Source organism: Mobula birostris, chromosome 31 (assembly GCF_030028105.1).
Source record: "Mobula birostris isolate sMobBir1 chromosome 31, sMobBir1.hap1, whole genome shotgun sequence".
NCBI classification, from domain to species: domain Eukaryota; kingdom Metazoa; phylum Chordata; class Chondrichthyes; order Myliobatiformes; family Myliobatidae; genus Mobula; species Mobula birostris.
In genome coordinates, this window is record NC_092400.1 from 18,089,584 (window position 1) to 18,161,672 (window position 72,089).

The following is a 72,089-nucleotide window of genomic DNA, read 5'->3' on the forward strand; positions in this document are numbered from 1 at the left end:
CTTTAAAGCAGCCGTTGCCAACCTGGGGTCCACGGACCTCTTACTGGTAGGGCTCCATGACAAGTAAAAGATTGGGAACTCATACTTTAAAAAAGGTCAGGTTTCTTAATGAACAATCTCTGAAATAAAGTTACTTATGTAGATAAGATGCAGTATCTTCTTCACAAAAAAGGGAACTGCATTTCAGAACTTGTTAGTTAAGATCGACTTATGTGGCAGCAACATATTCAGATATATTCAATTTCTGCGTTAAGGCACATTCATCAGATTTGCTTTGACCACATATCAAGAGCATCGAATTTCACGCAGACCGGAGGCGATGAGATGCAGTTAAGAGGTGCAGCCGACGTTTCAGGCCGAGACCTTTCGTCAGGACTAACTGAAGGAAGAGCTAGTAAGGGATTTGAAAGTGGGAGGGGGAGGGGGAGGGGGCGATCCAAAATGATAGGAGAAGACAGGAGGGGGAGGGATGGAGCCAAGAGCTGGACAGGTGATTGGCAAAGGGGATATGAGCACCTCTTCCTACAGATGCTGCCTGGCCTGCTGCGTTCACCAGCAACTTTGATGTGTGTTGCTTGAATTTCCAGCATCTGCAGAATTCCTGTTGTTTGGTTGAGATGCAGTTAACAGCCCGTTTGTTGATCTACAGTCTGCTCCTCTTTGGAAATTATTCATTGTTCAGTGGCTGGTCTGGAAGAACTTAAATTAAGACGAAATAGATTTATCTCCACAGTATCTTTAAGTTGCGAAATTGAAAAATAGTTATGAAAAACGTATTGTAAAAGATATTTACTGCTGTGTGATACGACTTGCTGTCGAATGTACTTAGTTTAGTCACCAAAACCGCGACCACAGCAACACTGGTGGGCAAGAAGCAAATGACAAAAACTGCAGCCACGGCTATCACAAGTTTCACAGTTCGCTTATATTTAGCCCGCATTCCAGCTTCCATCTGCCGTAACCTCCAGATGATGGAGGACGTAGAGAACAGGATAACTGAAACTGGCAAAAGAAACTGAAAAAATATAAAAATAAAGTCAGTCCAAACTGCTGTGGAAGCCAGAGCCTTGTTTATGCTGAAAGGCTCACAGTTTGTCAGGTTGTGTTGTTCGAAGAGATGTTTGTCTATCAGCAAGTGCAAGCAAATAGCCACCGCTACAATCCACAGACCGCCTGCTATCATCACCGCACACCTTGTAGAGATCCTGTTTACCTTGTGGAGTGGATGGACCACCTTAAAGTAACGATCGATTGCTATAACCATGAGGAAAAAGACGCTGCCAATCCGGTTCAGGGAAATCGTGAAAACGTTCACTCGACACAGTCCATCACCAAAAATCCAGTCCTTCCCTCGGAGAAAATAATCAGCTCGAAAGGGTAGACAGCACATTAACAGAGTGTCTGCAATCATGAGATTCAGTGAATACACAATTCTTGGTTTCCGCGACTTCACATGAACACAAAAGATCCACAAAGCAATCGTATTTCCAGTAAGCCCGAGGATGAATGTGACGATAATTACGAGCGGGTTGTAGGACCAGTTAACGTCTTAATCAGGAGCACATTGCGAGCCCGAGTCCGTCATTGTGCGAAAAAGTCAAGGTGTGTCCGGGCAGAGCAAACTTATTCGGAGACGAACAACCTGAAAAGCTGAACTTTTTTCGAATGAATTTGCTCCCTCTCGGTGCAGTATATGGGCGGAGTCAAATATTCAGACACCAGTAAGTTGTGCAATCAATTCATCAAGTTCCAGGAAAACTAGAAGCATGGGCATTCAAATTAAGCAGCAAACAATGAAATATATTTAGAACCTGACGACATTTGACATCAAAGTCCATTTGGATAGGAATGAAAAACATAAAACGCAGAAAAGTCCCAGCGTGTCAATTGTGGAAAGAAAAACAGAGCTTGCGCTTCAGTATGTAGGTCTTTCATTTTTTTCGATTTCAGCTGTTTTTGATTGTTTGATATCAGCGAAGGAATTGTGATTCAGCTTGAGTGACATGTCTACTGAACAGAATGGTTTCAAAATATCTGAGTGGATGAAGATCTATCCTGGTGTGCAATGGGGATGCAGGGGGGCATGATGGGATCAGGGAAGAGGAAACAGTCAAAGCAGCAGAGGGCTTCAGAGTTATCACAGGCATCTGTGATCCATGAGCTTGTGAGGAGCCAGTAGAAACAAACTGTAAGTTATGAAACTCTCGCTGGAGGGTAAATAGAGTCTTCTGGGGAAATATGTCAGGGATTCCTATGGGAGGTAAAAGCCTGATACTCAGTGGTGGGTCGTGATCCCATTGGAAATACGAGATGGTGTCCAGGAGCTGACATTCAGGAGAGAGTAATTTGCACGAGCACTCTCACGCTGTCCTTGTCAGACCAACTCATTCGAAGATGAACAATCTTATAAACTGATCTTCTTCGAATGAGTTTGTTCCCCTCTGGGTGCAGCATATGGGTGGATTGAATTAGTCAGAGTTGTGCGATGAAATCATCATGTTCCAGGAAATCTGGAGGCTTAAGCATTCAGATTAAGGAGCAGACAATGAAATATATGTGATTGTCACATTTCTTCCCTAATCTGATGTTTGGTTTAATCAACAACTGAACCCCTTGACCATGTCTGCATGTTTTTATGCATTACGTTTCTGCCACATGTATCACAAATGTCGAGGACAGTTACTACCCCTCAACCATCAGGCTCTTGAACAAAAGAGATAACTACAATCATTCTATTTCCGGTGTTCCCACAACCAATGATATCACTTTAAGTACCCCTTATCTTGTTATTTCATGTTCAAGTTATTTATTGCTATTTATTTAGATTTGCATTTACATCGTTTGTTGTTCATTGATCCTGCTTATAGTTGGTGATCTACAAATTTGCTGAGTATGCCACGGGAAAAAGAATGTGGTGAAATGTATGTACTTGGATAATAAATTTTACTTTGAAATTTAAACTTTGAACATGATTGGCAGATTAGATATTTGCATTAACGAGCAGGTGGACAAGTGCATCTAATACAGTGGGCACCGAGTGTATAATGGGATATAGGTAAAAGTCCAAAACAGCAGCTGTGAGTGGAAGGATACAGTGCCTGCTGACCAGATTTCAACTTAGATAAAGACTTACGAAGATAGAGTCCAAATGGTCTCCCTCAGTATCAGAGCAGACCTGCAGTCAGATTATTTAACCACTGGGGACACTAGCCTGGTGAAGATCAAAGACACCGAGCTTCATCACTTGGACTTCTATCAGGTTTCCTCGTATTGCCTGTGAGTTATCCTGCCAAGAACACCACAATATGAACTCCTGCCTTTGAGTCCCAAACCTCCAGACAATCTTTCATTGCCACCTGCATTTCTACTTCATTGTAAGTCTTTAACGTTCCTCCAGTCTTGGTGTCGTCAATGGGGACGCGACTGCCTCATTCAACAAATTCGAATTCCCCTTCCGACTTTGGGAATCCCTGGCTCACGGCTGCTCAAAGAACAGAGGGAGCGTTCAGAATAGAACTGAGAAGCTCATGCCCATATTTCAGAAGCGCAAGAAAGAGCTGCGTAATTAGTAGGTGGAGCAGACCACCTCACCTACACCCACCCGACACCCTGTCAGGAAGCATCTGACCATCTGTAGAAGACCATAAAACTATCATGAGGTATTGAATCAGGATAAGGCTATTCGGGCCATCGAGTCTGTTCCTCTATATAATCATGGCTGGGTTTTCAATTCCATGCTCCCAACTTCTTGTAACCCTTAAACCCCCCCTAACAAACAAGCAAGAAGCTATAAATCTTTGTCTTAAATACACTCAATGATTTGGCCTCCACCACCCTATATGACAATGAATTCCATAGATTCCCCACACTCTGACTGAGGAAATTCTGCATCTCATTTCTAAAGAGATGTCCCTTTATTTTGAAGCTGTGCCCGTGCATCCTGGATCCTTGGATCCTCTCCTACTAATGGAAACATGTTCTCCACGTCCATTTTATCCAGGTTTGTTGTTCCTCACATTGAGCCGACTAATTACCTCAGAATTAAAAAAAAAAATCTATGGGAACGGACAGGGGTGGATAATGTTTCTTATCCGAAGAGCTGGACATATTGCAGACCGGTTGTGTATTTAATATTCTGTAATACTTGATATTAAGTACATAAACCATTTATACGGTTCAATCAAAACTGTAAACTGTCTTTGGGATTCAGATTTCACTCTAAATTCTGTTGAAATGTAACTTCTCTACCTGAATGAAAATTCCCCAGCTGGAAACTCATGCAACCCTGGCTCCCGTCACAAACTGGTAAACGGCTCCAGCAGTTCCCCACAATGAGGTGAGCAGAATATTATTCAAATCCATCACATTGATTACATAGAATTGCTGTACCATGCACTTTACTCACAGAGTACAAAGAGTCAACAATATTCCCAGAGTAGATTTTCTGTTACCACAACGATCTGCTGAATGAAGGTTGAAAGTGATTTCTCTCTCCTTCATGCAGCCTGGACATGGTTTATCATGGTTGTAGGAGGGGAGGCAGCAATAGTTCCTCGCGACACACTCCATCAGGGTGTGTGTAACGTGGTGAGGCAGTTCAGTCTGTATTAAAGACATTCACTGCTGCCCTACTCATACTAATAAGTACCTGGCATACATATGCATGCACACACTTAAGGCACAGACATGTACATGACCACGTACTCGCACACAAACCATGTTCTTCCACATTCTGGACACCAGAATGCAAACGTCTGCATGTTTGTAATTGTGCACATGTGTGCATCTACCTGTTTAAGTTAATGTGGGTTAGTGTGAAATAATATGACAGAGGGCAGCAGGGGTACTTTAGTTCGATCCTGGGGGACAAAAAGACCCTGGATCTCAGTACCCTACATGTCTTTGGTTGTAAAGACGTTGTTCACAAGGAATGTTCGGTGTTCATGCCTATCAACACAGCTCTCCTGTGTTGTAGTTCTTTACAGCAAACAATGGTCCACAATACACATTTCCAAGGAATTAGAGCAAGTAAGCTGCTCTCGGGTCTTGGCCTGAAACGTCGACTGCACCTCTTCCTACAGATGCTGCCTGGCCTGCTGCGTTCACCAGCAACTTTGATGTAAGTTGCTATTGATTGACATTCCTGGATGGGTCCCAGCAGGTAAGCAAAATTATATTAACTTTATTAAATCAAAGAGTCTTTCGACAATAATCAGGGAACTTCATTGACACCAGTGAAACATAGGATCAGAATTGTGCCACTCGGCCCATCGAGTCTATTCCATCATTCCACCATGGTTGCTTTATTATTGCTCTGAACACCATTCTCCTGCCTCCACAACCCTATTAACCAAGACCCTATCAATCTCGGCTTTAAATATACCCAATGACTTGCCTCAATAGTCATCTGTGGTAACGAATTCCACAGAGTCGCCAATCTCTGGTTAAAGAAATTCCTCCACATTTGAGTTCTAAAGGCTGACCATCGTTCTTCAGTACTGATAGTCCTTCTTCATTCCAGATTTCAATTTTATTTACCAATACCAAATTCCCCAGTTTTGAACCGGCGCTGCACTTCCTGACTCTAATTCACTAGAAGAGGTCTTTTTTTTAGAATCAAGACTTGCCCGTTAAGATCGACTTATGACGCACCAAAATTTTCAGATGTGATCAACTTCTGCGTCCGCTCGCATTTCTCAGTTTTGCTTTGATCACATAACAATACAGAGCATCTAGTTCACGCCGACCGGGAGCGATTGGATGGCTGTCGATGAGCTCGTTTGCTGATCCACAATCTGCTCCTCTGTAGATGTTCCTTGTTCAGTGGATGATCTGCGACAGTTTAAATTAAGACCAAGTAGAGCTTTCTCCAAACCATCTTTAAACTGCGAAGTTGAAAAACAGTAAATAATGGGATTCACCACACTGTTCAGATACGTTATAAACAACGTATTGTAAAAGATATTCACTGCTGTGCGATACGACTTGCAGTCGAGTGGATTTCTTAGTTTAGTCACCAAAACCGCGACCACAGCAACACTGGTGGGCAAGAAGCAAATGACAAAAACTGCAGCCACAGCTATCACAAGTTTCACAGTTCGCTTATATTTAGCCCGCATTCCAGCTTCCATCTGCCGTAACCTCCAGATGACGGAGGACGTAGAGAACAGGATAACTGAAACTGGCGAAAGAAACTTAAAGAATATAAAAATAAAGTCAGTCCAAATTGCTGTGGGACTCAGAGCCCTGTTTATGCTGAAAGGCTCACAGTTTGTCACGTTGTGTTGTTCGAAGTGATGTTTGTCTATCAGCAAGTGCAAGCAAATAGCCACCGCTACAATCCACAGACCGCCTGCTATCATCACCGCACATCTTGTAGAGATCCTGTTTACCTTGTTGAGTGGATGGACCACCTTAAAGTAACGATCGATCGCAATAACCATGAGGAAGAAGACGCTGCTAATCCGGTTCAGGAAAATCATGAAAACGTTCACTCTACACAGTCCATCACCAAAAATCCAGTCTTTACCTCGGAGAAAATAATCAGCTCGAAAAGGTAGAAAGCAAATTAACAGAGTGTCCGCAATCAGGAGATTCAGTGAGTACACAATACTTGGTTTCCGGGACTTCACATGAACACAAAAGATCCAAAAAGCAATCGTATTTCCAACAAGCCCGAGGATGAATGCGATGATAATTACGGGTGCTTCATAGGACGAGTTAACGTCTTCACCAGAAGCACGTTGCTGGGTCGAGTTCGCCATTGTGCGAGAAAGCGGTCACACAGTCAATATGTTTCAGAGGGGAGCAAATGAAGTTGAACAAGCTGGTCGTCTTCGAATGAGTTTGTTCCCCTGTGGGTGGAGTATATGGGCGGAGTGAAATAGTCAGAGCACCAATAAGTTGAGCGGTCAAATCACTGACAATGTTCCGGGAAAACTAGAAGCATAATCATTCAAATTAAGAAGCAATAAAATACATTTAGCTTTTATTGCGAGGCTTAAAATTATGCAATACTTAATTTTGTTGTTGAGTGCTTGAACTAGTTTACATTAAAAATTAATTAATCATGGGGCATAATTTTAAGCTGATAGGAGGGAAGTGTAGTGGGGGCGACAGAGGCAGAGTTTTTTACGCAGCAAGGTTGGGTGCGAGGAACATGCTGTCAGGTTTGGTAGTAGAGGCACATACATCAGGGGCATTTCAGAACTGTTAGGCAGGCACGAGGATGATAGAAAAATGGAGGACTGTGCAGAAGGGAAGGGTTAGTCTGATCTCAAAATCGATTAAACCGTCGCCAACATTGTACTGTAATACATGTTTTTTTTTAAAAAAAAGGGGGCTGTTCTGTAACAGAAATCAACCCCAAAAATTATATCACTCTGTTATTGAAGTTATTCTTGCAAAATCTCCTGACGACAAATGATATCAAAATGCATTTGGATAAGAATTAAAAACAGAAACAAAGAAAACTCCCAGCATGTCAACTATTGAAAGAAGAGCTTATGCTTCAGTGTGTAGGTCTTCCTTTTTTTTTCGATTTCGGCAGTTTTTTGTTTTTTGACGTGGAGATGCCTCTCTGCACATCACCTGATATCAGTGAAGGTGCTCTATTTAACACACTCTTTTTTATTTTCAGGAAATATAATAGAGACGTCCTCTAGTTTGGGGAAGTGATCAGCCCGGAATGGGATCTGATAGCGCATTAACCAGAGACTAGATTCGGCGAATACACAACATTGTATTCGAATTTCATTATTTTTGAACACCAGGGGTATAGGTAGAGTAAATGCAAGCAGGAGTTTTCACTGAAATTGGGTGCGACGGCAATTAGATATCCTGGGCTCAGGGGGGAAACTGAAAAGTTTAAGGGGAACAGGAGGGGAAACTTCTTCACTCTGAGGGTCGTGAGAGTGTGGAACGAGCTGATAGCACAAGTGGTGCATGAAAGCTCAATTTAAAAGTTTAATAGAAGTTTGCATAGGTACGTGGATGGTAGAGCTGTGGAAGGCTGTGGTACCGGTGCAGGTCAATGCGAACAGGCAGATTAAATGGTTTCCTACGCAATAGATAGGCCAAAGGGCATTTTCTGTCCTGTACGTTTCTATGTTTCAGATTTTACATGAAGATAAAACATCTACAAAGCAGTTGCATTTCTTACTAGTCCTAGGCCGATTGTTGTAATAATTACTGGTGGGTTGTGAGCAGAATTGACTACCTCGATGGAGACACGTTGCTGGGCTGAATTGTCCATTGTTCCAAACGCCGCCGTAAACACAGTCACAGTCTCCGATACAAGAAAACTTATTCAAAGATGAAAATATCTGCATACAGCAAAATTCAGTACATGGATAAGTTGTGTCCAAAATTTATTAGCAGTGCTGCAAAGATTTAACTCAATGAAATACATCCAGCAATATTAACAGAATTTAATAGCTACTCGATATGATATTAGGGACTTAAACCATTTTTTGTCCTATCAAAGCTATGAAACTTTCTTTGTTATTCAGGGTTCAGTCCCAATTCAGTTGAAATGCACCTCCTCTACCTAAACTAAAGTTCCCCATTTGGAAGCCCACCCTACTCCAGCTCCTGTCACAAACGGGTAATTTGGTCCAACAGGTGCCCTCAATAAGAAAAGCAGAATATTACAGTACTCAAATCCATCTCCTTGATTACACAGAATTGCTGTTCCGTACACTTTACTCACAGAGTACAGAGAGACAACAGTATTCCCAGTATCGACTATCTGTTACCACAACGATCTGCTGAATGAAGGTTAAAAGTGATTTCTACTCTCCTTCATGCAACCTGGACATGATTTACCATGGTTGTAGGAGGGGAGGCAGCAATAGTTCCTCGGGCCACACTCCCACATGGTGTTAGTAACGTGGTGAGGCAGTTCAGTCTGTATTCAAGTCAGTCACTGCTGCCCTACTCATAGCAATAAATACCGGGCATACATATGCATGAACGCACTTAAGGCACAAATATATATGTGAGCACACACATGCAAACGCACAACCATGCATCAATCACAAAGTTCTTCCACATTCTAGTCACCCCAATGCAACTACCTGCATGCGTAAGTGTAAAATAATGGGACTACGGTCACCAGAAATATTTTGATTGGATTCTGGGGAGAAAAACAAACCTGCTGTCTCTCATGTCCTTGTTTGTAAAGATATTCTTCACAAGGAGTGTTCATATCTTTCAACACTGCCATCTTGTGTTGGGCGTCTATGCTGCAAACAATGATCCACGAAAGTCATTTCCAACGAATTCAAGATCAAATAAATTTAGGAGAGAGTAATTTTCCCAAGAACAGTCACATTGCCCTTATCAGCAGGTTTGACGACAATGCAAGAGTCAGTTTTATGCTTGGTTTAAAAAAATAACTGATCCTCTTGACCACGTCGGCTTTTTTTCATGCATTGAGTTCCAGCCACGTGAACCACCAGGTTCAAGAACAGTTACTACCCCTCAACCATCAGGCTCTTGAATTAAAAGAGAATAACTTGACTCATTCTATTTCTCGTGTTCCCACAACCACTGATTTCACGTTAAGGACGCTTTATCTTATTATTTCATGTTCTCGTTAGATATTGCTATTTACTTATATTTGAGTTTGCAGTCTGTTGTTCATCGATCCTGTTTACAGTTATGTGATCTATAGATTTGCTGAGTATGCCCGCAGGAAAAAGAATCTCAGGGTTGTATGTGGTGACACGTATGAGCTCCGATATTAAATTTTACTTTGAAATTTGAACATGATTGGCTGATTAGATTAATGAGCAAGGGACAGGTGTACCTAATAAAGTGGCCACTGGGTGTGTATTGGGATTTAGGCAAAAGTCCATACTGACCACTGTGAGTGGAAGGCTACTACAGGTACAGTACCTGATGACCAGAATTCCCAGGAGTCCTGCTGATCTCAATTTGGAAAAATACTTCTGATTCCAAAGGACCTCACAGAGATCAGAGCAGACCTGCAGTCAGATTATTTAACCAGTGGAAACAATAGCCTGTTGAAGATCAGCGGCACCAATCTGATCACTTGGACCTCTATCAAGTTTCCTCATATAGCCTGTGAGTTATCCTTAGGAGGAGACAATGGCGCCTTTGCTTGCACCTACGGAACAGCTCTATTTCCATCTTTAATATCTCTATTTTCCCCTTTCGGGGTACTTTTCACGATCCTGGCCTGGAGTTACACGCTGACTGCGGGAACCGCTCTTCGGCTTTCACGACTGGCCGTTATTCGATATGCCGGGGATGCAGCCTGAGAGAGTTAGCTCGCCTTCGGAGTTCCGGGATCTCGTGGCTCTGGAGACGGGCGGACCGAAGGTCGGTGCCTCTGCAGAAATCCGGTGTCGTGGGAGATGGAAGATCGAAAGCAGCGAGCTGGCTGCTGGCTGTGCACCTAGAGACCCAAGTTCTTTGGGCACAGAGCTCCAAAAAAGCGACGCAATGGACCTTTAACACCGTAAATCAGCGAGTTGTTTGTTATGTCTCCCCTCTCGCTGCGAAACGGAGACATCTCTTTTTCCCGTATTAGGGAGAGAGGTTTAACTGTCATTCAATCTTTGGGGGCACTCCTCTGTTTTCGTGGATGTTTGCGAAGAAAGAGGATTTCAGGATGTATGTTGTATAGATTTCTCTGACATTAACTGTACCTTTTGAAACAGTTGAAACTCCCAGTCCTCATGCTGAGACATACAAGCCTTTGTGTTGCAATGTTCCAGACAATCCTTCATTGCCATCTCCATTTCTACTTCACTGAAGGCCTTTAGCCTTCCTCCAGTCTTGGTGCCGTCTCTGTGGGCACGACTGCCTCAATCCACAAATGCAAGGTACCATCTGACTTTGGGAATCCCTGGCCCACAGCTGCTCAAAGTACAGAAGGGGCTTTCGTGATGGAACTGAGAAGCTCACTACACCCACCCAACACCCTGTCAGGAAGCACCTGCCAATCTGTGCAGGATCATAAAAGCATAACGTATCCTATTGGAATTAGGCTAAACAGACCAGTGAGTCTGCTCTACTACTTAAGCATGTCTGAGTTTCTGTTTGCAACTCCATTCTCCCTTCTTCATCCTATAACCCTTAACCCCACTTAATAATCAAGAACCTACAAATCTTTATCTTAAATACACTCAGTGATTTGACCTCCTCCACCCTATATGACAATGAATTCCAAAGATTCCCCACACACTGCCTGAGGAAATTCCCCATCTCAATTCTAGTGAGATGTCCCCTTATTCTGAGACTGTGCCCTTGGATACTAGATCATTGGATTCCCTCCTAATAATGCACAGAAACAGTTCTCAACACAAGGTAGCGGCAAATAGCCGGACCAACCCAGCGAAGGTATCGACACAGAGATAGTTCAAAACAACGATAGACAGTCCCTTATCTAGACGAAGCAAAGCTCCAGTCTTGCTCCAGCAGTAGAATTTGACAAGGTTGCAGGCAAGGCTCCAGACACAGGTTGCAGGCAAGGCTTCAGAAGGAAGGGGAAGGGAAGGGAACAGTTCGGCCTCAGGGTAACGGCAAAGATGGCTTGGCTTACCCAATGGAGGCAAGGACAGGAACGGGCAGATCCAACCACAGGGTAACGGCTAAGATGGCCTGACTTACCCCACGGAGGTGAGGACGGGATACTGATGAGATGAACCATTCCCTACACTCAAATCCAGAGCCACTTTTATTCCCAGTCACAAGACGAGCATCAGGTGCCTATGATTAAGCCCAACTGAAACAAGGGACAGCCGGAAGACCCGGAGTCCGGAGTTCATGGACCGGACCATGAACCGGTACTCGGATGTCACAGACCAGACTATGAAAATCTGACTGGATGAAGATCTATCCTGGTGTGCAATGGAGATGCAGAGGGACATGATGGGATCAGAGAAGAGGAAACAGTCAAAGCAGCAGAGGGCTTCAGAGGTATCACAGGCATCTGTGATCCCTTGGCTTGTAGGGAAGTAGTAGAATCAAACTGTGAGTTATAAAACTAATGCTGGAGGGCAAATAGAGTCTTCTAAGGAAATATGTCAGGGATTCCTATGAGAGATGAAAGCCTGATGCTCAGTGGTGGGTCGTGATCCTGTTGGAAATATGAGGAAAGCATCCAGGAGATGACGTTCAGGAAAGAGTAATTTGCACGAGCACTGACACACTGTCCTTGTCAGCAGGTATGACGACATTGCAGGAGTCATTCTTATTCAGGAGAGGGTTGCAAACTCAGGTTCACTAGGTTACAGCGAGCAAATTGAAATAATCAGTGTTGATTTGGCAGAGAGTGATGAATGGATCTGGAGAAGGAAAGGACTTTGAAGAGGGACCCAGTTCTGTGGAGGATTCTGGAAATGGGGAACCTCAGTGTTGAGAGTACCTGACCATGGGGACTCAGGTTTTTAAGCACTTCTCAAGAGAGTCTGGAGTCAAGCATCACTCGAGTTTCTCATGGGAATAGCAGTAGATGAATAGCCTGCTGTAAATTCCTCCTAGTGTTACACCATAAGGCCATAAAATATAGGTACAGAATTAGGCCATTTGGCCCATTGACTCTGCTCTGCCATTTCATCATGCCTGATCCATTTTCCCACTCAACCCCAACCTCCTGCCTTGTTTCCAATTCTTTTCATGCCCTGACTAATCGACAACCTATCAACCTCTGACTTTAATATACCCAATGCCCTGGCATCCACAGCCACCTGTGACAACGAATTGCACAGAGTGACCTCTCTCTGGAGAAAGAAATCATTCCTCATCTCCGTTTAAAAGGCTTCCTTCTATTCTGAAACTGTGCCTTCTGGTCTTACACGCCTCCACCAGAGGAAACATCTTCTCCACATACAAATTTGGTAGGTGGTAGAATGTGGCAGGAAGAAAATAGGATGTGGAGAGAATTTTTAAAATTTTTAATTAACTTAGCATTTGGGTAAATGGAGGTTTGACAGTCACCAGAAACATAATGGGGTAAATCGCTCATTCCTCACTGTGACATTGTGCTTTGCTAAGAGAATGAACAATATGTGTATCCAAAACCCAACAATTTTAAGTTGTTAGTTGCCATAAACCACATTCAACATGCACTTTGTCACACAAATGGAACTGTGGCAAGCCTCACTCTAAAGTACGTAGCTTCTTTCAGCTTCAGCTCTTTAACCATATTAGGAACAATTCCTCATTCCATTTCTTCACTCAGACTGACTCACTCCCTTCCCATCCAGGGAATGTGGTGCTAAACTGAAAGCAAGCCCAAATGGTCAGAGTGGAAGTGTGCCCTTACGTTCTCAGTAAGGCCACCAGTCTCAGGTGCCCTGTTCGCTGCCAGATCCAGAATGAATGTTGGCATCATTCACGTTCCTACTCACGGATAATAGTCTAGAAACAGCTACTGTGCATACGTAAAGGATTTGATCACAAGTTACAATACATTTAGTGGCCACTTTACTAGGTAAATCCTCAACCTAATAAAGAGGCCACTGAGTATATGTTCGTAGTCCTCTGCTGCTCCAGCCAATCTATTTCAAGGCTCGACATGTTCAGCATTCAGAGATGCTCATCTGCACAACGCTGTTGTAACACATAGTTATTGGAGTTCCTGTCCACAAGAACCTGTCTGGCCATTCTCCTCTGACCTCTCTCATTAACAAAACATTTTCACCAACAAAACTGCTTCTCACTGGATGTTTTTTGGTTTCTTGGTCCATTCTCTGTAACCTCTAGAGACTGTTGTGCGTGGAAGTCCCAAAGGTCAGCAGTTTCTGATATACTCAGTCCACCCCAACTGGCACCAACAATCATTCTATGGTCAAAGTCACTTAGATCACATTTCTTCCTCACTCTAATGTTTGGTTCAAACAACAATTGCATTGAGTTTCTACAACATGAACCACCAGGCTCAACAACAGTTGCTATCCCCCAAGGATCAAGCTCTCGAACAAAAGAGGATAACGACACTCATTATGTTTCTGCTGTTCCCACAACCAATGATCACACTTTAAGCACACTTTACCTTGATATTTCATGTTCACCTTATTTAGTGCTATTTATTTATATTTGCATTTGCACAGTTCCTGTGCTGTACTTCTCTATGATTTTAAATGAAATTATAATACTATACCTATAAAGAGTTGTCTTTCTGATTAGACCGAGGATAATTGTTCTATAATTACTGGTGGGCTATGAGAAGAATTGACAGCCTCACGAGAAATTCATTCCGGGGTTGATTTCTCCATTGTTCAAAACACAAAGGTAAACACAGTCACAACATTTCAGAGACAAGTGAATTTATTCAGAGTTATCATATATGAAGTTCTGCATACAGCAAAATCCAGAGCATTGATAATTTACATTCAAAGTATATTAACTTTGCTCCCGGAAAGAACAAGATTCAATGCAATGTATGCAAAAAGGCAATGTTACAACAGTCATGGTGGAATTCAATATGCAGGTAGATGGGGAAAATCAAGTTGGTGCTGCTGGATTACTGGAGTGAGGGGGGATTTCTAGAGTGCCTATGAGATGGCTTTCTAGAGCAGCTGGCGGTTGAGCCAGCTAGAAGACCAGCTATTCTGGATTGAGTGTTGTGCAATGAACCAGAATTGATGAGAAACCTTAAGGTAAAAGAAACCTCAGGGGCAAGTGATCATAATTTGATTGAATTCACCCGGAAACCTGAGAAGGAGAAGCTAAAGTCAGATCTATCAGTATTACAGTGGAGTAAATGGAATTACAGAAGCATGAGAGAGTTGTCCAGAATTGATTGGAAAAAAACACTGGCAGGGATGACAGCACAGCAGCAATGGCTGGAATTTCTGGAAGCTATTCTGAAGACTGAGGATATATATATATATATATATATCCCAGAGAAGAAGAAGTATTTTTAAAGGAAAGATGACAAATCATGGCTAACAAGAGAAGTCAAAGCCAACATGAAAGCCAAAGGGAGGGAATATAACAAAGTGAAAAGTAGTGGGAAATTGGAGATTTGGGGAGCTTTTAAAAAGCAACAGAAGGCAATAAGAATATCACTAGAAAGGTAAGGATGGGATACGGAAGTAAACTAACCAATAATATTAAAGAGTTTAATACCAACAGTTCCTTCAGATACATAAAGTGTAAAAGAGAGGCGAGAGTGGATATTGAACCATTGTAAATGATACTGGAGTGGTAGTAATGGGGGCCTATGAAATAGCAGAGAAACAGAGTAATTATTTGGCATCAAATTTTACTGTGGAAGACACTAGCAGGATGGTGGAGGCTCCAGGGACAGGGATCATGAAGTGTGTGAAGTTACCATGACCAGAGAGATGGTTCTTGGAAAGCTGGAAGGTCTGAAGGTAGATAAGTTACCTAGACCAGATAGTGTACACCCCAGGGGTCTGAAAGAAGTGTCTGAAGAGATTGTGGAGGTATTAGTCATGATCTTTCAAGAATCACTAGCTTCTGGAATGGTTCTGGAAGATGGGAAAATTGCCAATGTCACTCCACTCTTCAAGAAAGGTGAGAGGAAGAAAAAGGAAACTATAGGCCAGTTCATCTCACCTCAGGGTTGGGAAGATGTCAAGAGTTGATTATTAAAGATGAGGTCTCAGGTGGCTGGTAAATTGGTCCAGCAGATGCCCTCAGTGAAATGAGCAGAATATTATTCAAATCCATCCAATTAAATATATTTAATTGCAGTTCCATGCACTTTACTCACAGAGTACAGAGAGATAACAACATTCCCCGAGTAGGTTTTCTGTTACCACAAATATCTGCTGAATGGAAGTTAAAAGTGAGTTCTGCTCTCCTTCATGCAGCCTGGCCATGATTCCCCATGCTTCTGGGAGGAGAGGTAGCAACAGTCTCTCAGGCCACACTCCATAATGATGTTTCTAATGTGGTGAGGCAGTTCAGTCCATATTAAAGTCATTCGCTGCTGCACAGCTGCCCTACTCATAGTTCTCAATAACTAGCGTACCTCTGCATACAAGCATGCATGCACTTAAATCACAAATATATATGTGAGCACACACATGCACACACGACCGTTCATCACAAAGTTCTTCCACATTCTAGCCTCCCCAATCCAACTATCTGCATGTGGGCAATCGTGCACCTGTGCATATACGTGTTGAAGTTCAGTCAGGTATGTGTGAAGTAATGGGGTAAATTACACCAGAAATATTTTGATAGGATTCCAGGGACAAAAAAAAAAACAATCTGCTATCTCAGTTTCTCACATGCCCTTGTCTGTAAAGACATTCTTCACTAGGAATGTTCGGTGTTCATTCCTTTCAACACTGCCCTCTTGTGTTGGAGTTCTTTGCTGCAAACAATGATCCAGAACAGTCATTTCCAGAGAGTTAGAGCAAGTAAATCGCTGTCGGTTGACATTCCCAGATGGAGCCGACCAGGTTAGCAAGATTACTTTAACTTTAGTATACCAGAGAGGTTTTTACAATACTCTGGTAACTTCGTTGACACCGATAAGACATAGGAGCAGAATTGGGCTAGTCGGCCCATCAATTCTGCTCCATCATTCCATCATGATTGATTTATTATTCTTCTCAACCCCATTCTCCTGTCACCTCCCTATAACCTTCGATGTTCTGATTAATCAAGAACCCATCTGCCTCCACTTTAAAAACACCCAATGATTTCACCGCCAGTTATCTGTGGCAAAGAATTCACCCTCTGGTTACAGAAGTGCATACTCATCTCTATTGTAAATGCTGATCATCCATCTTCAATACAGATAACCTCTTTTCATTCCAGATTTCAAATTTGGAAATAAATTCCCTAATTTTGAACCAGCGCTTCCGTTCCTATCTCCAGCTCACTCGGAGATTTTTTTTTAAGAATCCGGTTCCAGTACCATCAGGATATGACTGCATGCAGTTTGGCTCCATCCCAGCAACTGCTAACATCACTTTCCTCCTGACTGAAAGTCCACAGGTAGGGTTGTTCTTGGATGAATAAATTACTGCTGATTCTGATGGACAGTCCAGCAACCTTCTACCACTATAACGAGTAGAAGCCAGCTACAAAAGAGACACGGAGGCTGAGTTCATCTGTGGAAGCGGCTGTTTATATGGAAAGAGGATATCTTAAATACCCATACACAACACAGAACACTTTCCTTTAAACCAGGGTTTCCAACATGTGGTCCACCACCCCCCGTTTAATTGTAAGGCCCCATGGCATACAAAAGAATGGGAAAACTGCTTGAAAGTAAGGAAAAGTTTCTTAAGGAATAAGCTCTGAAATAAACTAAGCTTCGTAGAGATAAGATGCAATTTCTTCTCTACATAAAGGGTAGTGTCTTACGGAATTTGTTCGTTAAGATCGACTTATCCCTCACAAAAATATTACCATTTGATCACTTTCTCCTTTCGGGCGCATTAATCAGCTTTGCTTTAAGGGCATCTAGTTCACGCAGAGCGGGAGCCATCAGAAAGCGGTTACAGAGCTCGTTTGCTGATCCAAAGTCCGGCGCTCTTTGGATGTTCCTTATACAGTGGTTGATCTGCAACAGTTTAAATTAAGACCAAGAGCTTTCTCCAAAGCATGTTGAAACTGCGAGGTTGAAAAATAGTAAATAATGGGATCGACCACACTGTTCAGATACGTTATAAACAACGTATTGTAAAATATATTCACTGCTGTGTGATACGACTTGCAGTCAGATGGACTTAGTTTAGTCACCAAAACCGCAACCACAGCAACACTGGTGGGCAAGAAAAAAATGACAAAAACCGCAGCCACGGCTATCACAAGTTTCACAGTTCGCTTATATTTAGCCCGCATTCCAGCTTCCATCTGCCGTAACCTCCAGATGATGGAGGACGTAGAGAACAGGATAACTGAAACTGGCAAAAGAAACTTAAAGAATATAAAAATAAAGTCAGTCCAAACTGTTGTGGGACTCAGAGCCTTGTTTATGCTGAAAGGCTCACAGTTTGTCAGGTTGTGTTGTTCGAAGAGATGTTTGTCTATCAGCAAGTGCAAGCAAATAGCCACCGCTACAATCCACAGACCGCCTGCTATCATCACCGCACACCTTGTAGAGATCTTGTTTACCTTGTGGAGTGGATGGACCACCTTAAAATAACGATCGATCGCAATAACCATGAGGAAAAAGATGCTGCCAATCCGGTTCAGGGAAATCATGAATATGTTCAGTCGACACAGTCCATCACCAAATCTCCAGTCCTTCCCTCGGATAAAATAAACAGCCCGAAAAGGTAGACAGCACATTAACAGAGTGTCCGCAATCATGAGATTCAGTGAATACACAATACTTGGTTTCCGCGACTTCACATGAACACAAAAGATCCACAAAGCAATCGTATTTCCAGCAAGCCCGAGGATTAATGTGATAATAATTACGGGCGGGTTGTAGGATGAGTTAACATCTTCACCAAAAGCACATTGCGGGGTCGAGTTCGCCATTGTGCGAAAAAGTCAAGTTGTGTCCGGGGAGAGCAAACTCGATCAGAGACGAACAACATGTAAAGTTGATCTTCGAATGTGTTTGTTTCCCTGTGGGTGAAGTATATGGGCGGGGTGAAATAGTCAGAGCACCAATAAATTGTGCGATCGAATCATCAATTCCAGGAAAACTAGAAGCATCAGCGTTTAAATTAAGCAGCAAACAATGAAATATATTTAGCTTTCGTTGCCAGGCATAAAATTGTACAATACTTAGTTTTGCTGTTGAATGCTTGAATAATTTTATATTAAAATTAATGAGACGTAATTTTATGCTGATTGGAGGAAAGTGTAGGGGGACGTCGGAGGCAGAGTTCTTTACGCAGCAAGGTTGGGTGCGAGGAACACGCTGTCAGGTTTGGTGGTAGAGGCAGATACATTAGGGGCATTTCAGAAACTGTTAGGCAGGCACATGGATGATAGGAAAATGGAGGACTGTGCAGAAGGGAAAAGTCAGACTGATCTCAAAGTCGATTAAAATGTCGCCAACATTGTACTGTAATACGACATGTTCTTTAAAAAGGGGGCTGTTCTGTAATAGAAATCAACCCCAAAAATTATATCACTCTGTTATTGAAGTTATTCTTGCAAAATCTCCTGACGACAAATGATATCAAAATGCATTTGGATAAGAATTAAAAACAGAAACGAAGAAAACTCCCAGCATGTCAACTATTGAAAGAAGAGCTTATGCTTCAGTGTGCAGGTCTTCCTTTTTTTGTTTCGATTTCGGCAGTTTTTTGTTTTTTGACGTGGAGATGCCTCTCTGCACATCACCTGATATCAGCGAAGGTGCTCTATTTAACACACTCTTTTTATTTACAGGAAATATAATAGAGACGTCCTCTGGTTTGGGGAAGTGATCAGCCCGGAATGGGATCTGACAGCGAATTAACCAGAGACTAGATTCGGCGAATACACGACATTGTATTCGGATTTCATTATTTTTGAACACCAGGGGTATAGGTAGAGTAAATGCAAGCAGCGGTTTTCACTGAAATTGGGTGCGACGGCAATTAGATATCCTGGGCTCAGGGGGGAAACTGAAAAGTTTAAGGGGAACAGGAGGGGAAACTTCTTCACTCGGAGGGTCGTGAGAGTGTGGAACGAGCTGATAGCACAAGTGGTGCATGAAAGCTCAATTTAAAAGTTTAATAGAAGTTTGCATAGGTACGTGGATGGTAGAGCTGTGGAAGGCTATGGTACCGGCGCAGGTCAATGCGAACAGGCAGATTAAATGGTTTCCTACGCAATAGATAGGCCAAAGGGCATTTTCTGTCCTGTACGTTTCTATGTTTCAGATTTTACATGAAGATAAAACATCTACAAAGCAGTTGCATTTCTTACTAGTCCTAGGCCGATTGTTGTAATATTTACTGGTGGGCTGCGAGCAGAATTGACTACCTCGATGGAGGCACGTTGCTGGGCTGAATTGTCCATTGTTCCAAACGCCGCCGTAAACACAGTCACAGTCTCCGATACAAGAAAACTTATTCAAAGATGAAAATATCTGCATACAGCAAAATTCAGTACATCGGTAAGTTGTGTCCAAAATTTTCTTAGCAGTGCTGCAAAGATTTAACTCAATGAAATACATCCAGCAATATTAACAGAATTTAATAGCTACTCGATATGATATTACGTACATAAACCATTTTTTGTCCTATCAAAGCTATGAAACTTTCTTTGTTATTCAGGGTTCACTCCCAATTCAGTTGAAATGCACCTTCTCTACCTAAACTAAAGTTCCCCATTTGGAAGCCCACCCTACTGCTTCTCCTGTACAAACGGGTAATTTGGTCCAACAGGTGCCCTCAATGAGATAAGCAGAATATTACAGTACTCAAATCCATCTCCTTGATTATACAGAACTGCTGTTCCATACACTTTACTCACAGAGTACAGAGAGACCACAGTATTCCCAGTATCGACTATCTGTTACCACAACGATCTGCTGAATGAAGGTTAAAAGTGATTTCTACTCTCCTTCATGCAACCTGGACATGATTTACCATGGTTGTAGGAGGGGAGGCAGCAATAGATCCTCGGGCCACACTCCCACATGGTGTTAGTAACGTGGTGAGGCAGTTCAGTCTGTATTCAAGTCAGTCACTGCTGCCCTACTCATAGCAATAAATACCGGGCATACATATGCATGAACGCACTTAAGGCACAAATATATATGTGAGCACACACATGCAAACGCACAACCATGCATCAATCACAAAGTTCTTCCACATTCTAGTCACCCCAATGCAACTACCTGCATGCGTAAGTGTAAAATAATGGGACTACGGTCACCAGAAATATTTTGATTGGATTCTGGGGAGAAAAACAAACCTGCTGTCTCTCATGTCCTTGTTTGTAAAGATATTCTTCACAAGGAGTGTTCATATCTTTCAACACTGCCATCTTGTGTTGGGCGTCTATGCTGCAAACAATGATCCACGAAAGTCATTTCCAACGAATTCAAGATCAAATAAATTTAGGAGAGAGTAATTTTCCCAAGAACAGTCACATTGCCCTTATCAGCAGGTTTGACGACAATGCAAGAGTCAGTTTTATGCTTGGTTTAAAAAAATAACTGATCCTCTTGACCACGTCGGCTTTTTTTCATGCATTGAGTTCCAGCCACGTGAACCACCAGGTTCAAGAACAGTTACTACCCCTCAACCATCAGGCTCTTGAATTAAAAGAGAATAACTTGACTCATTCTATTTCTCGTGTTCCCACAACCACTGATTTCACGTTAAGGACGCTTTATCTTATTATTTCATGTTCTCGTTAGATATTGCTATTTACTTATATTTGAGTTTGCAGTCTGTTGTTCATCGATCCTGTTTACAGTTATGTGATCTATAGATTTGCTGAGTATGCCCGCAGGAAAAAGAATCTCAGGGTTGTATGTGGTGACACGTATGAGCTCCGATATTAAATTTTACTTTGAAATTTGAACATGATTGGCTGATTAGATTAATGAGCAAGGGACAGGTGTACCTAATAAAGTGGCCACTGGGTGTGTATTGGGATTTAGGCAAAAGTCCATACTGACCACTGTGAGTGGAAGGCTACTACAGGTACAGTACCTGATGACCAGAATTCCCAGGAGTCCTGCTGATCTCAATTTGGAAAAATACTTCTGATTCCAAAGGACCTCACAGAGATCAGAGCAGACCTGCAGTCAGATTATTTAACCAGTGGAAACAATAGCCTGTTGAAGATCAGCGGCACCAATCTGATCACTTGGACCTCTATCAAGTTTCCTCATATAGCCTGTGAGTTATCCTTAGGAGGAGACAATGGCGCCTTTGCTTGCACCTACGGAACAGCTCTATTTCCATCTTTAATATCTCTATTTTCCCCTTTCGGGGTTCTTTTCACGATCCTGACCTGGAGTTACACGCTGACTGCGGGAACCGCTCTCGGGGTTTCACGACTGGCCGTTATTCGATATGCCGGGGATGCAGCCTGATAGAGTTAGCTCGCCTTCGGAGCTCTGGGATCTCGTGGCTCTGGAGACGGGCGGACCGAAGGTCGGTGCCTCTGCAGAAATCCGGTGTCGTGGGAGATGGAAGATCGAAAGCAGCGAGCTGGCTGCTGGCTGTGCGCCCAGAGACCCGAGTTCTTTGGGCACAGAGCTCCGAAAAAGCGACGCAATAGACTTTTAACATCGTAAATCAGCGAGTTGCTTGATATGTCTCCCCTCTCGCTGCGAAACGGAGACATCTCTTTTTCTCTTATTAGGGAGAGAGGTTTAACTGTCATTCATTCTTTGGAGGCACTCCGCTGTTTTCATGGATGTTTGCGAAGAAAAAGGATTTCAGGATGTGTGTTGTATACATTTCTCTGATATTAAATGTACCTTTGAAACCTTTGAAATCCCCAGTCCTCATGCTGAGACATACAATCTGAATTCAAGCCTTTGTGTTGCAATGTTCCAGACAATCCTTCATTGCCATCTCCATTTCTACTTCACTGAAGGCCTTTAGCCTTCCTCCAGTCTTGGTGCCGTCTCTGTGAGCACAACTGCCTCATTCCACAAATGCAAGGTACCATCTGACTTTGGGGATCCCTGGCCCACAGCTGCTCAAAGTACAGAAGGGGCTTTCATGATGGAACTGAGAAGCTCATGCCCATACTTCAGAACCGCAAGGTGGAGCACAGCACCTCACCTACACCCACCCAACACCCTGTCAGGAAGCACTTGCCAATCTGTGCAGGATCATAAAAGCATAAGGTATCCGATTGGAATTAGGCTAAACAGACCAGCAAATCTGCTCTACTACTTAAGCATGTCTGAGTTTCTGTTTGCAACTCCATTCTCCCAACTTCATCCTATAACTGTTAACCCCACTTAATAATCAAGAACCTACAAATCTTTATCTTAAATGCACTCAATGATTTGACCTCCTCCACCCTATATGACAATGAATTCCAAAGATTCCCCATACTCTGCCTGAGGAAATTCCTCATCTCAGTTCTAGTGAGATGTCCCCTTATTCTGAGACTGTGCCTTTGGGTACTAGATCATTGGATTCTCTCCTAATAATGCACAGAAACAGTTCCCAACACAAGGTAGCGGCAAATGGCCGGACCAACCTAGCGAAGGTATCGACACAGAGACAGTTCAAAACAATGACAGACAGTTCCTTATCTAGACGCAGCAAGGCTACAGTCTTGCTCCGGCAGTAGAACTTGACAAGGTTGCAGGTAAGGCTTCAGAAGGAAGGGGAAGGGAAGGGAACAGTTCAGCTCAGGGTAACGGCAAAGACGGCCTGGCTTACCCAACGGAGGCAAGGACAGGAAGGGACAGATCCAACCATAGGGTAACAGCAAAGACAGCCTGACTTACCCCATGGAGGCAAGGACAGGATACTGATGAGACGAACCAGCCCCTACACTTCTTCTTCTTTTTTTTGTTTAATGGCGGTTGGCAACCAGCTTTCAGTGCATTACTGCCATCTGCTAGACTTGTGGTGTTCCAACCAAATATGTCCTGGAGTTCAAACAACAGGAATTCTGCAGATGCTGGAAATTCAAGCAACACACATCAAAGTTGCTGGTGAACGCAGCAGGCCAGTCAGCATCTCTAGGAAGAGGTACAGTCGACGTTTCAGGCCGAGACCCTTCATTCTGGAGTTCTCTACTTTAAACATTCTAGTTCAACCTGCAGTTATTTATTCGCATCACTCTGTAGTTCCAATTCTCGTGAATGCTTAATGCGCTCATTAGATAATGCCGCAAACTGCTATTCTTCCCTAATTATGTCACGTTTTCGCGTAGTCGCATTACCTCAATTACATTGATTTCATCTACAACACTTGTAAGACAAAAACCTTGTTAAAGAATAGTAATTATCACACGTTATACTTTCAAACTTCTTGTTTTGCCAAGTCTATCTGCTTTTTCAGGTTTTCCTTTATTTGGATCGTAGCCTGCAGTTGATTGCTGAGACCTCGGAGTTCTTCTTCATTTGCTTCCGTGTTTTCATTTTATAATCTGAATGTAGATAATTCACTTTGCAACAAATTCTTTTTCCTTTTGTATCCTTGTAATAATTTCCTCCATTTTCCAATCTCTTTCCAACTCACCGTTGTTCTTGTCGGGTACTTCTGTTTGTTGTTGTAGTTCTGCACATTTACCCTGGGCTTCAACCATAAAATCTGAGGATTTTCCTTAAGTTCTGAAACATTTCTTAAATTTTTGACCATTTGCAATAAGTATACTGCCATTGAGATTCCATCTCCCCTGCCTGTGAACTGTTGTATCCTCCATTCAGCATTTCTTTGACTTCTTCCCACCTAATTCCTTTAATACCAAGATACTTTTCAGCAGACTTGACGATAATTTTAATTTTCTCAGTCCTTTTGCTTGTTTGCGCTGAACAATTAATTACATCCACCATAAAAAGCATGAACTCCTTTCTACTCATTAATAGTGTATCCTTATTTTTCATATTACAGCTCTCACAATTCACTAGTTTATTATTGCCTGTATTTGTTTGCTTGACAGCCTTTTTTCATCAAATTCTTTCACTGCCTCCGCATAACTGATTCCTTGAGTTACTTTTACATATTGTATCTCAGCCGCCTTCTTGCTATAAATGCACCCTCGATAAGCTGCGCTGTGTTCCTCGCCACAATTGCAGCATTTCAGCCTAGCGCTCGCTTCACATTTCCCATATTCATGTATTCCAGCGCATCTCCCACATCTTTGTTTTTCTCTGCAGACCACCGCAATGTGCCCGAATTTCTGACATTTATAGCATCTTAAAGGCGGTGGTATATATATTCTAACCGCATAACACATATACCCTAAGTAAACATTAGTCGGCAATACCTCCATCAAAGTTAATCATTACCTATAAACTACCACACTTTTTCCCATTTCTTGTAACTTTCAAACATTTGGCCTCAATAATTTTTGCTCCTTTTATGTTCTGTTTAATCTCATCCATAGTAACTTTTGTTGATATCCCCAAAATAACTCCTTCAGTCCACTTTCTATTGTTGGGTATCAAGCATTGTACTTCTTTGCTGTCTATTTTACATAAACATCACTTTACCTTGCTGAAAACTATCCCGACAAATCACTGATAGCGATCCATTTCATAAAGTCTTTGCTCCTTTAATCTCACCTAGAATTTTGTTGAGCATCTTCATCAAATGAATCAGGTTCCACTCACCAAATAACATCCCATCTTCACTTAGTTTTATAATTGCTTTAATTTCATCTTCTTTCCATTGTTTTGCTGTCCTGCTTTGATCATCCACTGATTCCTCAGAGTTTGATATCCCGTACCTCTGCTTACTTTTCTTCCTCCTTTCATTCTGTTCCTCTTTCCCACCGACCTTCATCTCCAGTTCACTTCCACTCTCGCCAAAAACTTCCTTCAACATGCTGGGCTCTTTCCTTGATGTTCTCTCTCTCTGCCATTTTCCAGTCATAACTCAACTTAACCACAGTTCACCAGACTCAGCACAGCCAGCCACCTATGCTAAATGCTGCATTGCAATCCCAGCCCCTACACTCAAACCCAGGGCCACTTATATTCCCAGCCACAAGACGAGCATCAGGTGCCTTTGATTAAGCCCAACTGAAACAAGGGACAGCCGGAAGACCCGGAGTCCGGAGTCCACAGTCCACAGACCGGACTATGAAAATCTGAATGGATGAAGATCTATCCTGGTGCGCAATGGAGATGCAGAGGGACATGATGGGACATGATGGCAGCAGAGGGCTTCAGAGGTATCACAGGCATACGTGATCCCTTGGCTTGTAGGGAAGTAGTAGATACAAACTGTGAGTTATAAAACTAATGCTGGAGGGTAAATGGAGTCTTCTGAAGAAATATGTCAGGGATTCCTATGAGAGATGAAAGCCTGATGCTCAGTGGTGGGTCGTGATCCTGTTGGAAATATGAGAAAGTGTCCAGGAGATGACATTCAGGAGAGAGTAATTTGCACGAGCACTGACACACTTTCCTTGTCAGCAGGTCTGACGACAATGCAGGAGTCATTCTCACTGAGGAGAGTGTTGCAAATTCAGATTCACTCGGTTAGAGCGAGCAAATTGAAATAATCAGAGTTCAGTTGGCAGAGAGCGATGAATGGATCTGGAGAAGGAAAGGACTTTGAAGAGGGACCCAGTTTTGTGGAGGATTCTGGAAATGGGGAACCTCAGTGTTGAGAGTACCTGACCATGGGGACTCAGGTTTTTAAGCACTTCTCAAGAGAGTCTGGAGTCAAGCATCACTCGAGTTTCTCATGGGAATAGCAGTAGATGAATAGCCTGCTGTAAATTGCTCCTAGTGTTATCCCATAAGGCCATAAGATATAGGTACAGAATTAGGCCATTTAGCCCATTGACTCTGCTCTGCCATTTCATCGTGGCTGATCCATTTTCCCTCTCAACCCCAATCTCCTTCCTTGTTTCCAATTCTCTTCATGCCCTGACTAATCGAGAACCTCTGACTTTAATATACCCAATGCCCTGGCATCCACAGCCACCTGTGACAACGAATTGCACAGAGTGACCTCTCTCTGGAGAAAGAAATCGTTCCTCATCTCCATTTAAAAGGCTTCCTTCTATTCTAAAGCTGTGCCTTCTGGTCTTACACGCCCCCATCAGAGGAAACATCCTCTCCACATACAAATTTGGTAGGTGGTAGAATGTGGCAGGAAGAAAATAGGATGTGGGGAGAATTTTAAAAAATTTTAATTAACTTTAGCATTTGGGTAAATGGAGGTTTGACAGTCACCAGAAACATAATGGGGTAAATCGCTCATTCCTCACTGTGATATTGTGCTTTGCTAAGAGAATGAACAATATGTGTATCCAAAACCCAACAATTTTAAGTTGTTAGTTGCCATGAACCACACTGAACATGCACTTTGTCACACAAATGGAACTGTGGCAAGCCTCACTCTAAAGCAGGGGTCCCCAGGTACTGGGCCGCAAAGCATGCGCTACCAGGCCATGAGGAAACGATATGATTTGGCGATATGCGTCAGCTGCACCTTTCCTCATTCCCTGTCACGCCCACTGTTGAGCCATTATGCACGCGAGGTCATTACCCGTGCGTCATCCATGTCAGCGCAGGAAGGAGATCAACTCCTCCAGCTTGTAAATGACGGCCGGCTGGAAAGTATGTTTGACATAACATCTCTGCCAGCATTCCGGATCAAAGTCAGGGCTAAGAATCCTGAGATAGTCAGGAAAGGACTGAAAACATTGCTTCCATTTCCAACATATCTCTGCAATGAATGCAACGAAAACTAAGTTGCAGAATAGACTGGACATAAGGATTTCCCTTCAAGTATCGCTGTCTCCCATCACCCCTCGATAGGACCGTCTTGTTGCAGGGAACAAGTATTCAGCCCAGGGCTCCCACTGAATCAGCGATATTAGTGTGTTGCAATGATTTTATATGTTCATACGGGGAAAATATGTGCTGTGCATTTAATATCCAAACGTTACTTAAAATGTTATGATGCTATTGACTTATATTACCATATAACAATTACAGCATGGAAACGGGCCATCTCTGCCCTTCTAGTCCGTGCCGAACGTTTACTCTCACCTAGTCCCACCGACCTGCACTCAGCCCATAACCCTCCATTCCTTTCCTGTCCATATACATATCCAATTTTTCTTTAAAAGATAATATCGAACCTGTTTCTGCCACTTCCACTGGAAGTTCGTTCAACACTTACTTCAAGCTCCCCTGTCCTCCCCTGATAATTGACTGATCACTATATTCATGCGGGGAAAATATGCGCTGTGTGTTTAATATTAAATTCGTTAGAGAAACCTTTTAGAAACAAAATTGAGTGTATTAGCCACTTATCACCTACATTCCGGTCATGATTAACAGACACCCCCCCCCCCCCGCCCGAACAGAATCGCCAAAAACCATTTGTAGAAAAAAATCAGCAAGTACACGCATGCGCACTGGTGCCCGCGCAAGGCTTCATGGTCATTGCAGTCTTTCTCGGGGTATACCCAACGTATTTGACTGCTACTCTTGTCCGTTAGCAAACATTCCCCCCCCCCCACCCCACCGGGTCGGCCGGTCCGCCAAAACATTGTCAATATTAAACCGGTCCGCAGTGCAAAACAGGTTTGGGACCCCTGCTCTAAAGTTCGTAGCTTCTTTCACCGTCAGCTCTTTAACCATATTAGGAACAATTCCTCATTCCATTTCTTCACTCAGACTGACTCACTCCCTTCCCATCCAGGGAATGTGGTGCTAAACTGAAAGCAAGCCCAAATGGTCAGAGTGGAAGTGTGCCCTTACGTTCTCAGTAAGGCCACCAGTCTCAGGTGCCCTGTTCGCTGCCAGATCCAGAATGAATGTTGGCATCATTCACATTCCTACTCAAGGATAATAGCCTAGAAACAGCTACTGTGCATACGTTAAGGATTTGATCACAAGTTACAATAAACGCAGTGGCCACTTTACTAGGTAAATCCTCGACCTAATAAAGAGGTCACTGAGTATATGTTTGTAGTCCTCTGCTGCTCCAGCCAATCCACTTCAAGGCTCGACATGTTCAGCATTCAGAGATGCTCATCTGCACAACGCTGTTGTAACACATGGTTATTGGAGATCCTGTCCGCAAGAACCTGTCTGGCCATTCTCCTCTGACCTCTCTCATTAACAAAACATTTTCACCAACAAAACTGCTTCTCACTGGATGTTTTTTGGTTTCTTGGTCCATTCTTTGTAACCTCTAGAGACTGTTGTGAGTTAAAGTCCCAAAGGTCAGCAGTTTCTGATATACTCAGTCCACACCATCTGGCACCAACAATCATTCTATGGTCAAAGTCACTTAGGTCACATTTCTTCCTCACTCTAACGTTTGGTTCAAACAACAATTGCATTGAGTTTCTGCAACATGAACGACCAGGTTCAACAACAGTTGCTACCCCCCAACCATCAAGCTCTAGAACAAAAGAGGATAATGACACTCATTATGTTTCTGCTGTTCCCACAACCAATGATCACACTTTACCTCGTTATTTCATGTTCATCTTATTTAGTGCTATCTATTTTTATTTGCATCTGCACAATGGTTCCTGTGCTGTACTTCTCTATGATTTTAAATGAAATTATAATACTATACCTATAAAGAGTTGTCTTTCTGATTAGACCGAGGATGATTGTTGTATAATTACTGGTGGGCCATGAGAAGAATTGACAGCCTCACTAGAAACACATTCCTGGGTTGATTTCTCCATTGTTCAAAACACAAAGGTAAAAACAGTCACAACATTTCAGAGACAAGTGAATTTATTCAGAGTTATCATATATGAAGTTCTGCATACAGCAAAATTCAGAGCATTGATAATTTTCATTCAAAGTTTATTAACTTTTCTCCCAGAAAGCATAAGATTCAATGCAATGTATGCAAATGGCAATGTTACAACAGTCATGGTGGAATTCAATATTCAGGTAGATTGGGTTGGTGCTGCTGGATTACTGGAGTGAGGGGGGATTTCTAGAGTGCCTATGAGATGGCTTTCTAGAGCAGCTGGTGGTTGAGCCAGCTAGAAGACCAGCTATTCTGGATTGAGTGTTGTGCAATGAACCAGAATTGATGAGAAACCTTAAGGTAAAAGAAACCTCAGGGGCAAGTGATCATAATTTGATTGAATTCACCCTGAAACCTGAGAAGGAAAACCTAAAGTCAGATCTATCAGTATTACAGTGGAGTAAAGGGAATTACAGAAGCATGAGAGAGTTGTCCAGAATTGATTGGGAAAAAAACACTGGCAGGGATGACAGCAGAGCAGCAATGGCTGGAATTTCTGGAAGCTATGCCGAAGACTGAGGATATATACATCCCAGAGAGGACGAAGTATTTTAAAGGAAAGATGACAAACCATGGCTAACAAGAGAAGTCAAAGCCAACATGAAAGCCAAAGAGAGGGGATATAATAGACTGAAAAGTAGTGGGAAATTAGAGGATTGAGGAGCCTTTAAAAAGCAACAGAAAGCAATAAGGATATCACTAGGAAGGTAAGGATGGAATACAGAAGCAAGCTAACCAATAATATTGAAGAGTTTAATACCAACAGTTTCTTAAGATACATAAAGTGTAAAAGAGAAGCGAGAGTGGATATTGAACCATTGTAAATGATACTGGAGTGGTAGTAAAGGGTGGGGGGGGGTCTATGAAATAGCAGAGAAACAGAGTAATTATTTGGCATCCATTTTTACTGTGGAAGACACTAGCAGGATGGTGGAGGCTCCAGGGACAGGGGTCATGAAGTGTGTGAAGTTACCATGACCAGAGAGAAGGTTCTTGGAAAGCTGGAAGGTCTGAAGGTAGGTAAGTTACCTAGACCAGATAGTGTACACCCCAGGGGTCTGAAAGAAGTGTCTAAAGAGATTGTGGAGGTATTATTCATGATCTTTCAAGAATCACTAGATTCTGGAATGATCCTGGAAGATGGGAAAATTGCCAATGTCACTCCACTCTTCAAGAAAGGTGAGAGGAAGAAAAAGGAAACTATAGACCAGTTCATCTCATCTCAGTGTTGGGAAGACGTCAAGAGTTGATTATTAAAGATGAGGTCTCAGGTGGCTGGTAAATTGGTCCAGCAGATGCCCTCAGTGAAATGAGCAGAATATTATTCAAATCCATCCAATTAAATATATTTAATTGCAGTTCCATGCACTTTGCTCACAGAGTACAGAGAGATAACAACATTCCCCGAGTAGGTTTTCTGTTACCACAAATATCTGCTGAATGGAAGTTAAAAGTGAGTTCTGCTCTCCTTCATGCAGCCTGGCCATGACTCCCCATGCTTCTGGGAGGAGAGGTAGCAACAGTCTCTCAGGCCACACTCCATAATGATGTTTCTAATGTGGTGAGGCAGTTCAGTCCATATTAAAGTCATTCGCTGCTGCACAGCTGCCGTACTCATAGTTTTCAATAACTAGCGTACCTCTGCATACAAGCATGCATGCACTTAAATCACAAACATATATGTGAGCACACACATGCACACACGACCGTGCATCACAAAGTTCTTCCACATTCCAGCCTCCCCAATCCAACTATCTGCATTGTGCAATCGTGCACGTATGCATATACATTTTGAAGCCCAGGCAGGTGTGTGTGAAATAGTGGAATAAAGGACACCAGAAATATTTTGATTGGATTCTGTGGGGGTGGGGGAGATGTGGAAGCAGGTTGTGGAAAGAACCTGCTATCTCAGTTTCTCACATACCCTTGTTTGTAAAGACATTCTTCACTAGGAATGTCGGTGTTCATTCCTTTCAACACTGCCCTCTTGTGTTGGAGTCCTTTGCTGCAAACAATGATCCACATCAGTCATTTCCAGAGAGTTAGAGCAAGTAAATCGCTGTCGGTTGACATTCCCAGATGGAGCCGACCAGGTTAGCAAGATCATTTTAACATTAGTATACCCGAGAGGTTTCTACAATACTCTGGTAACTTCATTGACACCCATAAGACATAGGAGCAGAACTGGGCTATTCGGCCCATCAATTCTGCTCCATCATTCCATCATGATTGATTTATTATTCTTCTCAACCCCATTCTCCTGTCACCTCCCCATAACCTTTGATGTTCTGATTAATCAAGAACCCATCAGCCTCCACTTTAAAACCACCCAATGATTTCACCGCCAGTCATCCGTGGCAAAGAATTCCACAGACTCTTCACCCTCTGGTTACAGAAGTGCATACTCATCTCTATTGTAAATGCTGATCATCCATCTTCAATACAGATAACCTCTTTTCATTCCAGATTTCAAATTTGGAAATAAATTCCCTAATTTTGAACCAGCGCTTCCGTTCCTATCTCCAGCTCACTCGGAGATGTTTTTTTTAAGAATCCGGTTCCAGTACCATCAGTATATGACTGCATGCAGTTTGCCTCCATCCCAGCAACTCCTAACATCACTTTCCTCCTGACTGAAAGTCCACAGGTAGGGTTGTTCTTGGATGAATAGATTACTGCTGATTCTGATGGACAGTCCAGCAACCTTCTACCACTATAACGAGTAGAAGCCAGCTACAAAAGAGACACGGAGGCTGAATTCATCTGTGGAAGCAGTTGCTTATATGGAAAGAGGATATCTTAAATACCCATACACAACACAGAACACTTTCCTTTAAACCAGGGTTTCCAACATGTGGTCCACCACCCCCCGTTTAATTGTAAGGCCCCATGGCATACAAAAGAATGGGAAAACTGCTTGAAAGTAAGGAAAAGTTTCTTAAGGAATAAGCTCTGAAATAAACTAAGCTTCGTAGAGATAAGATGCAATTTCTTCTCTACATAAAGGGTAGTGTCTTACGGAACTTGTTCGTTAAGATCGATTTATCCCTCACAAAAATTTTAACATTTGATCACTTTCTCCTTTCGGGCGCATTAATCAGCTTTGCTTTGAGGGCATCTAGTTCACACAGAGCGGGAGCCATCAGAAAGCGGTTACAGAGCTCGTTTGCTGATCCAAACTCTGGCGCCCTTGAGATGTTCCTTGTTCAGTGGCTGATCTGCGACAGCTTAAATTAAGAGGAAGCAGAGCTTTCTCCAAACCATCTTTAAACTGCGAAGTAGAAAAATAGTAAATAATGGGATCGACCACACTGTTCAGATACGTTATAAACAACGTATTGTAAAAGATATTCGCTGCTATGTGATACGACTTGCAGTCAATTGACCTTCTCAGTTTAGTCACCAAAACCGCGACCGCAGCAACACTGCTGGGCAAGAAAAAAATGACAAAAACTGCAGCCACGGCTATCACAAGTTTCACAATTCGCTTATATTTAGCCCGCATTTCAGCTTCCATCTGCCGTAACCTCCAGATGATGGAGGACGTAGAGAATAGGATAACTGAAACTGGCAAAAGAAACTTAAAGAACATAAAAATAAAGCCAGTCCAAGCTGCTCTGAGACTCAGATCCTTCGTTATGCTGAAAGGCTCACAGTTTGTCACGTTGTGTTGTTCGAAGTGATGTTTGTCTGTCAGCAAGTGCAAGCAAATAGCCACCGCTACAATCCACAGACTGCCTGCTATCTTCACCGCACACCTTGTAGAGATCTTGTTTACCTTGTGGAGTGGATGGACCACCTTAAAGTAACGATCGATCGCTATAACCATGAGGAAAAAGACGCCGCCAGTTCGGTTCAGGGAAATCATGAATTTGTTCAGTCGACACAGTCCATCACCAAAACTCCAGTCCTTCCCTCGGATAAAATAAACAGCTCGAAAAGGTAGACAGCATAGTAACAGAGTGTCTGCAATCATGAGATTCAGTGAATATATAATACTTGGTTTCCGCGACTTCACATGAACACAAAAGATCCACAAAGCAATCGTATTTCCAGCAAGCCCGAGGATGAATGTGATAATAATTATGGGCGGGTTGTAGGACGAGTTAACATCTTCAGCAGGAGCACATTGCGGGGTCGAGTTCGCCATTGTGCGAAAAAGTCAAGTTGTGTCCAGGGAGAGCAAACTCGATCAGAGACGAACAATCTGTAAAGTTGATCTTCGAATGAGTTTGTTCCCCTGTGGGTGGAGTATATGGGCGGGGTGAAATAGTCAGAGCACCAATAAATTGTGCGATCGAATCATCAATTCCAGGAAAACTAGAAGCATCAGCGTTTAAATTAAGCTGCAAACAATGAAATATATTTAGCTTTCATTGCCAGGCATAAGATTGTACAATACATAGTTTTGCTGTTGAATGCATGAATAATTTTATATTAAAAATTAATGAGGGTGCGTAATTTTAAGCTGATAGGAGGGAAGTGTGGGGGTGGGGCAGAGTTTTATACGCAGCAAGGTTGGGTGCGAGGAACACGCTGCCAGGTTTGGTGGTAGAGGCAGATACATTAGGGGCATTTCAGAAACTGTTACGAAGGCACATGGATGATAGGAAAATGGAGGATTATGTAGGGTTTGACTGCAGGGTCGAGTTCGCCATTGTGCGAAAAAGCGGTCACACAGTCAAGATGTTTCAGAGGGGAGCAAACTCATTCGAAGATGAACAACCTTATAAGCTGATCTTCTTCGAATGAGTTTGTTCCCCTGTGGGTGGAGTATATGGGCGGAGTGAAATAGTCAGAGCACCAATAAGTTGTGCGATCGAATCATCAATTCCAGGAAAACTCGATGCATCAGCATTTAAATTAAGAAGCAGGGAATGAAATATGTTTGGATGTTATCACCAGGCTTAAAATAGTACAATATTTCGTTTTGGTGTTGAGTGCATGAGCAACTTTACATTAAAATTAATCATGGGGCAAATTTTAAGCTGATTGGGATGTCAAAGGCAAGTTTTTTTAAGCAGCCAGTGTTGGTTGAGAGGAACACGCTGCCGGGTGGTGGCAGAGGGAGGTACATTAGGGGCATTTTCAGAAACTCTTCGGTAGTCACAAGGATAACAAAAAAAAATAGAGGAATATGTAGGGGACAATGGTTAGACTGATCTCAAAGTGGGTTAAGAGTCGGCACACATCGTACTGTAATGGTCTATGTTCCAAAAATAGGAGCAGTTTTGTAGTATGAACCAACCCCAAAAAGTATTTCACTCTATTACTAAAGACATTTTTGCAAAATCTCCTGACGACAATTGATATGAAAATCATTTGGATGGGCTTTTAAACTGGAAAACGCTGGAAATTCCCAGCATGTCAACTTTGGAAAGCAAACCGAGCTTATGTTTCAGTATGGAGGTATTTCCTTTTTTTCAGATATCAGCAGTTTTTCATTGCATTTTGAGATGGAGACGCCTCTCTAAACATCATCTGATATCAGTGAAGGCGTTGTATTTAAGCAACTATTTTTTTATTATTTTAAGGAACTGCAGTACGGAAGTCCATCTACTTCCTCTGGTTTGGGGAAATGATTCAGCATTAGTGACAAGGCTGCCGAACAAGATGGTTACAAAATTCCGAATGGATGAATATCTATCCTAGTGTGCAATGGAGATGCAGAGAGACATTATGGGATCAGGAAAGAGGAGACAGTCAAAGCAATAGACGACTCTAGAGGTATCACAGGCATCTGTGAACCCTGCGCTTGTTGGGAGGAAGGAGAAAAAACTCAGTTATGAAACTGAAGCTGGAGGGTAAATAGAATCTTCGGGGGGAAATATGTCAAGGATTCCTATGGGAAATAAAAGCAAGATACTCAGTTGTGGGTAATGATTCCATTGGCATGGTGAGAAAGTGTCTAGGAGCTGACATTCAGGTTAGCGTAACTAGCACGAGCACTATCACACTGTCCTTGTCAGCACGTTTAACAACGATCCAGGAGTCATTCTTATTGAGGAGAGTGTTGCAAGTTCAGGTTCACTCGGTTAGAGTGAGCAAAATCAAATAGTTAGTGCTGAGTTGGCAGAGAGTGATGAATAGATCTGGAGAAGGAAAGGACTTTGAAGAGGGACCCAGTTTTGTAGAAGATTCTGGAAATGGGAAACCCTTAGTGTTGAGGACACCTGACCATGGGGACTCTGGCTTTTTAAGCGTTTCTCAAGAGAGTCTGGAATCACACAACACTCGAGTCACACAGGGGAAAAGCAGAACTTATGGATGGATCATCGGTGAATATATCTCTAGCGGTGTGAATGCTGAGAATATTACGGCACAAACAGAATGGAGGGAGAGGGATCAGCAACAACACAGGTTCTTCCAATTCATCCAACAGTCACAAGCTTAGATCTACTTTGGCTGTGAGGTTATGGATGCTCTCGAAACAGTACATTAGAAATAAATGCAGGACCAGGCCATAGAGATCCTTGAACTTCATCCACAATTCATTCAGATCTTCACCTCAACACTTGCTGCACGTTGGCACGAGTGGTAGCACCTCTGCCTCTGCAGCAGAACTTTAGGTTCAACGTCTAACCCCAGATTCCTTTGGGTGTGGAGTTTGCACATTCTCCCTGAACTGCATGGGTTTCCTCTGGGTGCTCCACCACCCTTCCACATGCCAAACACCTGCATCTCAGTAGATGAGTGGTCTGATGTAAATCTCTCCAAGTGTTACACCGATGGGTCATAAGATATAGGAGCAGAATTAGGCTATTTGGCCTATTGCCTCTGCTCTGCCATTTCATCATGACTGATCCATTTTCCCTCTCGGCCCCAATCTCCTGCCTTCTTCCCATATCCCTTCATGCCCTGACTAATCAAGAATCTATCAACCTCTGCTTTTATTATACCCAATGGCTTGACCTCCACCGCCATCTGTGGCAATGAATTGCACAGATTCACCACCCTCTGGCTAAAGAAATTCCTCCTTGTCTCTGTTATCAGAGGCATCCCTCTATTCTGTGATGGGTTCTCTGGTCTTAGCATTCCCCACCAGAAGAAACATTCTCTCCACATGCACTCTTGGTCGGTGGTAGAATGTGGTAGGAACCGAAGAAGATGTAGGGAGGATTTAAAAGTAATTGAACAGACTTAGAATTTGGATAAATGGAGGCTTGACAGTCACCAGAAACATAATGGGCCAAATCGCTCATTTCTCACTGTGACTTTGTGTCGTGCTTCTAGAATTAAAAATGGAACTGTTGCAAGCCTCACTCTCAAGTATGCAGCTTCATCCACTGTCAGCTTAATTATCCATATCCTCATTCCATTTTCCTCACTCAAGCTGACTCACTCCCTTCCAATCCAGGAAATGGGGTACTAAACTGAAAGCAAGACAAATTAGGAAGTGAACCTTAGGTTCTAGCAAGGCCACCAATCTCAGGTGCCCTGTTAGCTGCAAGCTCCAGAATGAATGTTGGTATAATTCATGTTCTCACTCACGGATAACAGCCCAGATGCAGCTATTGTGCATATGTTAAGGATTTGATCACAAGTTACAATACAATCAGTGGTTACTTTATTAGGTAAATCCTCAACCTAATAAAGAGGCCTTGAGTAATTGTTCATGATGCTCTGCTGCTATAGCCCATCCACTTCAAGGTTTGACATGTTGAGCATTCAGAGATGCTCTTCTGCACAACGCTGTTGTAAGACATGGTTATTGAAGTTCCTGTCAGCAAGAACTGGTCCAGCCATTCTCCTCTGACCTGTCTCATTAACAAAGCATTTTCATTAACAGAACTGCTTCTCACTGGATATTTTTGGTTTCCCGCACCTTTCTCTGTAACCTCTAGAGACTGTTGTGACTGAAAATCCTAGAGATCAGCAGCAGTTTCTGAGATACTCAGTCCACCCCATCTGGCACCAACAATCATTCTATGGTCAAAGTCACTTAGATTATATTTCTTCCCCACTCTGATGTTTGGTTTGAACAACAATTGAACCTCTTTACCATGTCTGCAAGTATTCACGCCTTGAGTTTCTGCCAAATGATCCACCACCTTCAAGAACAGTTACTACCTCTCAACTATCAGGCTCTTGAAAGAACTCATTCTATTTCTGGTGTTCCTACAACCAATGATTTCATTTTAAGCACATTTTACCTTGTTATTTCATGTTCACCTTATTTATAGCTATATATTTATATTTGCAATTGCATAGTTTGCTGTTCATTGGTCATGTTTACAGTTACTGGTCAATAGATTTGATGAGTATGCCCACAGGAAAAAGAATCTCAATATTGTATATAGTGACATGTATGTACTTTAATAATACATTTTAGTTTGAAATTTGAAATTTCAACCTCTGAACATGATTGGCTGATAAGAAATTTGGATTTATGAGCAGGTGAACAGGTGTACACAACAAAGTGTCCACTATGTATATATTGGGACTTAGGCCAAAGTCCATAATGGTACCTGTGAGTGAAAGGTGCAGGTCAATTGGAGTAGGCAGTTTAAATGGTTCCACATGGACTACTTGGGCCAAAGGGCTTGTTCCTGTACTATACTTTCCTGTCTCTATGATTTTAAATGAAAATGAAATATCTACAAAGAAGTTGTATTTCTGATGACACCAAGGATGATAGTTCTAATAATCACTGGTGGGTTATGAGAAGAATTGACAACCTCACTAAAGACACATTGCTGGGCTGATTACTCCATTGTTCAAAACATGAAGGTAAACACAGTCACATTGTTTCAGAGACAAGTAAACTTACTCAGAACTATCAGATATGAAGTTCCATGTACAGCAAAATTCACAGCATTGATAAGTTGCATTCAAAGTTTATTAACTTTGCTCCTAGAAGGCATAAGATTTAATGCAATGCATGCAAAAAGGCAATGTTACAACAGTCATGGAGGACTTCAATATGCAGGTAAGATTGGGAAAATCAAGTTGGTGCTGGATTACTGGAGGAGGAACTTCTAGAGTGTCGATGAGATGGCTTTTTAGAGCAGCTGGTGGTTGAGCCCACTAGACGGCCAGTTATTCTGGATTGAGTGTTGTACAATGAACTAGAATTGATTAGAGACCTTAAGGTTAAAGAAACCTCAGGGGACAGTGATCATGATTTGATTGAATTCACCCTGAAATCTGAGAAGGGGAGGCTAAAGTCAGATGTATCAGTATTACAGTGGAGTTAACGGAATTACAGAAGCATGAGAGAGGAGTTGTCCAAAATTAATTGGAAAAGAATACTGGAAGGAATGACAGCAGAGCAGCAATGGCTGAAATTTCTGGAAACAATTCAGAAGACAGAAGATTTCTACATCCCAGAGAGGAAGAAGTATTTTAAAGGAAAGATGATAACCATGGCTAACAAGAGAAGTCAAAGCCAACATAAAAGCCAAAGAGAGGGAATAAAATACAGCAAAAATTAGCGGATTGGGAAGCTCTAAAAAGCAACAAAAGGCAAATAAAAATGTCACTAGGGATGGAATATGAACGTAAGCTAGCCAATAATATTAAAGCAGATACCAAAAGTTTCTTCAAATGCATAACATGTAAAAGAGAGGTGAGAGTGGATATTGGACCACTTGAAATTATGCTAGAGGGGTAGTGGTGGGGGATTATGAAATAGCAGATGAACAGCATAATGATTTTGCATCAGTTTTCACTCTGGAAGGCACTAGCAGGATGGTGGAAGTTCTAGTGTCAGGGGTGATGAAGTGTGTGAAGTTACCAGAACTAGAGAGAAGGTTCTTGAGAAACTGAAAGGTCTGAAGGTAGATATGTCACCTGGACCAGATGATATACACCCGAGGGTTCTGAAAGACATGGATGAAGAGATTGTGGAGGTATTAGTCATGATCTTTCAAGAATCAATGGATTCTGTAATGGTTCTGGGAGATGGGAAAATTGGAAATGTCACTCAACTCTTCAAGAAAAGAGAAAAGCAGAAGAAAGGAAACTATAGGCCAGTTCAGTCTGTTGGGAAGGTGTCAGAGTTGATTATTAAAGATGAGGTCTCAGGGTACTGGTAAATTGGTCCAACAGATGCCTTCAGTGAAATGAGCAGAATATTATTCAAATCCATCTAATTGAATATACTTGTAGTTCCATGCACTTTACTCAGAGTACAGAGAGATAACAATATTCCTCGAGTAGATTTTCTGTTATCACAAATATCTGCTGAATGTAAGTTAAAAATGTGTTCTGCTCTCCTTCATGCAGCCTGGCCATGATTCCCCATGCTTCTGGGAGGAGAGGCAGCAACAGTCTCTCAGGCCACACTCCATAATGATGTTTCTAATGTGGTGAGGCAGTTCAGTCCATATTAAAGTCATTCACTGCTGCACAGCTGCCCTACTCATAGTTCTCAATAACTAGCATACTTCTGCATACAAGCATGCAGGCACTTAAATCACAAACATATATGTGAGCACACACGACCGTGCATCACAAAGTTCTTCCACATTCTAGCTTCCCCAATCCAACTATCTGCATGTGGGCAATCGTGCACGTGTGCATATACGTGTTGAAGTTCAGTCAGGTATGTGTGAAATAATGGGATAAATTACACCAGAAATATTTTGATAGGATTCCAGGGACAAAAAAAAACAACCTGCTATCTCAGTTTCTCACATGCCCTTGTTTGTAAAGACATTCTTCACTAGGAATGTTCGGTGTTCATTCCTTTCAACACTGCCCTCTTGTGTTGGAGTTCTTTGCTGCAAACAATGATCCACAACAGTCATTTCCAGAGAGTTAGAGCAAGTAAATCGCTGTCAGTTGACATTCCTAGATGGAGCTGACCGGGTTAGCAAAATTATTTTAATGTTAGTATACCAGAGAGGTTCTTACAATACTCTGGTAACTTCATTGACACCCGTAAGACATAGGAGCAGAATTGGGCCATTCGGCCCATCAATTCTGCTCCATCATTCCATCATGATTGATCTTTGTTCTCAGCCCCATTCTTCTGCCTCCTCTCCATAACCTTTGATGTCCTGATTAATCAAGAACCCATCAGCCTCCTCTTTAAATATACCCTCCACAGCCATCTGTGGCAAAGAATTCTATTGATTCACCACCTTCTGGTTAAAGAATTATCTCCTCATCTCTATTGTAAATTCTGATCATCCTTCTTCAATACTGATAACCCTTTTTAATTCCAGATTTCAATTTTATTTACTGAAAATAAATTCTCTAATTTTGAACTGGCGCTTCAGTTCCTGTTTCCAGTTCACTAGAAGAGGCTTTTTTAGAAATCCAGTAACTTAGTTCCAGTACTATCAGGATATGGATGCATGCAGTTTGGCACCATCCTAGCAACTCCTAACATCACTTTCCTTCTGACTGAAAGTCCACAAGTAGGGTTGTTCTTGGATGAATAGATTACTGCAGATTCCTCCGGACAGTTAGTCAACCTGAGAATGGCCCACTATAACGGGTGGAAGCTAGCTACAAACGTGACACAGAGGCTGAAGTCATCTGAGGAAGCAACTATTTATATGGAAAGCCGAAACTTAAATATTCATACACTATATCGACCCTTTCCTTTAAAGCAGAAGATGCCAATTTGGGGTCCACGGACCCCTCTTAATCGTAAGGCTCCGTGGCATAAAAAAGTTCTGCTTTAAAAAAAAGGAAGAGTTTCTTAATGAACAAGTTCTGAAATAAATTTACTTCTGTAGGTAAAGTACAATGCACTACTCGACATAAAGGGAACTGTATTACAGAACTTGTTCGTTAAGATCGACTTAACCCTCAACAAAACTTTAAGATTTCATCCATTTCTGCTTTGGGACGAAATTATCAGCTTTCCTTTGAGGGCATCTAGTTCACGCGGACCGGGAACGATCAGATTGTTGTTATAGAGCTCATTTGCTGATCCACAGTCTGCTCCTCTTTGGATGTTTCTTGTTCAGTGGCTGATCTGGAAAAACTTAAATTAAGACGAACTAGAGCTTTCTCCAAAGCATGTTGAAACTGCGAAGTAGAAAAATAGTAAATAATTGGATCGACCACACTGTTCAGATACGTTATAAACAACGTATTGTAAAAGATATTCGCTGCTGTGCGATACGACTTGCAGTCGGATAGACTTCTTAGTTTAGTCACCAAAACCGCAACCACAGCAACACTGGTGGGCAAGAAGCAAATGACAAAAACCGCAGCCACGGCTATCACAAGTTTCACAGTTCGCTTATATTTAGACCGCATTCCAACTTCCATCTGCCGTAATCTGCAGATGATGGAGGACGTAGAGAACAGGATAACTGAAACTGGCAAAAGAAACTTAAAGAATATAAAAATAAAGTCAGTCCAAATTGCTGGGGGACTCAGAGCCTTGTTTATGCTGTAAGGCTCACAGTTTGTCACGTTGTGTTGTTCGAAGAGATGTTTGTCTATCAGCAAGTGCAAGCAAATAGCCAACGCTACAATCCACAGACCGCCTGCTATCATCACTGCACACCTTGTAGAGATCCTGTTTACCTTGTGGAGTGGATGGACCACCTTAAAGTAACGATCGATCGCTATAACCATGAGGAAAAAGACGCTGCCAATCCGGTTCAGGGAAATCATGAATATGTTCAGTCGACACAGTCCATCACCAAAAATCCAGTCCTTCCCTCGGATAAAATAATCAGCCCGAAAAGGTAGACAGCACACTAACAGAGTGTCCGCAATCAGGAGATTCAGTGAGTACACAATACTTGGTTTCCGCGACTTCACATGAACACAAAAGATCCACAAAGCAATCGTATTTCCAGCAAGCCCGAGGATGAATGTGATGATAATTACGGGCGGATTGTAGGACGAGTTAACATCTTTACCAGGAGCACATTGCAGGGTCGAGTTCGCCATTGTGCGAAAAAGCGGTCACACAGTCAAGATGTTTCAGAGGGGAGCACACTCATTCGAAGCTGAACAACCTTATAAACTGGCCTTTTTCGAATGAGTTTGTTCCCCTGTGGGTGGAGTATATGGGCGGAGTGAAATAGTCAGAGCACCAATAAGTTGTGCGTTCAAATCACCAAGTTCCAGGAAAACTCGAAGCATCAGCATTTAAGTTGAGCAGCAAACAATGAAATAGATTTTGATTTTATCGCCAGGCTTAAAATTGTACAATACTTAGTTTTGTTGTTGAGTGCATGAATAATTTTACATTAAAATTAATCATGGGGTATAATTTTAAGCTGATTGCAGGGAGGGCAAGTTTTTTACGCAGCGAGGTTGGGTGCGAGGAACACGCTGTCAGGTTTGGTGGTAGAGGCAGATACATTAGGGGCATTTCAGAAACTGTTAGCTAGGCACAAGGATGATAGGAAAATGGAGGACTCTGCAGGAGGGAAGGGTTAGTCTGATCTCAAAGTAGGATAAATCTCAACACACAAGGTACTGTAATGATATACAGACCAAAAATAAGAGCAGTGTTGTAATATTAACCACCTCAAAGATCATTTCACTTCGTTATTAAAGTCATTCTTGAAAAACTTCCTGACGACAATTGAAATGGAAAACGGAGAAAACTCCCAGCATGTCAACTTTGGAAAGCAAACAGAGCTTATGATTCCGTATGTAGGTCTTTCATTTTTCCGAGCAGGTTTTGAGTGCCTTCTGAAATGGATGCGCCTCTCTGAACATCACCTGATATCAGTGAACGTGATGTATTTAAACAACTGTTTATTATTTTAAGGAATTGTAATGCAGAAGTCCACCTACTTCCTCTAGTTTGGGGAAGTGATTTAGTGTAAATAACATGGTTGTTGAACAGAATGGTTTAAAAATATCTGAGTGGATGAAGATCTATCCTGGTGTGCAATGGAGATGCAGCGGGACATGATGGGATCAGGGAAGAGGAAACAGTCAAAGCAGCAGAGGGCTTCAGAGGTATCACAGGCATCTGTGATCCCTTGGCTTGTAGGGAAGTAGTAGAAACAAACTGTGAGTTATAAAACTAATGCTGGAGGATAAATAGAGTCTTCTAAGGAAATATGTCAGGGATTCCTATGAGAAATGAAAGCCTGATGCTCAGTGGTGGGTCGTGATCCTGTTGGAAGTATGAGAAAGTGTCCAGGAGATGACATTCAGGAGAGAGTAATTTGCATGAGCACTGACACACTGCTCCTTGTCAGCAGGTTTGACGACAATCCAGGAGTCATTCTTATTGAAGAGTTGCAAATTCAGGTTCACTTGGTTAGGGTGAGCAAATTGAAATAATCATTGTTGAGTTGGCAGAGAGTGATGAATGGATCTGGAGAAGGAAAGGACTTTGAAGAGGGATCCAGTTTTGTACAGGATTCTGGAAATGGGGATCCTCAGTGTTGAGGGCACCTGACCATGGGGACTCAGTCTTTTTAAGCACTTCTCAAGAGGGTCTGGAATGAAGCATCACTCAAGTTATACATGGGAGAAACAGGACTTAGGGATAGATCATTGCTGAATATATCTCCAGCAGTGTGAATGCTCAGAATGTTACTGTACAAACTGAGTGGAGGGAGAGTGTGAGGGAGAGGGATCAGCAGCGACACAGGCTCTTCATCTACCTCAGATGCGAGGTTATGGATGCACTCAAAATAGTACATCAGAAATGAATGCAGAACCAGGCCATAGAGATCCCTGAACATCATTCCTGATTCATTCAGATTTTCACCTCAACACTTGCTGCACATTGGCACAAATGGCAGAACCTCTGCCTCACTGCAGCAGAACTCTGGGTTCACCACATATGATGTTGGATTCCTTTGGGTGCTCTAGTGTCCTTCCCAAACATCAAACACATTCAGGTCAGCAGTTGAATGACCTACTGTAAATTGCTTCTAGTGTTAGGTTGGTGGTAGAATATGGGAGGAAATAAACAAGATGTGGAGAGAATTTTTAAAATTTGGAATCAATTAACATTTTGGTAAATGGTTGCTTGACAAACACTGGAAAAATAATGGGCCAACTCACTTGGTTTTCCCTCTTTGTGTCTTGCTTATAGAATTAAGGATATGTGTATTCAAACCCCAAGAATTTTAAGTTGTTAGTTGCCATAAACCACACTGAACATTCAACTTGTCACGCACCTGGAGCGGCGGCAAGCCTCACTCTTAACTGTGCAGCTTCATTCAACCATATTAGGAACAATTCCTCTTTCACCTCCTTCACTCAGACTGACTCACACCTTCCCATTCAGGGAAAGTGGTGCTAAACTGAAAGCAAGCCGAATTAGTTGAAGTGGAAGTGTGCCCTTACGTTTTCAGTAAGGCCACCAATCTCAGGTGCCCTGTTAGCCGCAAGATCCAGAATGAAGGTTGGCATCATTCGTTTTCCCAATCACTGAAAATAGCATATTGTGCATATGTCAAAAATTTGATCACAAGTTATAATACACCCAGTGGCCATTTTATAAGGTTAATCCTCGACATATAAAGAGGCCTGGGATAGATGGTCCCATGCTGCTGTAGCCCATTCGTCTCAATGTTCGACATGTTGAGCATTCAAAGATGCACTTCTGCACAACACTGTTGTAACACATGGTTATTGGAATTCCTGTCAGTCAGCTAGAACCATTCCAGCCACTCTCCTCTGACCTCCCCGAATAACAAAGAATTTTCATCAACAGAACTGCTTCTCACTGAATGTTTTTGGCTTCTTGCACCAATCTCTGTAACCTCTAGAGACTACTGTGAGTGAAAATCCCAAAGGTCAGCAGTTTCTGATATACTCAGTCCACCCTATCTGGCACCAACAATCATTCTACAGTCAAAGTCACTTAGATCACATTTCTTCCCTATTCTAATGTTTGGTTCAAGCACAATTGAATCTCCTGTCTTCTCCTATCATTTTGGATCTCCCCCTCCCCCTCACACTTTCAAATCTCTTACTAGCTCTTCTTTCAGTTAGTCCTGACGAAGGGTCTCGGCCCAAAACGTCGACTGTACCTCTTCCTAGAGATGCTGCCTGGCCTGCTGTGTTCACCAGCAAATTTTGTGTGTGTTAATTGAACCTCTTGACCAGGTCTGCATGTTTTCATGCATTGAGTTTCTGCCACATGAAACACCAGGTTCAAGTACAGTAACTATCCCCCCCCCCCCCACCAACTATTCAGGCTCTTGAACAAGAGGATAACTACACTCATTCTGTTTCTGCTGTTCCCACAACCAATGATCACCCTTTAGGAATGCTTTATCTTGTTATTTCATGTTCTTTTTATTTGTTGCTATTTATTTATATTTGTATTTCCACAGTCTGTTGTTCATTGATCCTGTTTACAGTTACTGATCTTGTCATGGTCCCATCTGGCAATTCTCCATCTTGCTATTATCTCCTTGATTGGGCCTTAATCCCCTTGTCTGATTTACAATTGTTCTCAGTTCCATTAATTCCAACACACTTGCTTTCTATCAATGAATGCAGGATAAGAACCCTGGAGTCACAGCAATGAGCTGCCAGTTCATTGATCTATTCTAGTGTGTGTAAACCCTGTTTCCTGATTCCTTAGGATTGTCAGTTCTAAGTTCCACACCATTCCCTGGAAGATCTACATAAACTTTGTCTCTGTGTAAAGACTCTCCTGCATACCTGTCCCACGTCTGCAACTGTGCTAGCGCCTCACGACCCTGTCACGATCCTGCACTTGGGTTCGTCCCCAGCCACGTTCTTGCAACAGATCTATAGATTTACTGTCTGCCCACAGGAAAAAGAATCGCAGGGTTGTGTGTAGTGACATGTATGTACTCTGATAATAAATTTTTCTTTGGAATTTGAACTTTTGAAATTTGAACGGGATTGGCTGATTAGATATTTGCATTAACGAGTTGGTGGATACCTAACAAAGTGACTACTGGGTGTATATTGGGATTTAGGCAAAAGGCCATAATGGCCACTGGCCACTGTGAATGGAAGGCTAATGCAGGTACAGTACCTGCTGACCGGAATGCCGGGAGCTCTGCTGATTTCAACTTGAATAAAGACTGATGATGATGGATTGCAAAGGGTCTCCCAGAGTATCAGAGCAAACCTGCAGTGAGGTTAATTAACCAATGAAAGAAATAGCCTGGTGAAGATCAGAGGCACCAAGCTTCACCACTTGGACTTACGTAAGGGTCCTTCCTATTGCCTGTGAGTTATCCTCCCAACAGCCAGTGCTCATGCTGAGACATGCAATGTGAACTCAAGCCTTTGAGTCTGTAATGTTGAATTAGTTTTGCAGGTCTGGCGGATGAGGCAGAAAACACCGACTGCCAATAGCATATGACTCATTAATTTACAAACAGTAAAAATTTAACCAAACATTCATGTTCCCCAAGTTACAGACACTAAAAACATACATTCAACAAACATACTTAGCTAAATGCAGGTGCAGAGCATACCACTTACCTTAAACAAGGGAGAGAGAACCTCGCACACGTGCTCTATATATACCCAGCATATTTGAAACAGGATGCCAGCCAGCTGGCCAATGGGAAAAGCAGCTGCAGTTTCTAAACTAACCAGTCACAGCAGAAGCAGCTCTCGACAATCAGAATAAGCCGTGCCCCCACAAGACAGAGTCCCAATGCTCCAGACAATCCTTCATTGCTATCTGCATTTCTGCCTCACTGAAAGCCCTTAGCCTTCCTCCAGTCCTGGTTCTGTCACTGGAGACAAGACTGTCCCATTCAACAAATGCAAGTTGCCATCTGACTTTGCGAATCCCTGGCTCACAGTCACTCAAAGTACAGAAGGGGCATTCAAAATGGAACTGAGAAGCTCATGCCTATACTTCAGAAATGCAGGAAAGAGCTGCGTAATTAGTAGATGGAGCAGACCACTTCATCTACCACTTGACACCCTCTCAGGAAGCATTTGCCCATCTGTGGAGGAACATAAAGCCATTATAAGGTATTGGATCAGGCCATCAAGTCTGCTTCTCTACTTAATCATGGCTGAGATGTTGTTTTGAACTCCATTCTACCAACTTCTCCTTGTAATCTTCACCCTCCTCCCCCTTAGCAATCAAGAACCTATAAATCTTTGTCTTAAATACACTCAATGATTTGGTCTCCACTGCCTTATATGACAATGAATTCCACAGATTCCCCACACTCTGGCTGAGGAAATTCCTCATCTCAGTTCTAAAGAGATCTCCCTTTATTCTGAGGCTGTGCCCTTGGATCCTTGAATCCTCTCCTACTAATGGAAGCATGCTCTCCAAGTTGACATTATCCAGGTTTGTGGTTCCTCACATTGAGATGACTAACTACCCCAGAATGGAAAAGGTACATCTATAGGAATAAACAGGAGTGGATAATGTTCTTTATATGAACAGTAGTAGTAGTAGTCATACTTTATTGATCCCGGGGGAAATTGGTTTTCGTTACAGTTGCACCATAAATAATAAGTAGTAATAGAACCATAAATATTTAAATAGTAATATGTAAATTATGCCAGTAAATTAGGAAATAAGTCCAGGACCAGTCTATTGGCTCAGGGTGTCTGACCCTCCAAGGGAGGAGCTGTAAAGTTTGATGGCCACAGGCAGGAATGACTTCCTCTGTGCTGCATCTCAGAGGAATGAGTCTCTGGCTGCATGTACTCCTGTGTCCACCCAGTACATTATGTAGTGGATGGGAGACATTGACCAAGATGGCATGCAACTTAGACAGCATCCTCTTTTTCAGACACCACCGTCAGAGAGTCCAGTTCCATCCCCACAACATCACTGGCCTTACCAATGAGTTTGTTGATTCTGTTGGTGTCTGCTACCCTCAGCCTGCTGCCCCAGCACACAACAGCAAACATGATCGCACTGGCCAGCACAGACTCGTAGAACATCCTCAGCATCGTCCGGCAGACGTTAAAGGACCTCAGTCTCTTCAGGAAATAGAGGCGGCTCTGACCCTTCTAGTAGACAGCCTCAGTGTTCTTAGACCAGTCCAGTTTATTGTCAATTCGTATCCCCAGGTATTTGTAATCCTCCACCATGCCCACACTGACCCCCTGGATGGAAACAGGGGTCACCGGTACCTTAGCTCTCCTCAGGTCTACCACCAGCTCCTTAGTCTTTTTCACATTAAGCTGCAGATAATTCTGCTCACACCATGTGACAAAGTTTCCTACCGTAGCCCTGTATTCAACCTCATCTCCCCTGCTGATGCATCCAACTATGGCAGAGTCATCCGAAAACTTCTGATGACAAGACTCTGTGCAGTAGTTGAAGTCCGATGTATAAATGGTGAAGAGAAAGGGAGACAAGACAGTCCCCTGTAGGGCCCTAGTGCTGCTGATCACTCTGTCGGACACACAGTGTTGCAAGCACACGTACTGTGGTCTGCCAGTCAGGTAATCAAGAATCCATGACACCAGGAAAGCATCCACCTGCATCGCTGTCAGCTTCTCCCCCAGCAGAGCAGGGTGGATGGTGTTGAATGCACTGGAGAAGTCAAAAAACATGATCCTCACAGTGCTCACTGGCTTGTCCAGGTGGGCGCAGACACAGTTCAGCAGGTAGATGATGGCATCCTCAACTCCTAGTCGGGGCTGGTAGGCGAACTGGAGGGGATGTATATAGGTTGATTAAGCATTCTTGTTTACTTAAATAATTACTTATGGGTTGTATGTATGTAAGGGGGTTTTAACTTTTATGTTACTGCGGAGGCTAATTAAAATGGCGTCTTTGTTATGTTAATCTGGGGAATGCAGCTTTGTTGTGTTAAACGTTGAGAAAGTTTGCGCTAACGGTTTGTCTTTGCTATTAGTGTGTGATAAGAGAGTACTATTAACCAATTGGGATAGTTGTTATGGTTTTGGTGTATTTGAAGATACTGTATGCACGGGGTTTTGGGGGAGAAGGCGGGAGATCGAGACAGAGGATGGACGAGGTGCTGTGAGTCCGCTAACGGGGTCGGACCCCGAGCGGGACGTTCCGCGAGGAGACGGAGATGGACTGGTGTGAAGCGTCTGGTCGACCACCATTGTTGGTCCCAGGCGGCCAGTTGAGGTGGTCCGAGGGGGTCGCAGGGTGAAGAAGAAGGTCCTTGAGCTCCAACTGTTTGTGCACGAAGAGATTGAACTTTGATAAGTGTGGCGCCTTTTATTTTCCTTTTATATTTTATTCTCTTTTAATTATATAGTTCCAGTAATATCTATAAACTGTAAATCATTTAATTGCATCTGGTGTATTGTCTGTTATTTGGGCGGGGTGGGGTACCTCACACAACATCCACACAAACAAGTTATCCAGTTTGGCAGGGCCGAGGCTGTTTCCCTAGACGACAGCGAGCCAAGCGACCCTGAGAGTGGCCAGGGGGCTACATGTAAAAGACATTAATTGCATACATCGTCATGTGATGCCACTTAAAATTAAAGATGCAGTTACACCCATATTTCAGACTCAACATGTTTTCCTTGAATTAGTTTAATAATCTGAAGTTTCAGAACATAACATGTGCTCCTTATTCCTCTTCCTGCACATGATCTTTCACATCTTCATTTTGCATATTCTCCTTTCTGTAGACAAGTAATTTCTGTATTATTTTTGCAAATTTGCAATTTCATCCAGCCTTAATTTCTACATCACAGCATCTCCATGCAACTCACACTCCAACTTTGTAAAACCTTGGTCATATATCACCTGGAGCACGATGTGCAGTTCTGGCCAGCATGTATTTGAATGGATGCGAGAGTGCTGGAGGGGAGAATGACCAGGATGGAGCAGTTCCATTATGTGGAGAACAGGAGAAGCTCGGTCCGTTTTCCTTAGAGCTCAAGAGATCAAGAACAAACATTACTGAGGTATTAAAGGTTATAGATAGGGTAGACTGTAGGAAACTTCTCATCATACCAACTACTACTACTACGTCGACTCTGGCCTAGGGGGCTGGTGTTGGGCACAATGACGGACTCTCCACTTCTCCCTCTTCCTCATCAGTGTGCTCAGTTCATCTACATCAGCTGCGCCACAGTCTTCTAGGAGCATGTTGACTACAGTCTTGGGAGGGCGCCCAAGGTTCATCCTCCCATGCTTGGGCTCCCATATGATGACTAGGCTGGTAGGTAGCTTGGGGTGGTGTAGACAGTGCCCTGCTAGTTGCAGTCTCGTCGCCTTGATTTTAGTGGAGAGCATCGGTAGGTCATCATAGAGCTCGACGTTCATCATGTGCTGTTGCCAACTCACGTCAACAGCCACCCGAAGCATTTGCATATAGCAACCATCCAGAGACTTTCACATAGTCTTGGTGAGTGTCCACTTCTCGCATCCGTCATACCAAAGATGGTTAAAAACTATAGGTTTAAGGTTAGGGAGAAGAGATTTCACACTGATCCGCTGATGCTCACCCTTCCTGACTGCAGCCAGTTTGTAACAGACAGGCAGTTTCAGGTAAAACCCTACTGTCACAAACAGTACGATGGTGCAGCCAACCCAACCTCCACTGGGGAGTTCACACGTTCCCCACCCCCCCAACCCCTCCCCCGTGATTCTATAAGATTCATCAGAACATGATTTTCCTTTCACATATTCATGCTGACTTTGTCTGATGATTTCACTGCCTTCCAAATGTGCTGTTATCACATCTTTGATAACTGACTCTAGCGTTTTCCCCACCACCGATGTCAGGCTAACCGGTCTATAATTCCCCGGTTTCTCTCTCCCTCCTTTTTTAAAAAGCGGGGTTACATTAGCCACCCTCCAATCCTCAGGAACTAGTCCAGAATCTAAAGAGTTTTGAAAAATTATCACTAATGCATCCACTATTTCTTGGGCTACTTCCTTGAGCACTCTGGGATGCAGACCATCTGGCCCTGGGGATTTATCGGCATTTAATCCCTTCAATTTACCTAACACCACTTCCCTACTAACATGTATTTCCCTCAGTTCCTCCATCTCACTAGACCCTCAGTCCCTACTATTTCCAGAAGATTATTTATGTCCTCCTTAATGAAGACAGAACCAAAGTAGTTATTCAATTGGTCTGCCATGTCCTTGTTCCCCATGATCAATTCACCTGTTTCTGACTGTAAGGGACCTACGTTTGTCTTAACTAATCTTTTTCTTTTCACATATCTATAAAAGCTTTTAGTCAGTTTTTAAGTTTCCTGCCAGCTTTCTCTCATAATCTTTTTTTCCCTTTCCTAATTAAGCCCTTTGCCCTCCTCTGCTGGATTCTGAATTTCTCCCAGTCCTCAGGTGTGCCACTTTTTCTGGCTAATTTGTATGTTTCTTCTTTGGAATTGATACTATCCCTAATTTCTTAATGAAGAATTCCACCATATTAGGGTCACTCTTACCCAAGAGGCCTCGCATGACAAGATTGCTAATTAAACCTTCCTCATTGCTCAAAACCCAGTCTGGAATGGCCTGCTCTCTAGTTGGTTCCTTGACATGTTGGTTCAGAAAACCACCCAGCATACATTCCAAGAAATCCTCTTCCTCAGCACCCTTACCAATTTGGTTCACCCAATTTATATGTAGATTGAAGTCACCCATTATAACTGCTGTTCCTTTATTGCACGCATTTCTAATTTCCTGTTTAATGCCATCCCCAACCTCACTACTACTGTTAGGTGGCCTGTACACAACTCCCACCAGCGTTTTCTGCCCCTTAGTGTTATGCAGCTCTACCCATATTGATTCCACATCCTCCAGGCTAACGTCCTTCCTTTCTATTGCATTAATCTCCTCTCTAACCAGCAATGCTACCCCACTTCCTTTTCTTTCATGCTTATCTCTCCTGAATATTGAATATCCCTGGATGTTGAGCTCCCATCCTTGGTCACCCTGGAGCCATGTCTCTGTGATCCCAACTATGTCATATTCATTAATAGCTATCTGCACATTCAATTCATCCACCATATGATTTACATATGATAAGATTTAGCAGCAGAATCAGGCCATTTGGTCATTGAGTCTGCACCACCATTCAATCATGCCTACAGTTTTTTTTTCAACCAATTTCTCCTGCCTTCCTGCCCTGTACACATTAACCCATTAATGAACAGATAAATCTCTGCCTTAAGTATTACTCATTGACTTGGCCTGCACCATCCACTGCGGGAAAAAAACTCCACGGAATCTCTCCTCTCTGACTGAAGAAATTCCTCCTCATCTCAAGTTCCAAAGGATATCCCTTTACTCTCAGATCCTAAAATCTCCTAATGATGGTAACATTCTCTCCATATCCACTCTTTCTAAGCCTTTCAGTATCTGGTAGCTATTGAAGAGATTCAAACACCCTTCCCCACCACATACCTCTGAACTCCACCAAATACAGGCCCAAAGCCATCAGCTGCTCCTCAGTCATTAAACTCATGAAAATCTGTACTGGGAGGGTTAAAAGCAGTTCTTTTTTATAATTCAAAATGGAGTTGTCAGTCCACAGTCTCCACAATGAGCACATATGTTAATTAGGAAGATAAACAAAACAAAAGGTTTTAATTCATATGGTCCTTGAGGCTTTGCAGAATGCAGAGGTAAGACATTAAGGAATGTGAAATGACAAAATCACTTAATTTTTCTTGGAGCAAGACTGGTTCAGCTGACAATGTAAAAATCATTACTTTTAGAATTGTAGTTGGCTGGAACGAGTAAATTAGAAGAGAAGCATGGGTTTTCTTGATTATATGAGTAGTGAACAAACTCATTGAACTTCTCCTTGGACTGTAATCACAATTGGTGCTAAGGACCTCTGAAATCCTCCAGACCAGATATAACAATTGGAGCTCCCCTCTGATGAGCAGAAGGTTGTGAAACTTGTTATTCTGGTTCTTTCAGCAACTGTTCTAACATATTTTTAACTTACTGTTTTGTATATTTTATTTTTTATTTGTTCTTATTTAAAGATACAGCACAATAACTGGCCCTCCTGTGTCCTGCTCAACAGACCCACATTGCCCAATTACGCCCATGTGACCAATTAACCTAACTGGTACATCTTTGGAATGTGGGAGGAAAACAAGATAACCCTGAGGAAACCCACACAAACTCCTTACACACAGCAGCAGAACTAAACACAAGTCATTGGCATTGTAGTAACATTATGCCAGCCTATAGACAGTATCCTATCTCTTGTTTTACTTTAAATAAATGGCCTGTAGCAATTTACTCAGACAAGGCGTATAACCTTGGGGATCTTAGAGAGGCAGCTTCCCACAAGAAGGCTTAGCATGCAGGCATCCAGGAGGTCATGAAGAGCCAGACTCGACTTAATGACTGAACAACAACAAGCAACTTTCTTCCTCCCTCATCGCTCCGAATCTTTGAAACCTGCTTATTTCCCCTTACAAAATCTTTTGTTGCAACAGGGCATATTTTAGGTGAGGAAACAAAGACTTTCAAATCTCCAGTGTTTAACCAAGTTAAATCTCCATCATTTGTACAAGTGATTTATGTCTATATTCAGATATGATGAGCCTCTATTTTACATTTTGAACATTGGTTCTTCGGATAATCAAAAACTGAATGTTTTTGCAGATTTTCTCCCCTATTCCTCACCCCCCCCCTCCCCGCCATCCTCTTTTTGATTCTGACTCTGCCTCTGTCCAGAGACAGAGACATCCATCAGTAAGGATTCCCATCACCTGGGACATGCCCTCTACTATCAGGAAGGAGGTACAGGGGCCCGAAGATACACACTCAACAATTCAGGAACAACTTCTTCCCCTCTGCCATCCGATTTCTGAATGGACATTGACTCCATGAACACTAACTCACTGCTTTTTTTTCATTGAAGTATTTATATATTTACAGTAATTCACAGTTTTTATTATTAGGTATTGCAATATATATATAGTAACAAATTTTGCCGGTGATTCTGATCATAATTGTGATTTTGTCTCTCTGTCTCTGACACACTGTCAAATGACTAACCTGTTCTCAGTTTGTACATCCACTGAACTGAGTCCTGTGTGCACAGAAGAAAGCTCTACTTTTCAGTTAGATTCTGGGCTGTGCACACAAATTCTCCTCAACAGAACTCTGAAGCCCTGTTAGTGTAGGTACAGTCAGCCATTCTTCCTGCAGAAATTGCTAGAAAATCTGTCGTAGAGCCTCTTTACTATGCAATTATAAATCCCACGTTAGTTAAATTGAGATGATTCCCCCAACCCACTTTGGCTGCTTCACTTTCAGCCTTAACTATTGTAAATCTGTGAAATGGCTCCTTTTCATTCCCGTTCAAAGTAAATTTATTATTAAAGTATGTATAGGTCACCATATATTAAGTTGAGATTCATTTTCTTGTGGTTATTCACTGTAGACGGTAAGAAATACAACAGAATCAATGAAAAGCAACACTGAAATAAAAAGAGACAAGTAATACTGCAAAAGAAGGCAACCTGTACAAATACAAAATCAATCTGTAAATGAATAGATAAATAAATGTAACCCCTGGAGGTTTCCCTCTCCGGTCCCGCCAAACTCATGAGATTGAGACTGCTCTCCCATTCCAAACCCTGGTTTCAGTGGATGCTGAGTAATTTGCTACCCTGTTACAAATTAGCGCCAGGAAGTAACAGACAGTACACTGGATACAATTAAAGGAATTATATTTATGAATCTTAACTAAAGGGTTAGTTAAGAAAAACAAAAAGAAAAGGGCCTATTTTAATTAAACAGCCAAACGTGCACAAGTTGAAGCTCGACATTTCACCACCATATTCACCAATCCTCAATCAATCTCGGCCCCTGGCTTCATCAAATCACAGTCCCACACTGGGTCAAATCCTACAACCTGTCCTCTCGAGCAACTTCTCTCTTCATATCCCCTTGAACAAAAGCCCCAAGCCCAACCTTAGTGTCCCTCACCAGGAAAACCTCCACCCAGTTCCACCATCCTGATTGAATGGCACACACTCCTTATCTTCAACAATAACCCAAACAGGCTGAAAGCAGAACAGACTGCTCTTACAGAACTGGTAAATGAAATATCTACAGCATAACAGTGAAATTATGAACCAGGGCATTACATAAAAAAAAGGATAGATAAATATGAAAAAAAACAAACAATAGTAGAACACTAGTTGTAGAGTCCTTGAAAGTGATACCATAGGCTGTGTAATCAGTTCAGCTTTGAGGTGAGTGAAGTTCCTGTGTCAGGGAATTTGTCCACTGATATCTAAAAGGAAGGTCAGCTTCTTTTTGGCCACCATCATACTCTGATGCAGAAACCTTTGGGGTTTAAAATATAAACTACTGAGCCATTCTGATTTCAAAGGCTTTTTAGAAGTCAGAACAGAGCAGACGGCGCAGTTTTCCACATGCCCGGTAGATGGCAGTGTTGTAATTCTTCCAGAAGGGTTCATTGGGACATGGCTGGTTGTGGAATACAACTCCTCATTATTGCAACCAGTTTAATATCAGGTCCTTCTCTGAATCCAGCACACTAAGTCATTGCTTGCTGTCACATGGCTTCTGTAACGGTGATGACCTCAAGAGCAAAGAAAAATGCTAGCAATAATCACCAGAGTTAACCAGCTGGAATCTTCTGTTTGTCTTGCCCCTCTGGATTATATCTGAGTAGCATACACACAAAATGCTGGAGGAACTCAGCAGGTTAGGCAGCATCTATAGAAATGAATAAACAGTCGATGTTTCAGACCGAGACTCTTCATCAGGACAGAATTATGTGATTCTGACCTCAAACTTTCCTGTCTGTTGCCTCTACTCCTTATCATCTTATATATCATAGCTATAAATATCTTCAATGACTCACTCTCCAGTGTTCTCTGAGGTACAGAATCACAAGAATTCATATCCTCCAGGGCAATCAATTTTTGCTATCTCTGTTTTAATGGTTCACCTCATATCCTAAAACTGTGCCCTTTAAATCAGTGGTCCCCAACCACCGGGCCGCAAAGATGTGCTACTGGGCCGCGAGGAAACAATATGATTTAGCGATATGAAACGATATGAGTCAGCTACACCTTTCTTCATTCCCTGTCACACACTGTTGAAGTTGAACACCCTCCCCCACATCCCCCCCCCCACCCCAGTCAGCCGGTCGGTAAGAATATCGTTAATATTAAACCGGTCTGCGGTGCAAAAGGTTGGGGACCCCTACTTTAAATCAAGGTTACCCCTAGAGAGGAAATAGCTTCTTACTATCTAGCCTGTCAAGCCTCTCAGAATCATACATGTTTCACTAGAGTCACCTCGTCCTTTCACTCTCCCCCTGGAGAGGATGGGGACAGAAACTGGTAGGTGATAGGTGGAAACAGATGGGGAGGGGATGATGGGCAGATGAAACCAGGTGGGAGGTGGTTTAATGACAGAAGTGGACAGAGGAAGAAGAAAACTAAATGTATGGGTGAGTGTGTGTGTGGGACGACTTAGAGTGTAGGTGTGGCTGCATGGACCAGAAAAGATGGAGATCTTTCAGACTCCATCTCAGGAAATAGACTTACTGCTGGCATTTTTTATAAACCCAATGATTCCTGTAGCTACCTCAACTGTACCTCCTCCCACACTGAATCCTTTAAGGACACCATCCTTTTTCTCAGTTTCTCTACCCCCACCACATCTGTACTCAAAGTGAGGTCTACCATTCCAGGGCATCCAAAGTGTCCTTCTTCTTGAAAAATGGTTTCTGCTCCAAGATAGTTGATGAAGCCCTCATATACATTTCCTCTATTTCTACACATCTGTCCTCAACATCCTCCCTTTTCCCAGGCACAATACAGATGGGCTCCTAGACCCAGGGTTCCTCAAATGCCTAATCTTTCATTCCACCAGCCTTCATGCCTAACACATTATCTTCCACCATTTCCACCAGCATCAACATGATCCACCACTAATCACATTTCTTCTCTTGCCTCACCTCTTTCTCTTCATGATTTCCCAGCCCAATCATCCCCCCCAAACCACCTCTGCAAAGTACTTCCCCTGTAACCCGAAGAGGTGCAACACCACTGCTCAGGGCTTTATCAGCCCTTCCAGATAAAACAGAAACTATAAGACAGAAATTGCACTTGCTCCAACATGATCTACTGAATTCGGTGCTCATTTGCACTCGTGAAAGCAAGTACAGATTAACATTAAACCGGCAGACAAAAGGGATGCTGTTGTAGTATGGCGGACTGACCTCTAATTTGCTGAGGCCAGGTGGCAACTCTCAGACACCTCCTCTTACTTACCCCTTAATAAGGACCTCTTTCAGGACAAGTAGGATACCATCACCAACCTCATCAATTCTGGAGATCTCCCATCCACTGCCATCAACCTCATAAATCCCTTAGCGTGCACTGCTAGTTGCTACCTCCTACCCAAGATCAAAAAGTCTGACTGTCCAGGTAGGCCCATTGTCTCTGCTTGCTCCTGCCCCACTGAACTCGTGACTGCATATCTCGACACCATTTTACCTCCCTTGGTTCATTTCCTTCCCACCTACATCCATGACTACACATGCTCTGGATCTCCTGAACAATTTTCAACTCTCTAGCCCTGATCACCTCATTGTCACCATAGATATCCAGTTACTATACACTCTATAGCCCATCAAAAAGGCCTCAAAGCTCTTTACTTCTTTTTTGACAACAGATCAGACAAATTCCCCTCCACCACCACCCTTCTCCTTCTGGTAGAGCTGGCCCTCACCCTTAACAATTTCCCTTTCACCTCCTCCCACTTTCTCCAACTCAAGGTGGAGCCATGGGTACCTGCATGGGCCATCTCCAGCTATACCTGCCTTTTCATTTGCTAAATGGGACAGTCTATGTTTCAAGCATCCCTGCTAAGGCTCCCCAACGTTCGCTGTGCTTCCTTGATGACAGTATTGGTGCTGCTTCATGCACCCATGAGGAGCCGTCAACATCATCAACACTGCCTCCAACTTCCATCTGTTAAATTCACCCTGGCCCCTTTCTCAGTCTCGAGATACAAAATGTCCACCAACGTCTTTCATAAACCTACCAAGTCCCGCAGCTATCTTGACTATACCTCTTCCCACCCTGTGTCCTGTAAAAATGTTATTCCTTATTCTCAGTTTCTTCGCCTCTGCTGTATTTGTTCCCAGGATGAGGACTCCCTTTTCAGGACATCAGAGATGTCCTCCTTCTTCAAATAACAGGGTTTCCATTCCTCCACCATTGATGCTGGCCTCACCTTATCTTCCTGCCACCTTAATTGGGGTAGAGTTCATCTTGTTCTTGCCTACCACCTCATAAGCCTCGGCTTCTAGCACATCATTCTCCACAACTTCTGCCGTATTCAATGAAACCCTACCAAACACTTCTTTACCTTGACTCTTTGCTTTCCATAAGGATTGCCACCTCTACAATTATCATGGCCAACTGTCTCTCCCCACTAACCTCCCTCCTGGCACTTATCCCTGCAAGCAGAAGAAATTTTACACCTGTGCACTCACCTCCTCCCTCACCTCTATTCAGGACCCCAAATAGTCCTTCCAGGTAAGGCTAAACTTCATTTGTGAATCTGTTGGGGGTCACCTACTGTATCCCATGCTCCCGATGTGGCCTCCTCTTACCTTAATGAGACTTTTCCCTACTCGCCTTTCACTTTCCCCTGGTGCCCTTCCTCCTTCCTGGTTTTCCATGGCCAACTGTTCTCTCCTATCAGATTCCTTCTTCTCCAGCTCTTTATCTTTTCCACCTGTCACCTCCCAGCTTCTTACTTCATCCTCCCTCCCCCACCCACCTGGCCAGCTTTCCCTCCACCCACTTTCTTATTCTGGCTTCTTCCCCCTTCCTTTCCAGTCCTGATGAGGGGGAAGGGGGAAGTAAAGAGCTGGGAAGCTGAGAGGTGAAAGAGATAAAGTGCTGGAGAAAGGGGACTCTGATAGGAGAGTGTAGAAGACCATGGAAGAAAGAGAAGGGGGAGGAGCATGAGAGGGAGGTGATGGGCAGGTAAGGAGATGAGATGAGAGAGGGAAATAGGAATGGAAATGGTGACGGGGGTGGGGGGGGGGGAGGTAATTACTGGAAGTTTGAGAAACCAATGTTCATGCCATCAGGTTGGAGGCTACCCAGATGGAATATAAGGTGTTGCTCCTCCAACCTGAGTGTGGCCTCATCGCGACATATGGATTGATATATCGGAATGGGAATGGGAAGTAGAACTGAAGCGGGCGGCTACAAGGAGATCCCGATTTTCTGGCAGATGGAGCATAGATGCTTGATGAAGTGGTCTCATTGATGTACAGGAGGCCATACCGGGAGCACCGGATGCAGTATATGACCCCAACAGACTCACAAGTGAAGCTTCATACCTGGAAGGACTGTTTGGGGCCCTGAATAGTAGTGAGGGAGGAGGTGTAGGGGCAGGTGTGGCACTTGTTCTACTTGCAAAGAAAAAGGCCAGGAGGGAAATCAGTTGGGAGGGAAGAATGGACAAGGGAGTCACATAGCAAGTGATTCCCGCAGAAAGCAGAAAGTGGGAGGAGGGAAAGACGTGCTTGGTGGTGGGATGGTTGAAGTAACAGAGAAATTTCCCCTTTTCTCCCTTAGTCCTGATGCAGCAGTGTTGCCTTGCATCTTTTGCCTCCGTAGGTGCTCTCTGGCCCACTGAGTCCTCAGACACGAGGAAATCTGCAGATGCTGGAAATTCAGACAACACACACAAAAAATGCTGGTCAACACAGCAGGCCAGGCAGCATCTATAGGAAGAGGAACAGTCAACGTTTCGTTCCTGACGAGGGGTCCCGGCCCGAAACGTCGACTGTACCTCTTCCTATAGATGCTGCCTAGCCTGCTGCGTTCACCAGCATTTTTTGTGTGTGTTCCACTGAGATCTTGGTTTTATTAAAGATTTAAGATTGTCTATCGTCAGTGCACAATTGTAAAGAAGAGTGAAATGATTGTTACTCCAGATCTAATGCAGCATTAAAAAAAACAGTAAGCATAAAGAAGACTATAAGCATGAAAACATACGATTAGGTATATACATAGATTGATTGTATGTGTTAAGGTGTATTCCACAGTTATGCAATCTAGCAAATATTTATTTCAGCAGCAACCAGTCTTCAGATCTGAATGTGGACTGTACATCGAAATGCAGCTCAGAACAATGGTCTTCCTGGAGCTGCAGGCTGGGGTTGATTGCAAACCAGGGAATACCTATTCACCTGAGATGTCTGCATGTGAATGAATGCAGCCAGAGAGACAGAGGTCATTCACCTAGGGTGTGTTAGTATGAAGATCTAGGTGTTGGAAATTGAGTTGCACATAATGTAGGCATTATGAATGCATGGTAACTACAGAAATTGTCCTGTTGATGCCTTTCTTCTCTAACATATAAAATGTGATGTTATATTGGGTCAGGAGGCCTCTTTGCCCAAGTGTGTCTCCAGTAGGATTCCTGCTTGTTTGGCTAAATAAAGACTTATATATCCTCCAGCTTTAGTGTCTCTGGTGGCTCAGTTACAAGACTATGTACATAAAGTGACGCTAGATACAGGAGTATCTGTACATAAGGTGACTGACAGGAAATGATAAAATTGTGGTGTTCCAGATTCTTCCATATATAATCTCTTTTCTCTTCCCCATCTCAATGTCCCCTCCACTTTGCAATATGGACCAACATTCCAAACAGCTCCTAATAATTTGCTGTGCCTTCATGCTAATTTTCTGTATATCATGTTCACAGGTACCTAGGCCCTTCCTGTGCAACAACTTTCTGTATTCTCACAGTCCAAAGTCCAGGTCGAGTTATTGCCATGTGCACAGATAAGTACGCGCATGCACAGATGAAGTGAGAAACAAGGGCACATAGCATGAGATAAGCAACATTCACAAGAAAAGTCAAGCATAAATTATGTACTGCTTTTACAAGAAAAAAACAACTAAAACAAAAAAAAACAGGTGGAGATATTTGATGATGGATATTGCCTTCTTGAGGTACTGCCATTTACGCAATTTTTCTGCTTTTCTTTTCCTTTACGCTCTTCCTGCATAACACAGCTATCTTATCAGTAGTCAGATGCATGTCTTGTTCACACTTTACTCCCCCACGTAGCTTCATATTATCAGTAAGTGTGGCTTCCATCCATCCTGGACTCGTTCGTTACGTGCCATGTCATATGATGTGGGTGATCATGGTCTTTCCATGACCATGGTTGTTCTTGGCAAATTTTCCTACAGAAGTGGTTTGCCATTGCCTTCTTCTAGGCAGTGTCTTTACAGGCTTGTGACCCCAGCCATTACTAATACTCTTCAGAAACTGTCTGCCTGTCACCCCTCTATATCTAATACAATGCCTACTGAGTGTATGTTCCTGGTCTTCTGCTGCTGTCGCCAATCCACTTCAAGGTTCGACATACTGTGCATTCAGAGATGCTCTTCTGCAACCCACTGTTGTCACACTGTTGGTTATAACTTGTCACCTTCTTATCAGCTTGAACTGATCTGGCCAGTCTCCTCTGACATCTCTCACTAACAAGGAATTTTCACCCACAGAGCTGCTACTCACCAGATGTTTTTTTTTTGTTTTTCGCACCAGTCTCTGTAAACTCTAGAGACTTGTGAGTGAAAATTGCAGGAGATCAGTAGTTTCTGAGATACCACCATGTCTGGCACCAACAATCGTCCCACAGTCAAAATCACTTAGGTCACATCTCTTCCGCATTCTGATGTTTGGTCTGAACAACAACAGAACCTCTTGACCATGTCTACGTGCTCTTATGCATTGAGTTGCTGCCACATGATTGGCTGATTAGATACTTGTATTATTGAGCTGGTGTACAAGTGTATCTTTTTAAAGTGATCACTGAAGGTAAGCCTTTAATTTGAACTGTGAATAGCTCAGGCATCAGTATCCTGTGATCCCTGTGGAGAACCATGAGCCAATATGAAGATAATTCATTTCATTTCCCTCTTTTTTTTCTGTTATTTAGCCAGACCTCTATCCATGCTATGAGATCTTGTCCTATGCTGTCTGGATTACCTATGTATACTACTTCTACTACTTTCCCTTTATCCAGCCTGCTCATTTAATGCACAAAGAACTCTGACAACAAACAAAATCTCCCTTTCATGAAACTACATATATTGACTCTGCTTGATGATTACGAATGCTTTGCTTTTTCTACGTTAATAATTGAATCTGCCATTTTCTCAGATTTTAGTGTCCTCCTCTGTTCTCCAAAACAGGAGTTACTTTGCAGAATTCCAGTCTGCTGGGGCCTTTCCAGAATCTTGAGAATTTTGCAAGATCATAAGCAACGTATCCATCATTTCTGTCACCTCTTTTAGAACCTAGACGTAAGGTCTCAAGTCCAGGGTTTCGTCAGCCTTTAGTCCCATTAATTTGCTTCATATTTCCTCCAATGTTTTTGAATCAGACTCCAAATCAGAATCAGGGTTACTATCACTGCAATATGTTGTGAAAATTGTTGTTTTGCAGCAGCTTCCATTGCCAGTTCAGAGTACTTGGTCTTTTTCCTCTCATAAGCTTCTTCAACACCATCTTCCCATGGTACTGTCAATCCCACAGCACATACCAGCTTGGCTGTAGTGGACCACAGGACCATGTCTGGCCGGAGTGTTGTAGTCGAAAGTCTGGGGGAAACACAAGCTTTTTTTATCAAGTCCACGTCCATTTTCCAATCCCGAGCAACCTGCAGAAAGCTTACCTCTTTTGATGTTATATTGTGCTCTGGACGTTGGCCGGCTGGTACAAATTGTGCAATGTGAACATTTCTTGCCGATGATTGTGGTGATTTTGTGGTGATTCGCCTCCATTCCAAGATTGATGCCAGCGGTCTGAGAAATTGGTTATGCTGCCAAGTGTACTGCTCCTGGCTGAGGCTCGTGGTGCATCCTGTTGAAATGTACCTTAGTAATCCAGCTACTTGACAAAGTCTTCTCCCCACCACTAGTTCAGGTTCTGGGGTGTGGGTAGGAGGTCATAAGTGGCTCTGATGACAAAACTTAGCCGAGATCCCTCCATCTCCCAGATGTCACGCCAGCTGAGTTTCGCCCAATTAATCCACTGGCCCTGCTTGGCCATTCAGACGGCCCTGGCGTGTCGCTCTGCCTCCTCCTGTCTTCTCAACTCCTCCACCACGAGCCGTCTCTTCTGCACTGATGTTGCCTTGTGCCATTGAGGAGCCTTTGTGACAAGCCTGAGCCCAGCTGTCCCATGTTAGACTTGGCCAACCACATCCTGAAGCAAAGAGCAAACTTAGCACTCTGAACGGCTTCAGATGGGGTCCACTTCCTCCCCGTTGCCACATGGGGTGCCACTGTTCGAATAACAGTATCTTCAGATTCAGTGAGGGTAATGACCAACCTTGCTTTGGTGCATTTGAATTCTTCCGCAAGACTTGCAATTGGTAATTCTAATTTGCCGTTCCCGTACAGTCCAACAGGACTTAAGCATCGTGGAAGTCCAAGCCACTGTTTCACATATGCGCTGACCACTCTTTCGAGTGAAAAATGATACCGTATCCATTAAATAGGGGCCATGGACAATTCTGATTTGATGGAGATGGACATGAAAGCACAGAGGAACATCTGGAGAAATTTCTGAAATGCCAGTTCACTGCTGTTGTTACTGCGCAGTCCAGAATCTCCCGGAGGGAAGGCCTCAAAATCCCCGGCTTTGCCTGCTGTTGGCAACCGAGATTGAGGTCGAATCGTTCAGACAGAGATGGCGCTCAGTACTCGGTGGCGGAGAGCTGATCGGAGGCTCGAAGTTTTCGGATGACTCAGAGATGGACTGTGGTTGGGCATGGCAGGGACAGATTTTCTTCCTTCTCCCGTCTGCGTGAGATGTGGGACATTTGAGAGACTTTGAACTTTTGACCGTGGTCATGGACTTCTTCATCAAGTTATGGTATTGTTGCACTGTTGTAACTATATGTTATAATTATGTGGTTTTGTCAGTTTTTTCAGTCTTGGTCTGTCCTGTGTTTTGTGATATCACACTGCAGGAAAGATTGTATCATTTCTTAATGCATGCATTACTAAATGACAATAAAAGAGGACTGCGTGTCTTCATAATCTAAACAAAATAACCAATGGTTTGGGTAAAGAGGTGGGACAAAATGATTAAATAAAAGAAATTCCATGCTGCGGTTCTGGATAGCACACTAGTATTAGCTAAGTGTTTAGCTGTTAAAATGCTTCATATTTATTTTGGAATATTGATAAAAAGGCACAAAAAAGGCATATCTACAGATTAATATTGCAGATTTTTAACTGATATTTCTCTACTTTTTTAATTCTAGTTTTCCTCTTTGAGTTGAGGATGACTCATTTCTGTTCCGCTTAATTGGGTTCCGGGATAGTTGAAGAGCCCCACCATGGGAAATTCAAACTTTCCCACAGACAAAAAAGCAGGTGTTAAATGATGAGTTGTTTAGGATGCTCTGTGTTATTTTCACTGTTTATGCTTGGTCACCACATACTTTGGTCATACACTTATCCTCAGTACCCCTGAGAAGCCCCTATCCATTTTGAACAGTGATGGGCCAAGGATTCACATGCATTGATGGGGAATCTATACTTTCTCAAGTAGAGTTTGAAAAGGTCCTTGAATTTTTTTTTGAAAACTTAATCATTCACAATAATGTTGCCTATTTTGGGAGACTGGCATGGAACAGATAAGGCTGACTCACTGGAGAAGTTTAAATGTGAGGAGAGCTTCATTGCTGGTGAAGTTGTCCAGGTGAGGAGAACACATCGGTTTACCAATAGTATTCTGTGCAGGATTCAGAGGATTTTTATGGAAACCACATTGATGCTACTTCTTCAGTACTTTGTAGTGTCTCCTGTAGGTTGTCCATGTCCTCAAGACAAACAGGCAGGTGGGAATCATGGTAAACTTGAGCATGGAGATAATAATGAAGTCTTGCCTTCAAATGATCCTCTCTATGTGGACCAAGGAATGAGTGAGCACATTAAAGGTGTGGGAGATTTTGCAGATTTGCTAAAGGCTTAAATGAATGTACAAGAAGTAATCAAGGGAATGTCACAATGTCACTCTTTTTTTGCCAAGGAAATTGAACACAAATATTGGGAGATCATGCTTCATTGATATCAGCAGCTGTTGAGATCATATCTGGAGGATGGAGTATAATGTGGATCTCCAATTTGAAAGTGTTGGAAGTGTTTCCGAGAAAGTATATTCGACTAAAACTTGAAATGTGATGATTATCTTATAAGGAAAGGTCGGAAGACCTGGAATGTATCTGCTGGAGTTTAGAAGAGAGAAAGGTGAATTGATTAAAAACATAACAGCTCACATGGTCTTGACAGGATGAATGTGGAAGGGACATTTCTTCATTATGAGAATCCAGAACTAAAGATAACTTGTTAAAATTAAGATTTTCTCTACTTAAGACAACACTCAACTTGCCTCACTTCCATTATGATAACTCTGAAACTCTGTACAATGTGCAGAATTTGTAGTAATTCATTTTGCAAATGGATCAGTTTAGTAAGGAGCTCTTGGTTCCGGTTCACAATCAGCAACCATGTGACCAAATAACCACTAACTTCAGATAAAACCTCCTGAATATTCTGGGTTTGTTTTAGCTACACCCATAAACTATGACATATTATGGAAATACTCTTTAATAGACTGCGTTCTTTCGCTTCCTCCCACACCTCTTGTAACATTTGCAACTCTCTCCACGATGGATAATGAAACACATGTATGCCCTTTAGTCAAGGAAATTTATTCAGCCTACAATCCACCGATACTTATTTTAACATTTATCTTTGGATTAACTGGAAATATGATTGCCTTGTGGATTTTCTGTTTTCACGTTAAATCCTGGAGACCAAACACCGTCTATTCACTGTGCCTGGCGATTGCCGACACTCTGCTGATCTGCTGTCTGCCATTTCGAGCCGATTACTACATACGTGGGAAGAACTGGATTTTTGGTGATGTTGTGTGCCGTCTGAAGATATACCTGATGTTTCTGAACCGGACAGAGAGCGTTGTTTTCCTTACAGTTATGGCACTTGATCGCTATTTCAAAGTGATCCATCCTCACCATAACGTGAACAAGATCTCTACAAGGACTGCAGTGAAGGTATCACTGGTTCTCTGGTTTCTAACAATGTTGATTTGTTTGCACTTTCTGGTAGAACCTCGTACCTTCACACATCACAATGTAACTCACTGTGAGCCATTTAACATAACTCAGCCTCTAAGCCCCACAGCATTTTGGACTAATAATATTTTCATTGTTTTCAAGTTTATTTTACCAGCTTCAGTGATCCTGTTCTCCACATGCTGTATTATCTGGAGGCTGAAGCAGATGAAATCTGAAATGAGGGTTAAATATGAACGAGCTATGAGGCTTGTGATAGTTGTGGCGGTAGTGTTTCTCATCTGCTTCCTACCGAGCAATATTGCTGTAATCGCCGTTTTAATTTCAAGCAATTTAAAAGACTGTAAGTTATTTGACATCTGCGCTCAGATATTCTACAATACACTGTGCATAACCTATTTGAACAGTGTGCTGGACCCGGTTATTTACTACTTCTCAAGTTCAACATTTAAAGAAACTTTGAAGAAAGCTCTTATTTCTCATAATATCAGATTATTCAGATCAGGAACAAAGCAACCATTACATCCAAAGCAAGAAATCCAACAAGCTGTTGAACCTAAAAGGTCTTCAAGTTGCAATACCTTTAATCATTTTCAAACGGAGTCAACAGGGAGTATATGAAGCTCAGCCAGTTATCTGCGTAATTTTTTCATATTTTCTCAGGAAGAAATGTGGCGATTATGTGCTGTATGAAATTACTTGCATTTATCTTATCTCTCTTTCATTGGGACTATGATGACTGATCCCTCAGGTTTCTCAGATAAAGTTTCTACGATTACTCACAACCAGCAACACTCATTTAGCCCCTTTACATGTTGCTAGAGAATATGATGTCAACATACAATCTCATTGATCACATGATGGATTTCTATGGAACTTTGCCAGGATCAAAGAGGACATGGTAAAGAAATAGGATGAATGTTTTGATAAAAAAAAGGGGAATCTGCCTAATATTAAACTTTCAATCATCTCCACTAAAAAATGTTGTGTGTGTGTGTGTGTGTGTGTGTGTATCAAGTTTGTTGTAATTTGTTTTATAACCAATTGTTTATTGCAAACTATAAAAGCATTTCCAATAGATTGTAATCAGTGTATGCATTCCTGATATTGATTTAACACTTTGGGGAATTTGGTTCTTTTCTGCTGCTGTTTCATTGAAATATGTAATGCACAGATGCCAGTTAACGTATTTGTCCTGTGCCGGTACTTTAAAACAAATTTCCAACCTGTGCCATGCCTCCCCTCCATAACGCTGCCTCTAGTTTCCCCCCCCCCCCCCCCCGGAAGTGATTATGGGAAGTTATCAAATCATATGCAACACACACAAAATTCTGGAGGAACTCAGCAGGTCAGGCAGTATCCATGGAGGGGAATAAACAGTTGACATTTTGGGTCAAGACCCATCATCAGGACAAGTGAAGCTCAAGAACCGTAGCATCTGCAGTAACTCATACTCTGTTGGCCAAATCGTATTCTGTGACTGATGTGCTTTCAGATATTTTGGACTAATGTGTGGCAGAGCCTACTGGGAGATCTATGTCTTGTTTGCATGGATTCAGAAATTGGGCACTTCTATTTACTGATGGCTGAAACTAGTCAAAGACATCTCTAACTGGTGTAGTAGCTACACCAAGCCCATCGTGCCTAAGTTTGTCGTGCTGGATAATCCTCCATCTGGAACTGTCAGTACAACTGAATACCAGTAACACTATTGTCATATGTTTAATTTTAAAACAATTTGGATAAGACATCTAGAATGATTAATTTGTCATATATGTGAACTGCTCAGTGTCTGATAGTTTTAATGTACTCAATAATGAATGGCTGTCATTTACACATCAGAACCTTATCAAGGCTGTTTTAGACATATCTCAATTTATTTCTACTTTGCATTTTGAACTGGACACGAGTTGTAATTATCTAAATATGAATATGCAAATAATAAAACTACTTGATTAATTTTAATTTTTACTCTTTCCTCCAATTCAAAATAGGTAAGCCATGTGATTTTATCTGTGATTCACGTGTGAAGTTAGGCATGGCAGAACAACTGCTGTCACGCAATCATCAACTGAGTCTCCATGCCCCTATTAGCCTACCACAGCTCTACTTTTCCAATTAAATAGATACTTAACTGATCCCAAAGGAAATTACAGTGTCACAGTAACATTGCATGCACAGATATACAAATATTATAAGTAGAAAGAATAAAAAATAAGTTACCTTAAACAGTCTAACAGGAGGAGGTCATCTCTTCCCCTGCTATAGGTTGACTCATCATACAGCCTGATGGCCGAGGGTAAGAGTGACCCCATATAGCACACTTTGCAGCAGCACAGCTGCCTTAGCCTATTACTGAAAGTGTTCCTCTGTTCAGCCAAGGTGGTATGCAGAAGGTGAGAAACATCATCTAGAATTGCCAGGATTTTCCGTAGGGTCCTTTGTTCTACCACAGCCTCCGGTGTGTCGAGTTTGACTCCTATAATAGAGCCAGCCTTTCTAATCAGTTTATTGAGCCTGTTGGCATCACCCGTGTTGACGCCATTGCCCCAGCACACCACTGCAAAGAAGATTGTACTGGCGTCAACAGACTGGTAGAACATGTGAAGTTGAGGCCTGCGTACTCCAAAGAACTTCAGTCTCCTCAGGAAGTAGAGGCAACTCTGGCCTTTCTTGTACACAGCCTCCGGTGTTGGTGCTCTACTCAAGTCTGTCATCCAGGTGCACCCTCAGGTACTTGCAGGTCCTCAGCACATCCACATCTTCACCATCAATGGTAACAGGGAGCAGTGCAGGCTTGGTCTTCCTAAAGTCCATCATCACCTCCTTTGTCTTACTGATGTTGTGCTTCAGATAATTCAGTTTGAACCATCTGACTAAGTCCTCCACCAGGGCCTGTATTCATCCTCCTGTCCTCCCTTTATACACCTACTATTGCTGTCATCACAGAATTTCTGCAGACGACATGACGCAGTGTTGTATCTAAAGTCTGAGGTTTTCAGGGTAAACAGGAATGAAGCCATTACAGTCCACTGTGGGGTCCCAGTGCCGCTTATAGCCATGTCTGACACAAAGCCCTGAAGACGCACAGACTGTGGTCTGCTGGTCAAGGTAGTCCATTATCCAGGAAGTGCCAACCTGCATTGAATGGAGATTTTCCCACATCAATGAGGGCTGTGTGGTATTGAAGGCACTTGAGAAATCAAAAACCATGATTGTCACAGTGCTGCCCTGCTTATCCAAATAGGAGTAGGCTCTGTTCAGCGGATAGATGACAGCATTGTTCATTCCGGTGTGCAGGGGATTGAGGGCTGACGTGACCAGGGGTCGGAGGTGAGCCAGAGCCAGCCTCTCTAGGATTTACAAGATGTATGAGGTCTGCACGGTAATCATTCAAGAATTATTGGAACCCAGGTTAATTAATTCAAAGATGTAATGTTAGAAAGTTCTACCTGAAGAGGGGTGAAAACGAGGATGAAAAAATTTTTTTAAAAAACGCTATGCGAGGGCGGGGCGGGCCGGACGCAGCCACGGACAAGGGGAGAAACGAAGCAACGATTAGAAGCTGAAGATATAAATTGTTAAGAGTGGAATTACTAGTGAGTATCTTTACCATACTAAATAGAAAATCTCAGGGTGAAACCCTGGAGAAGTGGCCATAGCGAAAAAAGATTTTTTGAAGCTACGACTATAACCCGCAGCAGCTACAACGGGACAATATCAGCAGTGACGAGTGTCCAAAATCCCTACCGTGTAGTCGGGAATTAATTCTGCAAAATTATACCAAGGTATATGGTCAAATTTTTGTACAAGTTTATGAACTGACTTACCGTGGATGATCAACTATTGCAATCCAATGGACCAAGAAACAAGAAGACGAGCCAGCGCGGGAACGAAATGCTTAATAATGCAGAGGATTTAATTCGGTTATGAATTATAAGAAGTATAAGATTATTCTCATTCGAAGAATTCGAATTTGATTTTCTGCAAGAACTAATTATTTTTGCAAAAGCTTTGATTAGTTACTGAGTGAAATTTACCTTATTTAAGAGTTGTGACGTTGGAGAATTGTCGTGAAAGGAGTTAAGCTGCATAGATATATATTTTTTGAAATTGAATTCAAACTTGTAGATATGCTGCCTGGAACTGAAACTGAAGGTAACTATAATATTTGAGAACAGGAATTATATAGTTTTCTAATTAACTAGGGATAAGTAAAAAGGAAAGTTTAGTCTATAAACTTTAAATAGGGAATAACACTTGTTAGAGAGATTAGAGTAATAAAGGAATCTCACTGATTCTAATTAAAAAGGAATTAGTTGTGGTTTGATATTTAAGATTTGGAACCTAAAGAGAATGTTGGAATTTTGAATTGTTCTTGCTCATGTAAATATTTTGTACATATAGTTTTATTTCTTACAAAGAACCTTATCTCCATAGTGTGTGGTTTCTATTCACTTCCTCCTTCTGATACCTAGCATCTTCTGATGGCCTACTAGCACCTAATGTAATTTGATTTTCTCAAAGAGTGTGGTGACTAGTTACACACGATAAGACCGGTGCTACACAGGTGTTACACTTTGGTTGGCCCTTCTTGGGTACTGGGACCACACATAATATTTTCCACACAGCTGTGACCTTTTCCAGGCTGAGACTCGGAAAAAGAGCTGGAGAACTCCACACAACTGCTCAGCACACTCCCTCAGGAGCCTGGGGTTCATACTCAACTTGCACACTCAAATTATGCACTCAGCATACAACTGGGCTAAGTTAGACTGAGGATTATGAGCTGCAGCCATTATCAGGATCAGTAGAAGCCTCTGGAAACAGGGTGCACCTCGAACTGGAGAATTTCACCTCCCAGGTCAAAAGCAGAAAATTAATTTTGCAATTTGCTTTAGCCTTCTCCCTGTAGAAACTCAGATGGTACTAAAACAATAACATCATCAGTGGATAAATCATGCTTTGCATCCCCAACCGTATGCACAAACACTATTTGGTAGATGTGACATTTACTATCAGAGCATTGATCTGCACAAATTGGAAATTTTAGGGAGGATCTTCTCAAGCTATTTCTCTCCTCCAATGAAACACACCCACAGCAGTAATGCTAAGAGAATGTGGGTGAGCTTACTGAGGAAATGTGTAGACATGGGGAGCAGAAGCAAATGTCAGCTTTGCAGCACATTTTGAACTAGCCTCTATGGTCAACATTGCTCATTTTGTACAGGGGTGATAGCCATGCTCAAGCCTTGCAGCATTGCCTCCCAGTAGAAAATCTCAATTATATCAGCCGGGCAGCAGTATGGGTAAATATTAACAGGTGGCTCACACTTCTGGAAAGGGTGACAGTGAATTCATTACCTTTGACAGTGAGAGGTTTGACTATTTACAGAGTTACTGGTTTTGCAGGGTCAAGGGAGATTTGAAAAGGTATTTTTGATCCTACACTTTTTTAAAACTCTGAATAAATAACGTTAAGAGAACATGGAATGGTATGGGTAAATAACTAATTTATTCCCAGCTCTATACTGCATCATGGAGACCATCCTCACCCCATTACCATCTGCTTTGGTGCAGTATCCTCTAACAATATAGAAAAAGTACAGCGAACTCTCAGGACATCAGAAGAGGTCATTAGCTGTGATTTACCATTACTGCAGGACTTGTATGTGTGCAGGACCGAGAAGCAGATAGGAAAAATAATTGCGGACACTACCCACGCAGCAAACCATCATTTTCTAATGTTGCTATTGGAAAAGTACTATAGAGATATTAAAGCAAAAACTTCACACCGGGTATC

At 42.5% G+C, this 72,089-nt stretch overlaps 5 protein-coding genes and 1 pseudogene across 5 annotated transcripts; 1 reads left to right on the top strand and 5 right to left on the bottom strand.

Annotated features, from left to right (window-relative positions):
• Positions 1-623: 623 nt before the first annotated feature.
• Positions 624-1,585, bottom strand: LOC140190720 (hydroxycarboxylic acid receptor 1-like; annotated as a pseudogene).
• A 4,147-nt stretch (positions 1,586-5,732) lies between these two features.
• LOC140190721 (hydroxycarboxylic acid receptor 2-like) lies at positions 5,733-6,764 on the bottom strand. Its single transcript, XM_072247535.1, has one exon. The coding sequence runs from the start codon at positions 6,762-6,764 to the stop codon at positions 5,733-5,735; it is 1,032 nt and encodes a 343-aa protein (XP_072103636.1).
• A 10,744-nt stretch (positions 6,765-17,508) lies between these two features.
• Positions 17,509-18,450, bottom strand: LOC140190928 (hydroxycarboxylic acid receptor 3-like). The gene has a single exon (XM_072247894.1). It carries the CDS (start codon positions 18,448-18,450, stop codon positions 17,509-17,511), a length of 942 nt encoding a protein of 313 aa, XP_072103995.1.
• Positions 18,451-31,373: 12,923 nt separating this feature from the next.
• On the bottom strand, positions 31,374-33,512 carry LOC140190754 (hydroxycarboxylic acid receptor 2-like). Its single transcript, XM_072247584.1, has one exon. The coding sequence runs from the start codon at positions 33,454-33,456 to the stop codon at positions 32,449-32,451; it is 1,008 nt and encodes a 335-aa protein (XP_072103685.1). The 5' UTR covers positions 33,457-33,512; the 3' UTR covers positions 31,374-32,448.
• A 7,650-nt stretch (positions 33,513-41,162) lies between these two features.
• On the bottom strand, positions 41,163-42,170 carry LOC140190938 (hydroxycarboxylic acid receptor 2-like). The gene has a single exon (XM_072247917.1). The coding sequence runs from the start codon at positions 42,168-42,170 to the stop codon at positions 41,163-41,165; it is 1,008 nt and encodes a 335-aa protein (XP_072104018.1).
• A 23,690-nt stretch (positions 42,171-65,860) lies between these two features.
• Positions 65,861-67,272, top strand: LOC140190879 (hydroxycarboxylic acid receptor 2-like). Its single transcript, XM_072247811.1, has one exon. It carries the CDS (start codon positions 65,861-65,863, stop codon positions 66,905-66,907), a length of 1,047 nt encoding a protein of 348 aa, XP_072103912.1. The 3' UTR covers positions 66,908-67,272.
• The last annotated feature ends 4,817 nt before the right edge of the window (positions 67,273-72,089 follow it).

What these genes read in the sequence shown, in the direction of transcription:
- LOC140190721 (XM_072247535.1), bottom strand. Translation starts at nt 6,764, where the DNA reads ATGGCGAACTCGACCCAGCAACGTGCTTCTGGTGAAGACGTTAACTCG.
- LOC140190928 (XM_072247894.1), bottom strand. Translation starts at nt 18,450, where the DNA reads ATGGCGAACTCGACCCCGCAATGTGCTTTTGGTGAAGATGTTAACTCA.
- LOC140190754 (XM_072247584.1), bottom strand. Translation starts at nt 33,456, where the DNA reads ATGGCGAACTCGACCCCGCAATGTGCTCCTGCTGAAGATGTTAACTCG.
- LOC140190938 (XM_072247917.1), bottom strand. Translation starts at nt 42,170, where the DNA reads ATGGCGAACTCGACCCTGCAATGTGCTCCTGGTAAAGATGTTAACTCG.
- LOC140190879 (XM_072247811.1), top strand. Translation starts at nt 65,861, where the DNA reads ATGGATAATGAAACACATGTATGCCCTTTAGTCAAGGAAATTTATTCA.